General features: G+C 37.4%; 2 protein-coding genes across 2 annotated transcripts; both read right to left on the bottom strand.

The window, feature by feature from the left end:
- Positions 1–24,559: 24,559 nt before the first annotated feature.
- Positions 24,560–25,915, bottom strand: LOC111878857 (uncharacterized). The gene is made up of 2 exons (XM_023875340.3): positions 25,655–25,915; positions 24,560–25,458 (listed from the first exon to the last, which is right to left on the bottom strand). Exons 1-2 carry the CDS (start codon positions 25,677–25,679, stop codon positions 24,812–24,814), a joined length of 672 nt encoding a protein of 223 aa, XP_023731108.1. The 5' UTR covers positions 25,680–25,915; the 3' UTR covers positions 24,560–24,811.
- A 22,488-nt stretch (positions 25,916–48,403) lies between these two features.
- On the bottom strand, positions 48,404–52,991 carry LOC111878842 (uncharacterized). The gene is made up of 2 exons (XM_052763695.1): positions 52,846–52,991; positions 48,404–48,878 (listed from the first exon to the last, which is right to left on the bottom strand). The coding sequence occupies exons 1-2, from the start codon at positions 52,989–52,991 to the stop codon at positions 48,404–48,406; spliced, it is 621 nt and encodes a 206-aa protein (XP_052619655.1).
- Between the last annotated feature and the right edge of the window lie 19,098 nt (positions 52,992–72,089).

Genomic DNA, 72,089 nt, shown 5'->3' on the forward strand with positions numbered 1-72,089 from the left:
GTATTACGGGCCCAATACTACCTTCCACACCTATTTATATCCTCCTCAAGGACTACCTTGATTCCTCTTAGTTACTCTCTTCTCATCTAATACCCCTTCCCTATTACCAAGCGTCCTAAGCGCCAAGACATAATCCTGGAACTCCCTAAGGTCCCTTTCCTCACCACTCATTGTTATTAGCTAAAACATGATCTCTCACTAATACCATCCAACTACCACACGAATACTGTTGGATTAGTGTCTAAGGCTATAAATATATTTGGTAAGTACTTGACCCGTTTGTGCATAGTCCTTTAGGGTTGCCTTCACCATAGCAACTTGATAGGATGATTTGTTAAAAGAGAAGAGATATTATTCGTAACACCGTAAATTTCAAAACAATTTTTCGCATTTTATAAAAATACAAATCATTTAACATTCATAAAAGCATTAATATTTGAAACTCAATCCATGCTACATAAAAATCCCAAGACCTGATAACATAAAAATCCCGTGTGTGTGTACTGATCAAGCCGGCGCCTTCCCACGGTCATCACTAGTACCTGAAACACATAACATCAACACTGTAAGCACAAAGCTTGGTCAGTTCTCCAAAATACCACACATAACACATATTAGCCACTCGAGGCTATAAGTCTGTGGGTCTGTAGACCCTACTCTGTGAGCCCTCTGGTTCTAATATATGTGAGCCTTCTGGTTCCAACTCTATAAACATGCACAACATAAATCACATAGAAATAATGCAGTACAACACATAACATACATATAGCATACAAATACTCTGTCACATAACTCTGATTACCTACTCAAGGTAAAGTATAGTGAGAAGACTCACCTCGCGTATCTTGATAACTCGCAAATCCCGGGAATCACTCGCGCTCGATCCCCCGAGCTATAATCCTCCTATAACACAATACATCTCTAATTAACACTTTCACAACTAAGGTTGGCTACCCCTATCAAGTCAACACTGGTCAATGGTCAACGGCCAACTTTGACCGAACTCGGCGAGTGCACTATAGCGACTCGATGAGTCTATACGCATCCACTGATTCCCTGGGATCCTCTCTCGACACGTCGAGTATTTTCCTAACTCGACGACTTCCACCTGGCATGAGTTGCGGGGCCACCACGACTCAACTCGCCGAGTCTCAAGAACAACTCGACGAGTTCCAGCTTGACTCAGTCCACCTGTCAACCCTCTCTGACTCTCCCTGACTCAGTGAGTCAACCCCTTAACTTGGCAAGACCCCTCGCTGAGTGGTTATGGACAATCTTCATGCTAGTCGCCGAGTCTGTTCTTTAGACTCGGCGAGTCTATGCCATGCATAAACTCAAACTCACTCCTGAGGTCAGATCCATTGCAATAACTCATAGATCCAGTCCTTCCAATCACATACATCACGTAAAGTTACTATCTTGGTGCTCATTCAAAGGTTCAAAGGTCTTATTTGATGATATGGTCTGTAGAATGCTATTCTAAGCTCATGGCCTCCATTAACCCTCATAAAGCTTGAGGGAAAAGGGTCTCTGGACCTCTTTGGGCCCAGATCTAAAGCACAAACACGTGAGGAGGCCAATTAATCCATGGATCATTCCACAAAGAAACCCTAACTCTAAGATTTACACCAAGGACTGAGAAAGGAACGAATGGTTACCTCAAATGAAGTCTCTGAGCTCAAGAATCACTGGACTAGCACCTTCTTTGGTCTCCTCCTGCCTTGATCCTCTTCTATATGCAAAAACACCCACAAATAGTCAAGGATCTTCCTCTTCTCTCTCACAACACGCTCAAAGACTCTTTAGGGTTCTCTCTAGGGTTGGTGGCCGCAAATGACGGCCATAAGCCCCTTTAAATAGGTCTCATACCCTGGAAATTAGGGTTTCATTAAACAGCGTGGACTCGCCGAGTCCATACGCGAACCCGTGCCCAAGCCGCGATCATACTCGGCGAGTTTGAGCTCCAACTCGCCAAGTCTCCTCACAAATCACCAAAATTATAAGAATAATTAATACCTGGGAATCCGGGCTGTTACATTATTGTTAATATATTATGAGAATAATATATTAAAGGAATAATAATGTTATTTGATAAATATAAGTCATATATTAATTGAGAATTAATTTGGTGACTTAAAGAGGTTAATTGAATAAAGGGGCATAAACTGTCAAATGTGTGATTGTTGTGTTTTGGGCTATGTATCCTTATGGATATAAGGGTGGACGGATTTTAGGGTTGAAGGACCATAAAATCGTCCAAGCCTAGTATCTAGGAGGATCTTGGATTGCTTAGGGCCTAAGTTATTCAATTAGGGTTAAAGGTGAAACCCTAGTAGCTCATAGTATAAATAGATCCCTAGGGTGAGGGAAATCGGCACCCATGCAAGGCAAGGAACCCTAGAGCCGATTTCTCACGCTCCTCTCTCTCTCTCTCTCTCTCTCTCAAGATCATTCTCTTGCTAGTTGGTGTTTGTAAGCCATTAGAGGAGTGACAATTGTGACTCTAAGCTCTAAGAAGAAGAAGTATCAAGCAAGTAATCCAAGATATTATTCTAGATCCAAATTCATATGATTAGATTCAATTGTTTACATTAGATCTAGTATTGTTAGTCTTGGATACAATGCATGTTCAATTAAAGAAACCTAGATCCAAGCAAGTAGGGTTTGCATGTGCACATAGGAAAGTTCTTATGGCTCAAACCCATCAGTGGTATCAGAGCTTTGATTGATTTGTATTGAATTGATGCATTGGTTGATTGCTTGTTGCTTGAAAAATTCAATTTTTGTGTTTCTGCCTGATGAACTCGGCGAGTTCCATTGTGGACTCGGCGAGTCCATATTGGGAACTCGGCGAGTTCGAGCGTCAGAAGGAGGTAGTTTCGGGATTTCTTGCTGTTTTACTTGAGGATACTTGCCTTAACTGTTTTGGGTCATTAAAATCTGAATTTTATCAAATATATGAGTATATTCTTGACCAAACAAAAGATAATTACCAATTAATTGAACAATAATTTCCTTATATGATAATAATTGATTATTTGAAATGAATTGGTGGATTGTCTTGCAAGTAATATTGAATAAGATCAAATTGAGATAATCTAATTAGTTGATTTATATTATTTGCTATTTGATCCTTATGTTTTGAAAAGTTTAAAACTTGTCCTCAAGTTTTGAAATTTAAGTTTTGTGATTAAAAGTTTAATTTGAATAATTAAAATTTCAAACCCTAGAATTTTACAAGTTTAAAATATAACACTATACGAATATATTATTACAAGCTTAATATATATATATATATATATATATATATATATATATATATATATATATATATATGTATGATTAAAATGTAAGTCTTACCGTTAGTAGGCCTCATTCACGAAGCTAGTCTATAAGGTGAGTATAAGGTTGCTGCCTATAAAATGGCGCTTAATGGGTGTACACTCACACCCACCGCTTGCTTGACTGGTGGAGGGTCGTTAGCCGAATGGGTAGGATAGGGCAAACCTCTTCTCATTAATAAGTATAATGAATCTATTTAAAGTAACTAAACTGTTTTATAAAATTCCTAATCTTATTTACTTTAGGAAGAGTGAATTGATGCAATCCCATGAAATTACACTTTGCACCCTTGTTTAGATGTTAATGGAGCGTGTGTGGTTAACTGGCACACTAATTGGTTCTAAGAAAAGGTGGAAAAGGGTGATTCATTGTTTGTCATAGTTTGGTGGAGCGTGTGTGGTTTACCGGCACATCGAATAGGAGATTGTAACAATGAAGGCACCATGTAAATTTGCATGGTTATTCACACCCGCTTTGTGATCCTCGGTATCCCAGTCACAAACTAGAGGGGCATATCGAGATTTAAACATGCCATTGAAAGGTTCAATGAATCTCAAAGAATCTAGGAATTCTCAATTCATTTAAAACTTAAAGCTTATGTTTTTCATGGTGAAGAATTAGTGAATCGTCATTCACTTACCTCTAAATTATTTGCATGTTGGATCACAGTATCCCTTTTCTAATGTGTAAATAATGTTGTTGGGTCCTAGCCCTAAATTTTCATTTTGGGTGTTAATTAGGGACTTAATTCTAATCAACTTTGCTCCTTTCTATTTGTAGATGTCTAACGCAAACAACGCTGCTGCTAGCTCATTCACGCTAATGAGCCTTTGTCAGAAAGTGACTCTCGATGGATTGAACTTTGGCAAATGGATAAGATACATTCGCACAATCGCACGTTATGAGGACAAGAAGTATGTTCTCGATGAGAAGCTTGAGAAGATCAATCCATAAACTGCTACTCCCGAAAAAATGGCTATGTTTGAGACAAATGAGTGTGATGCAACGAAAGTCCATTGCATCATGATAGCCACAATGAACTCCGAATTCCAAAAGTCCTATGAGGACATGTATCCTTATGAGATGCATCTAGACTTGATGGAGAGATATCACCAAAGCGCGAGGCAAGAGCGCTATGAGATCATAACGAATATAATCACTGCTAAAATGGGAAGTGGAGAGTCTCTAACCGTGCACTTGCAAAAGATGCAAAGGTATGTCGATCGTCTTCGCAAGTTGAATGTAAACTTTAGGGAAGATTTGGCTATCGACATTGTTCTTCACTCCCTGCCCTCATGCTACAACCAATTTAGGATGACCTACCACATGAACAAGGAAGAGGTCACCCTAAGCAAACTCCAAGGGCTCCTAAGGACTGTTGAGAGCAACCTAAAGGACAAGTCTGTTGCACCAACTCCCAATCCATCCGCTGCTCCTGTTTTGGCTATTGGGCAGGGAAGGGGCAAGAAGAGGAAGGCTTCTTCGAAGAACCACCGCAAGGGAAAGTCCCAAGATGGTTCCTCTTCTAGTGGGACCAAGCTTGATCCTGCTAAGCCCAACCCTAACCCAAAAGAGGCAGAGTGCCATCATTGCCACAAAATAGGGCATTGGAAGAGAAGCTGCACGGAATATCTGCAAGCCATCAAGGATGGAAAGATCAAGCCATCTTTTGCAGGTATATACACAATTAAATCTAATGATTCATCTCATGCTATTTCTTAGGTTCTTGATATAGGGTGTGGTTACCACATTTGTTCTGATTTGCAGGGACTAGGAAGAAATAGGGATGTGGAGCTTGGAAGAATAAATCTAATCATGGGAACAGAAGATCGTCGCCTGTTACCAAGATTGGAGTGTATTCTTTAGTGCTTAGTAATGGATTGAATTTAGAATTAAATAATTGTTGCTACTCGCCAGATATGGCAAGAAACATCATTTCTTTTCATGGTTTGTTTAGACAAGGATTTAGATATTCGTTTAATAATGAGAATGGTTCGATTTATGCTTATCTAAATGGTGTTTTATATTTTGAAGCAATGACTTGTAATGGAATTTATGAAATTGTTATGGTTGTAGATAACCTAGGAAATGATGTGTTGTGTATGGATTCTTCCAATAGTATGGATAGAGCATCCTTGTGGCATTGTCGTCTTGGACATGTCAACAAGAAGCGCATAGCCCAACTCCAAAAGGAAGGAGTGTTGGAGTCATTCGACCTTAGGAAGATGACACATGCGAATCTTGTTTACTTGGAAAGATGACCAAGTCACCTTTCACTGGCACTTGTGAGAGAGGTGAGGGTTTATTGGATCTCATACATACCAACATGTGTGGGCCCTTTAGATCCACCACAAAGGATGGGAATTGCTTCTACGTGACTTTCACCGATGATTATAGTAGATATGGGTATATTTACTTAATCAAGCACAAGTTAGAAACGTTTGAAAAGTTCAAAGAGTTCAAGCATGAAGTGGAGAATCAATTGGGCAGGAAAATCAAGATGCTTCGATCCGATCGAGGAGGAGAGTACCTAAGTCTTGAATTCCACGACTATCTTAAGCAATGCGGAATAGTTTCACAATTGACGCCACCTAGGACACCGCAGTTGAATGGTGTGGCAGAAAGGCGTAATCGAACCCTGTTAGACATGGTTCGTTCTATGATGAGTCGTGCTTCACTACCTATCTCATTATGGGGGTATTCCTTAAAGACTGCCGCCTATATTCTTAAGTGAGTCCCTACAAAGAAGGTTGCCAAAACACCTCACGAGATGTGGACAGGGAAAGCTCCCTCGTTGGCACATATCAAGGTTTGGGGCTGTGAAGTTTTCGTAAGACGAGAAACTCATGACAAGCTCGAACCTCGTAGTGAGCGGTGTATTTTCATCGGCTACCCGCAGAAATCCTTTGGATATCTCTTTTATAGGCCGAGTGACAATGTTGTCTTCGTTGCGAGGAGAGGGGTTTTCCGAGAGCAAGAACTCTTAAGCCAAGGAGACAGTGGGTGGCAAATCAATCTTGAAGAGATTCAAGAGTCGAGTGATGAAGGAACCTATAACGCTGGCGCTCAACCCAAGGAGGAAACTCCGGTTGAACCGATTGACGAGTCCTTACCTCTTAGACGTTCCGAAAGAGTTAGAGTTCAACCCCAGTTTTATGGTTTTCATATTACTACCGAAGGGGGCACGTATATTAGTGATGGTACACTAATAAATCTAGATAAGCCTAATAGGTATAAGGAAGCCATGGCAGGCCCAAAGTCTGTAAAACGGAAAGAGGCGATGGACAGCGAGATTCAGTCCATGTATGACAACCAAGTTTGGAATTTGGTTGACAATTTACCCAGACGTAAGATGGTTGGGTGCAAATGGATCTTCAAGAAGAAGACCGACATGGATGGGAATGTGCACACGTATAAGGCACGATTGTTGGCGAAGGGCTTTACTCAAACTCCCGGAGTTGACTATGATGAGACCTTCTCACCAGTTGCTAAGATAAAATCTATTAGGGTGATGCTAGCCATTGCTGCATTTCATGATTATGAGATATGGCAGATGGATGTCAAGACCGCTTTCCTTAATGGGAAGTTGGCTGAGGATGTTTACATGGCTCAGCTAGAGGGTTTCGTCGATCCGAAGCATACCAATAGAGTGTGCAAGCTTGAGAAGTCCATTTATGGACTTAAGCAAGCATCTCGCAGATGGAATCTTTGCTTCGATGAGAAAGTCAAAGAGTTTGGATTTGTACGAAGTGAAGATGAATCATGTGTATATGTCAAGGCCAGTGGGAATATAGTTAGCTTCCTCGTTTTGTATGTTGGTGACATACTGCTCATAGGAAACGACGTCCCGACTTTGCAGGAAGTTAAGTCCTGGCTCGGGAAGTGCTTCGCTATGAAGGACCTCGGAGAGGCTTCCTATATTTTGGGAATAAGGATAGTGAGAGAACGAAGTAAGAGACTAATAGGACTTAGTCAGAATACTTACTTGGATAAAGTACTAAAACGTTTTTGTATGCAAAACTCAAAGAAGGGAGAACTACCGATACAGAGTAATGCCAAATTGAGTAAGACTCAAAGTCCGAGTACAGAAGCCGAGATAGCTGAGATGAGTCGAGTACCCTACGCTTCCGCAGTTGGCTCAATCATGTACGCTAGGACTTGTACTCGCCCTGATGTGGCCTTTGCTTTAAGCACAGTCAGTAGATATAAAGGGAACCCTGGCAGGGCTCATTATATTGCGGTCAATAATATACTTAAGTACCTTCGAAGGACCAAGGAATGGTTCTTAGTCCTCGGAGGGAGTGATGACTTCAAGGTGCGAGGGTATAGTGACGCAAGCTTCCATACCGACAGGGACAACTACCATTCGCAGTCGGGCTAGGTCTTTACCCTGAATGGAGGAGCAGTGACTTGGAAAAGTTCCAAACAAGAAACCGTAGCTGATTCAACATGCGAATCAGAGTACATTGCGCCAAGCGAAGCGTCAAAGGAGGCGATGTGGTTGAAGAACTTCATTGGTTATCTTGGAGTTGTACCTACCATAAAGGAGCCTATGGAAATTTTTTGTGATAATGAGGGAGCGGTTACCTTGAACAAGGAACCGAGGGATCATGGTAGATCTTGGCATATCGACAGAAAATATCACTTTATTAGACATCGAGTAGAAGAAGGACACTACGTAGTAAAGAGGGTATCGTCAAAGGATAACCCATCAGATCCGCTTACGAAGGGACTGAGCAGGGTTAAGCATTTGCAGCACGCTAGGAGCATTGGGCTGAAAGACGATATTAGTTTAAATTAGATAGTTTTGGAAACATGTAATAGATAAATGTAATTGACATTTGATGATTAAATAAAGGAGTATTATTTATAAGTAAAGCTACTGTCTTATGTTAATTGTTTAACTATTGTTTCATTTTGCATGTTTTGACTTCCTGAATAATTGAGTTATTAAGAATAATCGAATTATTCGAATGGTCCACAATCGTTCATATGTTGGAAGTAGGTATGAATGAAGATTGTCATGAATTGGTGTGTAGATTGTCTAAAAGGTATTAGACATAGCAAGAGTTCGCTACAACGTTCATGAGTGCTTAAGTTTTGAGCATTGGAATAAACCCGCACTTGCTGGAATCACTTTATGGAATGAGACACAAGTGATCGCAAGACGATAATATCATATGGTCTTAAAACCAAGATATATGGTTTATTGTTTATTAATTGGTTGTGCATTGATAATGCGAAACCGCATCAGTAAATTGATGTCATAAAATGCATTGTTGTGTATAATTGATTAGTAAATAGTAAATGCATATAAGTTGAAGTTTATCTGTTACTTTTATCCTAAGAAGGTAAAAGCGATATTAGGGCCCCTCGATGATTTGATTTGACTTATGTGTCGGGCCCGGTCAGGACTGAATTGATGTGTTCAATTAAGTTCTATGTCAAATGAATCTGAATTCGAGAAACCAATTGCTGGACAATAAGTTCCATAAGATTGTTCGCATAATATCTAAACAGAGGACTGTACGATCCCTTATCTAAATGACATGATACTTATAAGATCAGGGTTTGACAGCGTCTTTGAGAGCTACGATTGCTAATCAGATTGTTTTTGCATATATAGTTACTAGACTTATCCAAGTGGGAGACTGTTGGATTAGTGTCTAAGGCTATAACTATATTTGGTAAGTACTTGACCCGGTTGTGCATGGTCCTTTTGGGTTGCCTTCACCATCACAACTTGACAGGATGATTTGTTAAAAGAGAAGAGATATTATTGTTAATATATTATGAGAATAATATATTAAAGGAATAATAATGTTATTTGATTAATATAAGTCATATATTAATTGAGAATTAATTTGGTGACTTAAAGAGGTTAATTGAATAAAGGGGCATAAACTGTCAAATGTGTGATAGTTGTGTTTTGGGCTATGTATCCTTATGGATATAAGGGTGGTTAGGGTTGAAGGACCATAAAATCGTCCAATCCTAGTATCTAGGAGGATCTTGGATTGCTTAGGGCCTAAGTTATTCAATTAGGGTTAAAGGTTAAACCCTAGTAGCTCATAGTATAAATAGATCCCTAGGGTGAGGGAAATCGGCACCCATGCAAGGCAAGGAACCCTAGAGCCGATTTCTCGCCCTCCTCCTCTCTCTCTCAAGATCATTCTCTTGCTAGTTGGTGTTTGTAAGCCATTAGAGGAGTGAATATTGTGACTCTAAGCTCCAAGAAGAAGAAGTATCAAGCAAGTAATCCAAGGTATTGTTCTAGATCTAAATTCATATGATTAGATTCAATTGTTCACATTAGATCTAGTATTGTTAGTCTTGGATACAATGCATGTTCAATTAGAGAAACCTAGATCCAAGCAAGTAGGGTTTGCATGTGCACATAGGAAAGTTCTTATGGCTCAAACCCATCAAATACAACCACATACTATCGATACTAGATAATTCTTTGTACGAAAGGTCCCACACTACAACGGTTGGACTCAAACAAGAGCAGCGAAAATAGAGTTAAACCTATCCTTCTAAAATTATCTAATCCCAATAATATGTAATCAAATACATTTGTCCAGTAGTCAGTTGGTACTAATAAATCCCCTTAAAAGCACAAAGAACGCAACATTCGAGCATCAAGCATTTCAAGTCAGCACATAACCTAAACATGCCATTCTATCAGTTAACTGATCTCTAGAATGCAGATCTATAAGCTCATACAATAGGCACATAAAGGCATCTCTCCTAGAATACTAACATGCAATCCTGAGCAGATCTTTAGCCCTGGTCTAGCATGCGATTCACAGATTCAGAGCATAACATAAGGCATTATAGGTATTTAGGAAAACTTACTTGAGCTCCGATGATGGCATGCATTACACCCCCTTCGTTTATTCGAAATTTATTGTTAAAATATTTCTTTTTGTGAAAAACTTACCAAATACTCAATTTGAGTTTAGTCATAATCGAGAGTGTGTTCGAATCCCTCAAACCAAGGCTTTGATACCAACTTGTAACATCCAAAAAAAATTCAAATAAAATTTTCGCTTTCGAATTCATTTCAATCATACGATGCTTATATAAAAACATTCGAGAGTATATCATAATAACATAATATCAGAGTACAAATCCCAAAATGGCAGAGATGCGTAAAACATAGCCACATGCGGTGCGATCAAGTCGTGCCCTTCCCTTTCGAGCTGGAAGTACCTGAAACATAAACTGAAAACTATAAGCACAAAACTTAGTGAGCTCCCATGAAATACCCCATACCATAAATACGTAGAGTCAAAATATCTGAGTATGTTTCAACCCCTTCGGTCTCTTTCAACCGGTATTGGATCGTGACCACTACGGCTAACGTCGTGAGGATGGACTTGACCCAGTCCCACACAACGAGTCGACTCAGTTTCACTCATCCAACAAAATCCTCAGATTGGGACAACCACCTTGCTCACGTCGTGAGATTCCATTTCTCATGTCGTGAGATCAGTTCTGACCAAATTTGAGCATTAAGCTCTTAATCCTTTAAGACATACTTAGGGACTTTCCAGAGCACCTTCCTCGACCCTAAGGACCATAAAAATCATAGTTTTTCAGTCATGCATGTCCAATGCATGAGTTAGACACTAACTAGGTCAAAGGAAAGGTAATAAGATCAAGACCCATGCTTAGAGTACAAAACCAACACCAAAACTCAGATCCAAGGACTCACATATAGAAGATGTCTCAAAGATCCATAAAGATGCCAACTTTATGGATCTCATGCATGTTACAAAACCCAACCATGCAAATAAAGGCTCCAAAGATTAGATCTAGAATGCATGAAGCAAAAAGGTAAGAGCTTTATGACTTACAATTACCCAAAAACTCAACAAGAACAAAATGTAGAAGGTAGATTGCAAAAATAAGCACCACAAGAGCCTTCTTCCACTTCAAAGAACCAAAAGCCTCCAAGTAAGCTCTTCAAGATCACTAACAATGGCCAAATGTCTCAAAGAGGTCGGATTTAGGGTTTTGGGTCACAACCCTGGCTCACGTCGTGAGGTTCGAAAATACGAGTCAAAAATAGTCAATGGTCATTCTCACGTCGTGACTGCTATATATGGATCACATCGTGAGCCTCCTCCAAAATGAGAATATTCAAGAATTTAAGTACCTCAAGGTTTCAGATGCTACAAAGCCTGTGAATTCACCAAAATTATGTTGACCTCTCCAAACCATATGTATTGCTAGGAAACCAAATGACGGAAGATTGCACCTTCAGAACCAATGGTTGATCAGCGAAGCTACTAAAGACCTATAATCGTCATAGTTATGCCTAACTGTCAAGGCACCTCTAGCACTAGAAATTATAGTACTTCCAAAAAAATTTATGATGTAATGTTTTGCCTATAAATGAAAGTGATATTTATATTATATATTGTTTTGTATTATTCAATGACTGTGATCCAATATCCCTACGTCGCGTCTCCCGGTGTTTCTGGCGCTGGACGGGGGCGTGACACAACAAAAACTGAATTATAGGTACACTTATTACTAAGGGAAGAGAGAGTACATGCATCATACACAAGATGGGAAGTTGCACCCATATCCATGTACCAACTTGCATCTCCGGGATCAGTGGGTGTGTAATACTTATAAAATCATGATAAATTTAAACTTTTTAAAACCAACCAATTTCACGATTTTTTTCATACAAAGTTTTCAAAACATGTTCCACATCAGAGTCTCCCAAAATCAAAAGTCAAAACATGAGGATGTGTACGGTCACACCTTTTCCTTCCCGCAATCATCAGAAGTACCTGAAACATAACCCAAAACTATAAGCCAACGCTAAGTGAGATCCCCCGCAGTACCAACACATAAAATAAGCATAAATACATATAACATGCATAAAGAGCCTTCAACTTGACTGGAATGCCCCACCGGCCTAAAGTCTATCTGGTATGCTCACAAAACCTTTAGCATGATTGGTATGCCTCACAGGGCTTTCAGCCTATCCGGAACGCTTTCCGTGCCTTTGGCCTGATTGGTACGCCTCTCGGGCCTTCAGCCTATCCAGGACGCCCTGGGTCTCTTGGCCTTCAGTGTAAACTGGTATGCCGGATCCCAACTACATACACAAACCATGTCTACATATACATAGCAAATAAGCATACATATATCCAGTTAACAGACAATCAGATAGATCTTACATACCACTTAGCATAACATCATCCTATCTACCAGGATATAGATCTAACATAACACTACAACATCCCAACATGCGATAAACCAGGATAACAATCAAATGGGCTAGCCTTGGTTCTTTCGACCACACAAGTACAGTGAGGAAAACTCGCCTCACAAACTGAACAGAAGCTAATGAGGTCCCGACTTCGAATCTCAACTCTCTAACTGACACCTAATCCCACGAATGACCAATTCCATCAAAACCCCAAAAATACCCAAAATACCCTCAAGTTTAAACTTTGTCAAAGTCAAACTCAAAGTCAACTGGTCAAACCCACTAAGTCAACTGAGTTAACCTAGCCGAGTCAACCCAACCGAATTAACTCATCCGGGCTGACCTAGAGCCAGTACGTTGAGCGTACTCTGGAGGTATGCCGCGCGTACTCCATACCCTCTTAGCTGACCACCAACAGGGTGTTTGACCTCGTATGCAGGGCGTACACCGAGTACCCGGGGCGTACTCTCGCATCTTTCAAAACTTAATAAGTGCTTAATGGCTTAAGCACTTACGTCCATATTTCAGATCCAAGGCTCAAATACACTCTAGAGTCATGAGGTTTCCAACTTTATGACTTTACATGCCCAGTAAGTGATTAACTCATGGTCTTAATCTATTAAGGCCTTCTAGAAGATGCATTGAGCAAAACTAACCATTGGGACTTCATTTTTATGACTTAGGACCCATTTTTATGGTCTGAAAGGACAAGTCAAATCGTGAAGAACATCCCATGCTCAAGAAAAGACATTTGGGACCAAAAAGTATCACTAAAACACCCATTTCTAGATCTACATGATTGAAAGATCAAGTTACAAGCTTTATACCTTTGAAGGGTTGCAAATGAAGAGTAAATCCCATATCCAAAGTGCTTCACTCTCCAAAGATGATCTTGGCTTCCTTTCTTCTTCTTCTAAGCACACAAACACACACTTTTAGGCTAGAAATGGCTTCTCAAATAGAACTAGGGCTTCAAACACGAATGAGAGATTGGAGGCTGATAAAGTGAAGGGAAATGAGGCCATAAGGATGCTTAAATACCAACAAAACCCTAAAAACTAGGGTTTCGTCATTTGGTAAGTACGTCTAGCCTACACTGATGTATGCCCAACGTACTAGGGCACGCTCTAGTATGCTCAGCGTATACCACATACGCATGGCGTACTACAGAGGCTCCTAACTACAACGATGCCCTTCAACCTCTTTAGCATACAATTCTAGAACTTTTGTACCAAATGCAATATAGATGAATTAAACGGGGTTTAATTTGGAATTACCTCACATCAGGATGTTACAATTCTCCCCCACTTGATATAGAGTTCATCCTCAAAGGTTTTCACGATGAATAATTCAGGATAATGCTCCTACGTCTCAGCCTCTGGTTCCCAAGTCCACTCAGAGCCTCTCCGATGCTGCTACCGTACCTTTACCAAAGGCATCTCCTTGTTGTGCAAGACCTTCATCTTTCTTTCCAAGATAGCTACTGGCCTCTCAACATAGTTCAGGTGCTCATCGACCTGAATATCGTCCAAAGAAATCACTACATCCTCATCCAATATACACTTCTGTAGCTGCAAAACATGGAAAGTGCTGTGAACCCTGGCAACCAGTCGAAAAGCTCCGATATACCGGGGACCCAATTTCCCCCTTTTCGTGAAGTGTATCACACCTTTCCAAGGTGAGACCTTCATTAATACCATATCACCGACCTGAAACTCCAACTCGGATTGGCGCCGATCATCATAGCTCTTCTGCCGATTATGAGAGGTCTGTAGTCTCTGCCTGATCTGCTGAATAAGCTTTGCGGTCTGAAGGACTACTTCGGTCCTTCCTATAAACATGTGACCAACCTCCCCCCAAAAAACTGCGGTATGACATTTACGACCATACAAGAGCTCAAAAGGCGGATCACCAATGATGGAGTGATAACTGTTGTTGTAGGAGAACTCCGTAAGGGGCAGGTAGGAATCCCAACTCCCACCAAAACCGATAACACAGACCCGCAACATATCCTCAAGGGTCTGTATTGTCCACTCACTTTGGCCGTCGGTTTGTAGATGATAAGCAGTGGTGAAATACAACCTCGTGCCCAGTTCCTCGTGGAATTCTACTAGAAACAGGAAGTGAACAGAACATCCCGGTCTGAAACAATGGACACCGGCACCCCATGACGAGCAACAATCTCTCAGACAAAAACATCGGCCAACTTTTCAGCCGAAGAGCTCTCCCAGATGGCTAAAAAGGGGGCACTCTTGGTCAATCGATCCATGATGGCCCATATAGCATCATAACCCTTTGTTGTCTTCGACACGATGGTGATAACATCCATCGTGATCTGCTCCCATTTCCACATGGGAACCTCCAGAGGCTGCAGCTTGCCATGCGGCCTCTGATGCTCAGCCTTGACCATCATGCATGTCAAACATCTCTCAACATACCAGGCTATCTCATTCTTCATACATGGCTACCGATATCTCAATCTCAAATCTCGATACATCTTGGTGGCTCCTGGGTATATATAAAAGTGAGACTTATGAGCCTCCTCTAACACAATCTACCTGACCCCACCAGAAACTAAAACCTAGACCTGACCACACCGGGTCAATAACCCTCGACTATCTGTGAAAAATCTGTCGATCTCACCTATGACCCTCTCTTGTTTCCAATTCTCTTTTCGAACTCCTTCAAACTGAGCCTCCCCGATCAAACCCAAAAGCGAAGAATCAACCGATATCCTCAAACACGTCTCCCCAACCAAAGATCTAGCCAACTTACGGCTCAAAGCATCCACCACCACATTCGCTTTACTCGGATGGTAAAGGATCTCACAGTCATAATCCATGACCACATCCAGCCACTTGCGATGCCTCATGTTTAGGTTTGGCTAGTCCATCAGATATCTCAAACTCTTATGATACCTGTAGGACCGTACAACGGACCCCATATAGATAGTGTCTCCAAATCTTGTGGGCGAACACCACTGCCCCAACTCCAGATCATGCGTGGGATCGCGGCTCATACAACTTTAGCTGTTGCGAAGCATAAGCAATCACAAGTCCTATCTACATGAGGAACACCCCTAAACCAGTGATGGATGCATTAAAGAATACCACAAATCCTTAACTCCCTCCGAGAGGGTCAATATTAGGGCCTCACATAACCTTTGCCGAAGAGTCTCAAATGCTGACTGTTGCTCAGGGCCCTATCAGAAATCCACCCCTTTCTCGTTAAACGAGTGAGGGGTACCACATTCTTAGACAAGTCCTGAATGAATCTCCGATAGTACCATGCCAAAACCAAGAAACTCCTGATCTCTAAGGGAGATTTCGGAACCTCCCACTGCATCACAGCCTCGATTTTTGCCAAATTGACCAAAATCCCATCCTGGTTAACGAGGTGCCCAAGGAATTGGACCTCTCATAGCCAAAACTCGCACTTCAAGAACTTGACATAAAGTCGTTCTCACCTGAAAACCCTAAAAGCTCTCGAAGATGCTCCTCATGCTACTCTCTGGTCTTAGAATACACCAAGATATCATCAATAAACATAATAACCGATCGGTCGAGCATTGACATGCATACCTAGTTCATCAGATCCGTAACATAGCAGGCATATTGGTGAGCCCAAATGGTAACACCACGAACTTGTAATGCCCATAACGAGTCTGGAACGCGGTCTTCTCCACGTCCTCCTCACTCACTCTAACCTTATGATACCCATAGCTCAGATATATCTTGGAGAACTAAGATACACCCTGCAACTGATCAAAGAGGTCATCAATATGCAGAAGGGGATAATGGTTCTTCACTGTTAACTTTTTCAACTCTCGGTAATCAATGCACATCCGATATGAACCATCCTTCTTCTTGACGAACAGTATTGGCGCTCCCCACGGATAACTGCTCGGTCTAATGAACTGCTTGCGTAACAGCTCCTGCAACTAAGATGACAACTCCTGCATCTCAGGTGGTGCCAAGCGGTACGACACCTTAGCAATCGGGGTCGCACCTAACACAAGGTCAATCCTGAACTTGACCTGCCTCTCGGGAGACACACCGGGTAACTCCTCCAGGAATACATCAGAAAACTCCTTGACCAATGGAACCTCTGAAACTGAAATCAGATCCCCAACTAGAGTATCAACCACATAAGCCAAATAACCTGCACACCCGTGTTGAATATATTGACGAGCCCTGACTGCCAAACAAAACCCTAAAACGACCCTGGTGCCCTCTCCATAAATAACAAGTTTGGGGTTCAAACTATCACTTTCTAGCCATCACAATCAATCATGGAACCAAACCTACTCAGCCAATCCATACCTACTATCACGTACACATCCCCCATGGGAATAGGGATCAGATCAATTGGATAAGGCACCCCAAAGATCTCTAGTATACAACCCTGATATACCGTAGATGTAGAAACCTTGTGTTTGTCGACGATAGAAACCCGCAAAAGACACTATAACTCCCTAATAGTCATATCAAACTCCCTATTGAAAGATCGAGATACAAAGGACCGACTCGCACCCGAGTCAAACAACACAAGAGTAGGAAACGAGTTCACTAAGAACATACCTATAAGGGGTATACATACAAGCATAACATAAAACATAATCAACATAATCATAAATAGAAACATACCTATCACAACATATGGAGAGGCTCTGGCCTCCTCAACAGTGAGCTAGAAAGAACGACCCTGAGCCCTCAGGGGATCCGCCCTCCCCTGGTGTCCATCGGTGATCCTCAAAGTAGCTGGCGTTGGGGCCTGCACCGACTTGGCGACGAGCAATGGACAGTTGACCTTTACATGGACAACTTGATCACAATGATAGCAAATCCTGAAACTCAGAGTTGGGGTCGGCTGGAGGCAATCCCTTGCATATTGTCCCTCATTGCCACATTTGTGGCACACACCTCCTGATCGACAAGCCCCCTCATGAACCTTGTCGCACTTTCCACTAGTGTGGCCCCTCTGCCCTCCAGATCTAATATCAGCGGTCCTGAACCGCTTCGGCGTAAGATGGGACTGTGCCAGGGCCGGTCTTTGCTTCCTTTGTCTGGAGCTCCATCTCAATCTCACGCCGCCTGACAGCCTGCTGCAACTCCAACAAAGAACTATAACGTTGAGTGGATACAAACTGCCTGATATCCGTCTTGAGCATGCTCAAGTAACAGGTTATCTGAGCCTGCTCAGAACCAGCAAATTCAGGACAAAACATGACCCTCTATGTGAACATCTTGGTGATCTACGTCACCGACTCAGTCCCCTGACTCATATCCAAATACTCCTGGGACAACCTCTCACACTCCTAAGCAACATATATCTAGAACGCAACATCTCCGAGAACTAGTCCCAAGACATAGAAACTATTTGCTCAGAAGAATACGAGCTAATAACAAGTCTCCACCAATCCTTCTCTCCATACCTCAGAAGGTTCATAGTGCACCTAACCTTCTGGTCAGCGGGGCAAGAGTAAGTGAAGAAACACCCCTCAATGTCGAAAAGCTACCTCATGGCTATGATCGGGTCATGAACTCCATCAAATTTTGGGGGCGTTGCATTGTCAAAGTCCCGATACTAAAAAGCTCTCCCAACACCAACCCCAACAGCGGAAACTGCTGTGGTGACTACAACAGCAGTAGCCTCAGACAACGAAGCATAACGCTCACCAAAATACTCCACCATGGTGGTATTAATAGACCCGAACATCTCTGGAAATTATGCGTGAAAGTGAGCAATAACCTCCTCCTGGAGGATATCCCTAATCTCGTCCTTGGACACAGCTGGCCCGCCTTGGACACCTGTCCCCGATCCTGATCCGAATCCTTCCTCAAAATGTCACGTCATCACCATACTAAAAATAAACCAGGGAGATATCAGATAACACACATAACATACCAACAGAACCAACTCCCAACAAAGCCTTAGGGGTTGTGACTTCCCTGTTATGCGTACAGGTCCTATGCTTTCAGTAGTACGGACCCATACTACCTTCCCCACCTACCTGTATTTGTCTCAAGGATCATCACAACAACCCTAAAAATACACACTAAAAGACGCATACACTCAATCCTCACTCCCTATAGGGAGGTTAAACATCACGAGACTGGACGGATGACCCCACACAAATCATCCATGAAACTTCCACCAACCCTGCAACACTCGTGTATGCTAATCATACATAACACTAGCCCATATAGACATTCAAATATCTGATCCTACCCTAATCCCTTCATTAAACAAGAACAGGAAATAAGGCCAAACCAAACGTTCTCAGACTATAAAATCTTAGTTATGTATAAAGTTTTGGCGGCATGGCCGAGTGGTAAGGCGGGGGACTGCAAATCCTTTTTCCCCAATTCAAATCCGGGTGCCGCCTCATCAACAAACGAATAGAAATTTTTTATCTGCTGATATAAATCACCCAAATTTTACCCAACAGATAAGGCGATTGTTGATACTTGGTTGATTCTAAACATCTGTTATGGGGATTTAACCATGATGCATACACTAAGCAACTATAGTAATGATGTCAATTTCATATAAGGAAGAAACCTAGGCTATCATGCATCATATAATCAGACAATTCTATCATGCAATTCTTGAAGATCCCTAGCCTATCCCTAGCTTGTTGTTCTAACATATCACAAAATCAATAACGGTGTGGTAATTTGGGGTCTACTTACTGGATCCGGCTGATCGTACACATCACATCCTCTTTGATTATTTTAGAAACAATTTGAAAATCATTTTTATAATCTTTTCCTTAGTTTGAGACTGGATTCACACGAGTGTTCCTCCAATTCACTTAAACCAAGGCTCTGATACCAACTTGTAACACTCATAAAATCATGATGAATTTAAAATTTTTAAAACCAACCAATTTCACAATATTTTTTACAAATATAGTTTTCAAAACATGTTCAACATCAGATTCTCCCAAAATCATAAGTCAAAACATGAGGATGTGTACGGTCATGCCTTTTCCATCCCATAATCATCCGAAGTACCTGAAACATAACCTAAAACTGTAAGCCAACATTTAGTGAGATCGCCCAAAGTACCAACATATAACATAAGCATAAATACAGACAACATGCATATAGAGCCTTCAGCCTGACTAGAACGCCCCATCGACCTACAGTCTATCTGGTATGCTCATAGAACCTTCAGAATGATTGGTATGCCTCATCGGGCCTTCAACCTATCTGAAACGTTCTTTGGCCCTTCGGACTGACTAGTACGCCTCTCGAGCCTTCAACCTATCTGGGACGCCCTGGGTCTCTTGTCCTTCAGTGTAAACTGGCCCGCCTCAACCCAACCACACACATAAACCATGTCGACATATACATAACAGATAAGCATACATCTACTCGATCAACAGACAATCATATAGATCTTACAGATCACTAAGCATAACATCATCCTATCTACCAGGATACAGATCTAACAAAACACTACAACATACCAACATGCGATAAACCAAGATAGCAATATAATGGGTCGGCCTTGGTGCCTTCAACCCACAAGTACTGTGAGGAAAACTCGCCTTACAAACTGAATAGAAGCTGATGAGGTCCCGACTTCGAATCTTAGCTCTCTAACCGATACCTAATCCCACCAATGACCAATTTCATCAAAACCCCAAAATAGCTTAAATACCCTCAAGGTCAAACTTGGTAAAAGTCAAAATTAGAGTCAACTGGTCAAACCCACTAAGTCAACTGAGTCAATTCAACCGAGTCAACTCATTAGGGCTGACCCAGTACGAGTACGCAGGGCGTACTCCGGAGGTACGATGAGCATACTCCAAACCCTCTCAATTGACTACCATCGGGTTGGTTGACCTCGTACGTGCGACGTACTCTCGTATCCTTCAAAACTTAATAAGTGCTTAATGGCTTAAGCACTTACGTCCATATTTCAGATCCAAGGCTCAAGTACACTCTAGAGTCATAAAGTTTCTAACTTTATGACTTTACATGCCTAATAAGTGCTTAACTCACGGTCTTAATCCATTAAGACCTTCTACAAGATGCATGGAGCAAAACTAACCATTGGGACTTCATATTTATAACATAGGACCCCTCCTAGGGTATAAAAGGACAACTCAAATCGTCAAGAACATGCAATGCTCAAGATAAAAATTTAGGACTAAAAGGTATCACTAAAACACCCATTTATAGATCTACGTGATTGAAAGATCAAGTTGCAAGCTTTATACCTTTGAAGGGTTGCAAATGAAGAGTAAATCCTAGATTCAATGTGCTCCACTCTCCAAAGATGATCTTGGCTTCCTTTCTTCTTCTTCTAAGCACACAAACACACACTTTTAGGCTAGAAATGGCTTCTCAAAGAGAACTAGGGCTTCAAACACAAATGAGAGGGTGGAGGCTGATAAGGTGAAGGGAAATGAGGCCATAAGGATGCTTAAATACCAGCCAAACCCTAAAAATTAGGGTTTCCTCATTTAGTGAGTACGCCTATCGTACACCACGTATGCACGACATACTTCGAAGGCTCCTAATTATAGCAATGCCCTTCAACCCCTTTAGCATACAATTCTGGAACTTTGGGACCAAATGTAATATAAATGAATTAAAGGGGGTCTAATTTGGAAGTACCTCACATTGGGATGTTATAGGGTGTCATGGTGTTGAATGTTTCGGGTAATTCAGTTGGTTGATCGGATGGGAGTGGTGGAAACCACTGCCATAATGGTGGAATGGATTTGGGATCTGCAACAGTGTGGTATGCGACTGGAGCAACAGATGGACTTGAAGGACTCATCGGGTGCTTGTCGAGTATACTATCAGACGGTGGATAGTGACGCTGCTTTTGGAGGTTTTGAAGTGGGCGGGGAATGACCCAAGATGGAGAAGCAGACCAACCATACGCAACCTATGGGTAGTAGTATGGAGAACAAGGGTGGGCTGGGGGGGGGGGGGGTAGCGTGCACTAGTAGCAAGTTATGAGGAAGAGGGTTGAGACCTTCTATTCTTAGAGGGATCTCCGGTGTGCCGGTTTAAAGAGCTTCGGTTGTGTTGGTTGCACCATTCAGGCATGTTGCTCTTTCCGTCTAGGAGAACTTGAGGGGAAAATGCATGATCAGAATGGGATGGAGAAGATAAGTGATGGAGGTGCACACAGATATCCTTAGAAACAAGGGTTGATCGGGCCTCCGAAAAGGAAGGATGCAGGTCCTTGTGACGGATAAGCATGGAGATGTTCTCGAACTTTGGAGAGAGACCATTGAACATGTATGTGACAAGGGTTTTCTTCGGTACCGGTGTGTCTATGTTTACCAACATGTTTGCAATGGCCTTCATTTTTTATAGTAATCGGTAATGAAGCGGTCACCTTGTACCAACGAACACAACTCATTATCTAGTTTAATGACTCGTGAGTGTTTGTTGTCCCTGAATAGAGATTCAAGATCGGTCCAGAAAGAATGGGTAGTAAACTTAGGTTTGAGGATCATAGTGAAAAAGGATTGTGTCATAGTACCATACAACCAAGATTTGACCAAGTTTTCGAGGTTGTCCCAATCGGCATCGGTTGGATCCTTAGGTTTGGTAGTGCCGTCGAGGTAGCTATAAACACTATATGCACGACAGTGAGTAAAGAAGAGTTCACGTCATGCTTCATAATTCAATTCATTGAGATAGAGTAGGAGGGGAACATAGGACTTGATGTTGGTGCAAGTGAAGGGCTTAGATTTGTCTGCAATGGTCGATCACAGGAAGAAAGAAAGAAGAGGAAGAGAAGACATGAGGAAGAAGAAGAGAAGTAGGGCCAGAAAGAGTACCAAGATCAATTAAGGATCTGATACCATGTTTGACAATGATTTCCCCATGAGGATTTCATTAAACAATCCAGGAATAAATACAAAGTACAATGGTCTTAAATCTTAATACAAAAGGCTAACTAATGGGCTGAAATACAATACATAATATACAATAATAGATAAAACTCAGTATGAGATCAAGAACAGATAATGATAAATTTTATTATCTTCTTTATGTACCAGATTCAAATGAACAAAAATAGGATATAACTCCTGGTCCGAAAACTGTCAATAAACTGTCATATTGACAATTACAAACTACCACAAAACCGTCATTAAACTACCTTAAATTGGTTCCATGTCAGGGGTAAAACTGTTAGGGTCAAAATTCTCAAATTTTCATTTCGACCTTAGTCATGGCTTTTCCCCTTGGACCCCGCTACTAGGGGTGTTGCCCCCAGAGTCCTATGGTTTAGGGGCTTCGCCCCTAAATAATAGTGTAATTTGAATCAAGACAAACTCAAACAAGTGTGCACTCCGTACCATCCTTACTTGTTCAATATTTGTCAATATCACATTGGTTAACAAGTTAATCCCATTACACTTAAATAACATTAATAACATAAATCACCAACATTTTGTCCTATTTGTGTTTCCGTTACCAATTTTGGAGAATCTGATTGTGAATTGCTTTTAAGGTCTTGGTTGTGAAGGTTGTGATTATGTTTAGTAAGGTTGCTGAAATACAAAAGCAAATTTAAATGATTGTAGATAGGATTGGAAAAGTTGTTATTATTGTTAAAAAAATCGTGTTTGTTGGATACGGGATACACATTGGAGCAAGTTTACAAAACCACATTGGGATGACTCTATGTTCGTATATTTGGGGGTGTTGTGTCTAGCCCAAAATGATTTTCAAAATTGCAGTTTTGATTTGTTGGTGAAGTGTTTGAATTTTAATCCATAGTAAAATGTTTGACTTTTAAAAAAGATATATGTGTGTATGTAGTAAATGAAGAGAAGAATGGTATGAAAAAAAGAAGATAGTGTAGTATGGTATTTATAGGAGTGATATGTGTTTATTTATTTATTTTTAAATTAAAGTTATAGTTGTTGCAAACGGCTAGTCATGATGAAATATATCGAGTCTTATCCCATTCGCCATCATGTAATGTGGTTGTTACCACAATTCATCACTACTACGACCACGACACAACAAGCTGGTGTGGTTGGTTGTGGTGGTCTTCCACCATGGTAAAGACATAGCTTTGTGATTTGTATTCCGGACGGCTAAGAAAAAAGACCATTTAGTTTTTTTTTTTGAACTGGAAATAAAGTTAAACAATCGGTCCTTACAGTTTACTTACCATGCTAATTTTTTTCTATTTAACTTTTAATAATTTTTTTTGGGTAATATCCGATATTCCCGGACCCAACCTAGGTCATGTTTGATAGTTTCTGTCTGGAAAAGTGATGTGTGGTAAAGTGCTGTCTGGGAAAGTTTTCTGACTGGGAAAGATACCATGCTGTTTGATTGTACATCTGATTGATTGTGCTGAATAATGAAAAAAAAGTAATAATTCAATAAAAAATAAATTTTAAAAAAGTTATTTAAAAAAATTAATAATCCAAATAAGAAAGAAAGAGACGAAGTTTGGTGCATAACTGTCTTTCCAGCCCATTTAGCCAGAAAGATATGATTTGGGGCTTTCTGGGAAAAACATATCTTACCGAAAAAGACTAATTTTTTGTGCAAATCAAACAGTCTTTCTGGTCCATTCAGCCAGAAAGATCTGTTTAGACTTGGAAAGATGCGTATCAAACGAGACCATAATACCCAAATTACCTATATATGCATGCCAAAATTAAATACATTTTGGTTATTATTTTTTGTATATGAAAAAACTCAAACTATTTGGAACCTGAAACAACTCAGACCCGTACCTAACTATAAATACTATTTGAAACGGAAAACTATACCCAAACCAGACCCCTACCAATCTTTGAGTTGCACATGACATGAATAAATGTCAATTCATGGACGACGCTAATATGTGGGACGATACATCCCATACTACATAGACGATATTTGTGATTTAGATACACCATATAAAATAACCAATTAACCATCAACCAATTCAGAATCGTTTTTTTTAATAACTTATTCTTTTGGTACTACGGATCAATGAGTATATGGAACAACATTTTTTTTAATATTTCATCTGAAAAATATAAAATATGTAGCAAAAGTCCGATTTTTACCGTAAAATGAGTTGAGCAAATCACTTTTCACCTCAAATATGTACGGATTATTGAAAGGGATCCAGTGGGAATTATTACATGATTGCTGCATAATCCCACTCAATATTGTCTAATTGACACTTTCCACCCTCTTAATTCTTTTTCTCCATTTTCTTTTTTTCAAAAACAGCAGACTTTTAGAAAATTTCGAGGATCTCCGTAATCGAACGGTTACAAAGAGGACACGACCCTTGCTTCGACCACATCGCTCTGGAACACACCCTACAGTAGGTGTGCCCACAGGGGATTAACGCCGCACCTTTGTTTCTCTCTGTGCACAAGCAGCACATGCTACCAATCCCTCTCGCGCCGCTGCCGTTGTCATCGGCGTCATTCTCCGCTACCTTAACAACCTTGCTGCCGTCCATTCCTTCAAACAGTCTCACTATCGATTTCAATGGCTTCGTCGTCTTCAATCCATCTGTGGGTCCCACGTTTAATTGCCGACGATCTGCCGCCAATGCCGTTGCAAGGTTCATGGTCGTGCCACCACCTGCCGGAACCTGACCGATGATAGATCCCGTCGGTGGGTTTATCGTTTCCAAAGCAGCCGGAGATTGATCCGCAGAGCTCATCAATGGTTCTTCTTCGGAATTGGTATGGAGAACCCAGTTAGATGTCCCGCAAATCCCCATGATATTGATTCGCTTCCATCCAAGCCGCCGTTTGAGGTTCTTCCACGACGGCCAACGCCGCCTTTCGCTTCCCTCCGTTTTTACCGAACTCCTTGAGCCCTGAACTCGAACAGATTCAAATGCAGTTTCCACTTGAATCTTCTGTTTCCCTGCCAATTTCGAGCAATTAAATTGCGAGAATATAACAAATAATCGAAGAAACCCAATACATGATAAAGCAATTCAATAGAATTTAAATCATGCATTGTTGATTGTCGGCACTTATACATATTCTGTATTTGTAGAAGATAATCTTAAGAAAATGCAGGAAACTGAAATATGGGGTAGAAGAGATGTGATGCATACATGATATATTATGTGAATAATCCATGCTAATCGTTTATAGTTCTTAGCAATTAGGTGTGTGTGTGTGTGTGAATGAAGAAGTGCCAATGAAGATGAAGAAGGCACGAAGACTCGAAGAGTGGTGTGTGAATAAAAGCTGGAGCGATTGAATTTCGATGCAAATATGAATATTATATATTTTTTTCCTTCCTTCAAAATATATTAGTATATGTAGAATTTTTAATAATTGTAACGCTCAAAAAGACTACTTTTGGTATGAGAAAAAGTAAATATTTTTTGATACATACAAATATAAAATATTTCGTTTGCCTTTTCGTTTTTTATGAAAACAAAAAACAAACATGTTAAACGATTAACGCCAAAATAATGACACGACAAAAACCGATATTTTTGACAAGTTTGAGAGAACATTATTAATTTACATAAATATGCTAGGATTATGTGTAGCTTGTTACAGGTTCAAAGATATGATAAATAGTGTTATTTGGACGGTCTATAGGGCCGGTCCAAATGTATTATGGGCCCTAAAAATAATAAATAAAATTTAATTTAATTTAAAAATAAACAACACACAAATCATTATTAATATTAGAAACATAAATATAACAACAACATTACCTAAAAGAGAAATTACTATTATTTTAATTCAAATTAGTTTTTCTGCATTCAAACTGATATCATTTTCATTCAAACTATATGAACTCGATGGTTTAAAAAAATTATGTATAGATCCTTTATAAGTTTGATTGAAGGCATCAAAATTTTTTCGTTTCTTCCTTTTTTTTTGGCTTCTAGATAATTGTTTTTGGAAAACATTGTAGATTGTCAATAGCTAAACACTATCTATTTATAGGAAAAGATTACATCTGATTTTTGATATATGATTTCTGTCTTAAAATTATAGAAGCCTAATATCATATTTAATTTAAATCAAGGTGCAACTGCAAAATAAAATCAAATACAAACATTCAAACATTTGAATTTAAAACTGGATTTAAAGTTTTGAATTCTGAATCATATATCAATAAATATATTACCTTCTTAAGTACAAACATCTAAAAAAGTAGGTAGAAGATATAAAGTTAAGTCTCAAGAAATCTGAGAAAAAAAACTATAAGCTTTCAACATTTAATTAGATACGAGGACCAGGAATCAGGAATGTGAATACAAAATAAAATCAGAAACAACACTAAAACATCAGAAAATTTAGGATTGGATTTATAATTTGAGTTCTGAATCAGATATCTACAAAGAAATTATCTTGTTAAGTAAAAAATATGAAAAATAGGTAGAATCTATAAAGAATTGACAGTCCAATCTCCAGCAATCTAGCAATCTGAGACACAGATACACAAATAAAATAAATAAATAAATAAATACATAAAAACTATAAGGAGCGTGAATAAGAAATCAAATCAGAATGAGAAACAAAAGAATCAGAGGAAAAAATAAACAAAAAAATTTTATAGCTAACCTTATGGTTTTTATCTCATTCAATGGGTGCTTTGCAATTTTGCATTCAATCGACATAATTGATTATAATCTGAAGGTTGGTAAGAGACTACGAGAATGGAAGAAGTCACACGACATAACTGATTATCAATCATTGTTCTGATGTTGATTCACCAGACAACGATTAGGATTCACGAGGTGTCAATTAGATTAATTGGTTCCCGCTTGATGAGGATTCCTGTAAGACGTCCCAAACGATAGTGTTTGCTTAATGTTACTTCAAAAAATGTTCCAAAGTCTAGACAAAAAAAGGTTATTTCATTGGGCTAAAGTTTGGTTAATTTTATAATTGGGCCCTTAGAAGACATATACATAAATTTTATTCTTTATATATGTATATATATTATATATTTGAGAAATTTTGGGCCCCTTAAAGTCGTGGGCCCTGGGCGGTTGCCCGGGTTGCCCACCGTCAAGACTGGCCCTGAGTCTATATCGAATCCTTCTAAAAATCACAAAACACTAATAATATTTTGGAGATTTAGAAGTGGGAACAATCACTATGTGTGGGTTATATATGTGCGTCTATATAAAGTTCAATATAATACCAAATAATATCACCCAACCAAATAACCAACTTCTTAACCGTTACGTTAGATTTTAGGCATAATTGATATGGTGCTAACTTAAATACAATTCATATCACGAGTGAACAAACAAAAAAAATTATAAAAATCAAATCCTAAATGATATAAGAATTGTTATATTTGCTTCTGTATGGAAGGTGAATAGATTGTTAGGCTTTGATTTTATTTGAAATTGATGAAATCGATTATGGGCGTGTTCGGTACAGAGCATTTTAGAGCGTTTGAGAGCTTCTAATTTCTTGCGTTTGACAAAAAGCTTCGTTTAAAACAAAAAGCATCGTTTGGCACTACAAGCTTCTAGCGTTTACTTTAATCAAAACGCTCCAAATCCAAATGTTACTTCATGTAGCGTTTAACAAAACGCTACAAGCTACAAGCTACCCGCTACCAGCTAGTTTTGCCGAACACGCCCTATGAAGCTACTCTCTTAAACCTTGAATGAACAAATTGGTTATTTTCTCAAACTTAACATAAACAAGCAGATTAACAATTATTCTTAGATAAACATATGTTTATGAATTGAACACATGATTCAAACCGAATAAATAAACAAAAACAAGATTAATATATGTTTATAAATGAATATGAACTTCAAAATCAGGTAAATGAACATAAACGAGCAAATTAACATTTGTTCATGAATGAATATAAGCTTCAACTCTAAATTTAAAAATGATGTTCAAAGGCTCTTTTCATAATGCTCAAAACCTCTAAATGATGTTTTTGAAAACGCTTTGGTCGATGCTCAAATATCAAAAATACAATTGATCAATGCTCTTTGATTCCTTATTTGTGAAATTAGGATAATATAGTGGGACCAGGAAGTTATTGATGCTTAAAAACACAATATACGTCTGATCAATGCTTTTTCAATATTCTTTCATGGGTTACAAAGGGGAAAACCCTTTGATCACTTGTATTGATTTGTGAAATTGGTTGATTGGTGCTCTTGTTTTGTGAAAATGAAAGAAAATAATGGTACTTCAAATTAAAGCAAAAAACCTAATTTTTTTTTTAACAACAAATTTAATTTGTTTCTTAACTACTCATGAACTTCACATATGTTCACAACGAGATTTGAACCTTTAACCTCAAGAAAAGAGGACAATGTCTGATACCGTTGGGCAAAAGCACTTTCGTAACCTAATTAAAACTTTATCAAATATTACCATAATGACATTGTCTCATTTTTATCCATCGATTTATGATCTAATGGTCTCTCTCTCTCTCTCTGTATATATATATATATATATATATATATATATATATATATATATATATATATATATATATATATATATATATTAGTTGTGAGACTCATGTATTACATGTGTTAATTTTTTTTAAAAAAAAAAAGTTAAATATAAATGTTAAAATATTTGAGACTTTGAATTTATAAGAAAATAAGAAAAATAATGATTTATTATAATGGAAATGTTTTTTATATTATAAATTTAAACAAATAATTTAAATAAAGAAAAAAACTAATGAGCTTTAATTTTGAGAATTTTGAAATTAAAAGGTAGGTTTATTAGTAAAATTAATTTTCATTTATTATTACATTTATTGCGATTAGTACATTAAAATATTATGTGAAATTTAATAAAATAGAAAAACTCACAGAATGACATGTGAAAAAAATTAATTCAAAATAACCATAAAATGACAATTGACAAATTGAATGAGAGTGTAACAAGTAGCAAAAAAAACATTCTTTTAAAAAAAACATTCATTAGCGTGACGAACACAAGGAAAAGACACTTCTCAGGTTCCATGTACTGGCTCCCTCTGCCTACCTCGTATCTTTGACTGGGACCGGCGTTGGTTTCCTTCGGGTAGTTACCTAGGGTTCTCTTCTCCTATAGACATATTGAATTTCTACTCTGTCTTACTTTCGATTCTGACTCTGGATGTCATCACTTCATGATGTATGACTAGAAATCTCGGAAGTTTAGGCGAATTCCCCACCATGTCCCTAAAAAGGTATAGGCACTTGGTGATTTCAATAGTCTCGATCTAGTTCATTTATTTCCGAACTGGAAATCTTCTCAATGAACCTCTTCTGGGTCTGAATCAAATCTTCTGCCAAGTACTGAAGTGGATAGGGTTTTCTACAGGGTTCGTGCGAGAATGGAAATGTCTAAAGAAGCCTAAGAGATTATTAACATTTCACTGGGTGATCCATATCGATTTCTGCTACAATTACATAGGGTACACAAATCATATATAGCTTAGATCCGATAGGCCTTCAAATATGTGATACTACTCTATATCCACATCCCAACGAGGAAAAGGAAGTAGAGTGAAACCACACATTCTTAGTCTATGGGATCCTTATTATATATAACCTTGGGAGTATACCCTCTGTAATTGTAGGTATATCAATAAGGATCTTTTTAGTTCTTCACACAAGGTTATCTATGGATCCTAAAATACCCCTATGGTATTTTAATTTCTTGTTTGTTTCTTAACTTCTGAATATGATTCTGGGATTAATGTGAGTCTTTTAGTATTCCAAAATACTCCCATAGTATTTTAAACTTTATGTTTGGCTCTAGCATTCCTAATTGGTAAGTTCCAGACCTATTGCAACACCACTATCACTCCCAAGCACACGTTCATCGCATCTCGAATAAATGTAGTTGCTCAAGTTACATTCATTCCAGCTTACGATTACATAACTGCCCAAGTTTGACGGTAATGCTCAACATCCGAAGACTTTTATTCTTGTTCTTCTTGTGATACTTGTGTTCGAGTATTTAAATTCTGGATGTTCTTATACTTTGGTAAAATATGGTTATATTTTAAAGTATAATTCTTGGTCAGAGTGTTTTATCCCTATGTATTTATAGGCTATATATATTTTATGAATAGATATACTTAGCTCACTATAAACAATGCTCTGATACCAATCTGTCACACCCCAAAACCAGAACGACGGAAAAGTTCTGGGGTGGATGACGTCATGTCAAGTATCACAACTTATGCAGTATAGTAATGATAGTACAACAACCATTGCATTAATAGTAATAGTTTTACATAAGTTACATTAAATAGAGACATCAAAGTAATACAGAACTAGTATAAATGCAGCTCGGTTCTAGGTTGGCTTCACAAACGCTCCCGGGTGTACCTGTCTATTGCTGACCTGAGAATACAAGTTATTTTGAAAGCGAGTATCAACATTTTTAGAAATGCTAGTGAGTTCATAAGTATTTTAGTGTCATTTGTGTAAGTAAGTATTTTATTCAGAATAACTTTATGAAAAGTAGTAGTTTAGAATCTACGGTGTATTAGTGCCTTTTCCAGAAAATCCTATATTTTCTAATTAAAAGTAGTCCTCTACCAAGACTTGACAGTGTTATATTTTAAGGAGAAGCTTTCCCTGAAATACTATCATTACCAAAATACGGTATTTGACTTTAAAGAAAGTAGGAGAATATCACTAGTAAAAACATTAGGGAAAATAACATATGCCTCAGCAGAAAATACTGCTGACAAAGGCAAAAGAAATCATAGACTCCAGGAGTGTATCGAATGAATGATACGCCTGGCTCAGTCTAACAAAAGGAAACACACACCCCAGACGGTAACAAATGTACGACATGGCTAGCAAGGTCTAAAACAAAGAAACACAGACCCCAGACAGTATCAAATGAAAGATACAGCTAGAAAGGTCTAAAACAAAGAAACACAGACCCCAGACAGTATCAAATGAAAGATACAGCTATCAAGGTCTAAAACAAAGAAACACAGACCCCATACAGTATCAAATGAAAGATACAGCTAGCAAGGTTTAAAACCAAAAGAAAATCCTAAGTGGGTGGTTTCAAGAACACAGTGATAGATTCTCGTTACCTTAAGGCCATGAATTATAAGGTAAACATGGAGATACTCGTAACCATACTGATTGACACTAGAGTACTTGACGCCCTGCAAGCGTCGGAATAAATATGACATTTGTCACCCCTTGGCTTGGTAGGTCGTGGACTGTAGCTAGCAGTCAGGGTGCGGGAGTTTCAGTCCCGTATAGATCTATACACACAATGTCCGCTCTCCCTACAGGAGACTCTGGTTACCAACTCGACGACGGGGAGATCTGTGTCTTGAAGATGCATCTCGTAATCTGAATTCTATTAGAGGCGCTGGAGAAATGATATAGACTCGCGTATGAACTGACTCCTGTGGAATTCTCGTACTAGAAAGAGTGAATAGAACCTCCTAACTATTCCTATAATAGTTACTAGTGTCTCTGATCTATGAATGATGAATGGAAGGATGCCCTTGCTACCCAAGGGAAATGAACTGGCCGATGTAAACCTTTTTGTCTATACGTGTATACATGATATATAATTAATGTTTAAACGACCTTCGGACGGATATCCGATACCCACCAGACCACATCCCAACGAGGAAAAGGAAATAGGGCGAACTAGCCTTCCTAAGTCTTTTAAACATTATTTATATAACTATACAAGTACAATCATGCATTTAACGAAAACAGAAGTATAGAAGTATAGAAGAAAACTTTGGTAAAACCTTTTTGGAAAACCTAAAAAAATAGGAATTTACGACTTGATATAGTTATGTAAAACAAGCTTTGAAAACCGTTCATAAACACGTTTTGAATATAATTTGATAACACAATATAAGTAAAGAAAACCTTAGTTTAAAACACTGCTGTAATTGGTTTAGAAGTAAAACATACAGCACGAGAGGTAATTTGAGAAAAGATTTTAACAAGTAAAAACATTTTGGAAAACCATCTATGGTATTATACTTGGTAAAACAACTGAAAGTGTGATAAATCATTGTGCATGCGGGTTATTAATCACATATGATTGATATGATAACTGGCATGTTTTAACTTGTATTCCCCCCCCCCCCCATAAAATAATGTAAAAACATTTAAAAGGTTAATTCAGGGGTATGAACTCACCTGTTGTAAGTGGATCGAACAAAAGTGCCGGTTGGGTGCTCGGTGTCAAGTAAAGACTTGAACACACTTAGTGACATATTAACATATGATGACATATGTTTACATACAATTAGTAGATATAATACTAATTAAACACCTATACGCATCCTAAAGTGCGGAAAATACTTTGGTTAAGTGCTAGGGGTGTCCCGGGTAGTATCTAAGGGTGTGTATGGCCTAGGAGTAAACTCTTTATAGAGTTTACGGCCCTAAGACCATATCCCCATGAGTTTACGGCCGTAAACTCATGGGTGGTGTGTCCTTAGATGCTTTAAGGTCTTATCTCACTCATGGAATTAGGCTAGGTTCAATTCTAGGGCATAGGAAGTGGTTTAGGCTCCAAATGGACCATTTTAGGGAGTTTACGGCAGCAAACATGGAGTTTACGGCCGTAAACTCTCACTTGGTCAATCCCTTCATGTATTTAGGTCTTAAATGGTAGGAAATAAAGTTCTAGTCACTTATATGGGCATAGGAAGGTGTTAAAGGCACTTAAACACCTAGGAAAGGTGTTTACGGTCTAAGAAGGTGTTCTTGGGGAGTTTACTACCTTAAACACATGATTTTATGGCAGTAAACTCATGTTAGTTCATGAATCATGTGTTTTGGTGCATCAAATGAAGGATTACAAGGCTCTAGGTACTCATGGAAGCTTTTGGAGGTGTTTGAGGGGTAGTTTAACACCCAAAAAGGTGTTTATGGTCCTTGAAGATGGGTTTATGGTCTAAGAATGTTCTTAGACCGTAAACTCATGTTTACTCCCCATTTGTTACGATTTTGGTGTTCTAAGTCCTTTCATGCAAGCCTCTAAGTCATTGCTAAGCATTAGAAGTGGTTTGGAAGGGTTTTAGGGCACTAAAACCCTCTTTCAAGGTGTTTACGGTTTTGGGATGCTCCAAAGACCGTAAACTCTTGTTTTTTGGGGTTTTTGGATGTTTAAGCCACGAATTTCCAAGCTAGATGAGATAAACAACAAGTTAGGAAGGTTAACTTACCGATTTGAAGCTCGAAGGGGCGATTTTTGACCAAAACCCGATTTGTAGAGAGAGAAAGTAGAGAGAGAAGGTGTCTAAGGTGGGAAAAAGGTTGGGATGAAACCCACTCAACCCTTATATAGGGTGGAGTTTATGGCCTGGTTGGGGGTTCACCCGACACCAACCGCGAACGGGGTTTTTCACGACTACCGTTAAACACGGCAAATTTTAAAATTATACCTCCTTAATTTTGGTTCGCTTGACGAATATTATTTAAAATATTCCTATGGGTTTAAATCCGGTCAATATAAATTTGGCTAATTTTTGACGTGCTTAATTTCGACGTTAAAACTAACGGAAATTTTTGGGTTGTCACAAAAACAGCTCAAAAACCGGAAGAGGAACCCCAAAAGGACCCTCTTGGTCCGGAACCTCTTGGTCCGGACTCCTCTTGGTCCTGAACCTCTTGGTCCAGAACCCTCTTAATCTGAACACCCTTCTAAGGAATCAGGAGGAATCACCTCGGAACCCATGTGCTTCGGACCCTCTTGCATGACTCCGGAAGAAGTAAGCTCCGGAAGGACCTCGCCTGAAGACCTACTTCGGAAGCTGCAGACGGCCTCGCACCCTCGGTCCGGACCAACCCAAAAGCGCACCTGACTCCGGAAGTGGGCATTGACTTCGGAACTCGTACAGCACCTCCGGAACACACATGCTGGCCACTTCGGACCCTCGCAACCTTCACCCTTCCCTCCGGAATTTAAGATATAACTCCGAAATTTAACTAACAGCTTCGGAAATTGCCCTAGAGTTTCGGAATTCACTATTTAGCCCCGAATTTTGGACTATTCTGGACCTTTTTACCATTTTAAGGTATTTTGAGGTCGGAAATCCAACCAAACTCGTGTTTTTCTTAGCTAAGACCCCTAAAACCATTATTTTATGCTAAAATTAATTATTTTAAGCATACTCTTCATAAAAATAAATGGTTGGGATTTAGGAAAACCTTATCCTAAATCAAGAAAAGGACAAAAGGATTGACTTTGTGAATTGATGAAATTCCTCATTTCCCATGCAAATCACAGTACTCCATGCTTTATCCACCAAATATCCATGCATGGACCACCAGATTCCCATGCATCAAAGATTCCTTTCCTTTTCTTATACTCCAAAGCAACGACAGTGAAGGGGTTAGACTTCACATATTCTCTCACATTTCTCATTTTCTCTCAAAACTCATCTCCAAGCAAGAACAATAACTTGTTGAAAACAAAATTCTCAATTTCTCCCTGGAGTTGTAAGGTAAATTCCTCCACCCATCTAATATTTTATAATATTTCAAGATGAATCCATATTATTTTATTCATAATATGTGGTGATCACCCTTAGGAAAGCATCCCTCCCAAGGAAGTTCCTCATCTCAGCAAGAGTTTAAGCTTGAGATCTTCACTCCATAACTCTAGACAACTCCTCAACTAACTCAAAGTGAGCTTCATACCCCCACCTTTTTCCATGTTTTAATGTTTTTGGGGGAGAGTACAAGTCAAATCTTGCCTAAACTCTTAAATGATTATATATATACGTATGTTTGTATGTGTATGAAATACTATTAAATTATTATTTAGTAATATACTCATGAACGAAGGATTTCTAAATTTCACAAAGAACAGAGGATAATTTCAACAAAAGAACCTCCCAACCATTGAGTGTGTCCAACTTAACCCCTTTATCTATGCTTCCATGTTTAAAGATAAAAAGTTATGAAAGGGATCTTACTAAGTGGACACCATTTCTAGTGATTTTTCGAAAATAGAAACTTTGTGACTATTTTGCAAACCATCAGGGAGTATTTTATAAATATTCAACATAAAAGTTTGCGTCAAGAAAATATGCAAATAGAGCCTTTATGACAGAAACATTTGCATGTCATAAGCAGCTGTCATAAAACTTCCAAGAACATAAGTAATGTTATATATGTCATAAAACAGAAAATGTGTGTCATAACCGGCAGTTATAAATTTATATAAATTATAACTTGACACTTTTTCTCTTGACTAAAATGACTTATTTTTCAATAAACGAAAAGGAACGAACACGAGCACCTAGTTAACGAGCACAATCAACGATATGGAACGAGAACGATATTTCTATTCGATAAGTACGAGTTTCATTATTAATCTAACATATAATGAATCTCTAACGATTGCTCAAAAGGTTGTTAATATTCTAGTCAGACAAATCTCAAAAGTACTTAAATATAAAAATATTAGTGTACGTCTAAGTCCTATAAGGAGTTATAGCCAGAGTCTCCTGGAGGGAGAGCGGGAATTTGTGTATAGATCTATACGGGGTTGACACCCCGCACCTTCGCTGTTTGCTACAGCTAGACATGCCATTCTAAGGTGACAAATGTCTTTTCCAAACCGAAGGTGCCTGAGAAACGCCAAAACAGGCACTCCGTCATGATTAGTATGGTTATAACGACTCACTAGAATATGTTATATTAACTAGAAATTTATGTAAGGAAAACCTCATAAATAAAATTTGGCACGTTGTGTTGACTGTCCTATACGTGATAGGTGATGGTCCGCATTTTTTGTGTTGACTGTCCTTTCTTTTCACCGTATAAAATGTCCACCATTGCCATGATTCTTTCTCCTAACGAGCATAGAGTCGAAATAATGCTATTTTACAAAGTAAAAAGCGTAGGACTCCATGGAAAACAATTTTCTACGATTTCGATAACGATAAAGTAGAACATACGAATATTTTATAGCAGGCAATATAGGATTTTCTGGAGAAAACGATTTTCTACGATTTCGATAACGATAAACCAGAACTTACGATTATTTTGTAGCAGAAAATATAGGATTTTCTGGGGAAAACGATTCTTTTACGATTTCGATAACGATAAACTAGAACGCACACACTCAATTTTACTCGATAAGAGGAACATGATTTTCAACCATATTTTCTTTTTGAAAATAAGGGATTTTTCTTGAGTCGGTTGATTGTTACTATTCAAAAGAACTATTCCCGGACACAGCTCGCTTTTACAAATCACACTACTTTTCAAAATCACTCCTTATAAGGATGAACAAAAGTAATGACATGCACACATATATCCATGATTTTCAAGGCAAGACTTCAAATGATTTCATAGAAAATATCTGATTTTCTGAAAGTACAACGAGAACGATTCTAAACAACTGTAAATGATTTTATACAAAAATGCTTATGAACTCACCAACTTTTTAGTTGACGCTTTTCAAAACGACTTGTATTTTCAGGGATCTAGTAAGCAGGAAACAAGGGACACTGGTGCAAGATCATTTAGCTGTAGTTTGGATTCTTTTCTACCTGTGTATCTTTTGTGTAACTCGAAGAACAAATACAATATGTAAACAATGTAAGTTTGTTATCTCAATGTATGATGTTTGGATTGCTCTGTTTCATTTATATTCAATTGTTATGATACTGCACAATGAAGTCACCCGCCTCCGAACATTTCCGCCGTCTGGTCCGGGGGTGTGACACCATTTTTGTCCATTGAGGTGGTGTAATAGGAACATATGTTGCACACCTAAAAATTCTCAAATGGGATATATTTGGCTCTTGACCAAAATCAAGTTGTAGTGGAGAATATACATGATATGAACTTGGTCTCATGTGTATCAATGATCCAGCATGTAAGATTTCATGGCCCCAGATAGAAACAGGAAGTTTGGTCCTCGTTATTAATGGTCTAGCTATTAGCTGGAGACGTTTATTCAGTGATTTAGCTAAACCATTTTGTGTATGTACATGAGCAACTAGATGCTCAACAATAATTCCTATAGACAAACAATAGTCATTAAATGCTTGTGAAGTAAATTCACCAGCATTATCAAGTCTTACTATTTTGACAGTATAATCAGGGAAATGTGCCCTTAATTTAATAAATTGGGCAAGAAACTTTGCAAATGCCATATTATGATTTGATAATAGGCAAACATGAGACCATTTTCTTGATGCATATATTAAGACCATAAAGTATCTAAATGGTCCAGATAGTGGGTGAATCAGTCCACATATATCATCTTGAATTCTTTATAGAAATCTAGGTGACTCCCTTTCAACTTTCATTGAAGAATGTTTTATAATTAACTTTCCAAGGGAACAAGATCTACATGGTTTTATGTTGTTCTATTGAGGGAACTTTTGGTCCTTCAATGGATACCCATGCGTATTCTCAATTATCCTTCACATTATTGTTAATCCTGGGTGGCCCAACCTATCATGCCATAAACTGAATGTCCTAGGATCACAATCTTTTCCTTTAATTACCATATTTGATTCAATAATATGTAGATATGTATAATGCAGACCAGAATCAAGTGTTGGTAGTTTTTCAAGCATGTGGTTTTTGTCTATAAAATACATATATTTCTTATTTTAAATGGTCACAGTTTTTGTGTCATTTCCTTTGAAATATATGTCATTGAAACTTAGTAAGTTTCTATTATACTTTGGAGAAAATAAGGCATTTTCTATACAAAAGTTTGTACCATTTGGTAATATAAAATGGGCTTTCCCAATTCCCTCTATCAAATCTGCATGACCTAATATTGTAATATATGTCTTTGAAATTTTTAGTTTGTGTCGTTTCCTTTGAAATATATGTCATTGAAACTTAGTAAGTTTCTATTAGACTTTGGAGAAAATAAGGCATTTTCTATACAAAAGCTTGTACCATTTGGTAATATAAAATGGGCTTTCCTAGTTCCCTCTATCAAATCTGCAGGACCTAATATTGTATGTATGTGTGACATCCCCAAAATCTCGGCCAGAAAAGACCGATTTTCATTTATGCTTTTAAATATTTTCAGAGTAAATCCTTTTGATTTGAAAGAGTTGCGGAATTTGTTCCCAAAAACAAAACATGATAAAACAATGTTTACCGAAGCATTTCATAAAAGAAATGTATTTTCATTATAATCAAAACTCGGGGTGTCATGTTCCGATACAGACCAATAAGCATAAACGAATACATTACAAGTCATATAACAAATATAAACATATGCAGACTTGTAAACAAAACAACTTGATGGTTCGTTCATCTCATGCCCTTCCGCCACTACCTGTAATACAATTTAAAACTGAGTGGGTCAGGCTTGGGATCCTGGTGAGCATATAGGGTTTTCAACCCACAATAAATATCATATTTAATTTTTCACCAACCAACAATAACCCAATTACCCATTCCCGTTATTCTCACTTTAATGTCCCTAAAACAACTAACACAAGGGACCTAGTCTAAGAATATTTCATCGGGGCGACAACACATGCTTCGGGGGTGCCTCAACAATATAAGTCAAATAAGGCAACCATGAGGGGGATGGAGTACAGCGAATGAACACCCAAGTTCATTAACACCTACAGGTGGCGAACCTGCTAATGTTTCCACAAGACTGTCTAGAATAGCCAGTGGTCGTCATCTAAACTCTGCTAGATGACTCAATCAAACAACAACGAGGCCTCTCATCTGTTTATTACACACCAAATATCTACCCATGTTCTACCCAACATATTCGTAGATAAAAATATACATTTGTATACATAGTTTAAAAACCTGTATAGCATGCTTTAATCAGCACATATATCACATAACAGATGAGGCACACACACACATAACACATATCTCATAGAGAAATAATCAAATCTATAAGATAGAAGAGAGTGAATACACATTCACACATAACACAACCAAATATATACACATAACACGTATTTTATACAAAATACTTCATATTATTGTATTTGGAAGAAAGTAACTACGCACTCACGCCTATAAACGACAATATATTTAATACACTCGAACCAAACTTGTATTATTATCGTGTTTATGAAAGGTAGTATACACTCACTTGATCAGAAGATGATCGGACAGCACTACGACTTGCAGAAGTAGTAATCCACAGCAGATCTGGAAGATCTTCACAAAAATCGAACTTCTTGCAGGCAGAGCTTCGACTCGGAAACCGCACTTCTCGGGATTTTCGGGATCTCGGGACTTGCCTCGGGGCTCGGGAATATTACCGGGGCTTCGGGATGGAATCAGCACGCAAAACGAGGCAAAGGACTAGAGAGAAGAGAAGAAATGAACAAAAATTTTGGCTGCCTTCGGACCCCCTTTTATAGTGCTGGACCCTCGCACGAATGCGGGGCGTACGCCTGTACGCGGGGCGTACAGGGCTCCGAATCGTCACTGCATGCGTCATCCGAAATGTCGACACCCTTTGGAGTACGCGGGGCGTACTCGAGTACGCAGCGCGTACCTCGGATCAGATCAATGACTCGCTTCGGATAAGGCTTCTGATTTTTGATTTAAATTTAAATACAAAATGATTAATAAACTTCGGAAATTCATAACTTCTTCATACGAACTCCGTTTTCGACGTTCTTTATATTCACGGAAAGGTGAGACCATGCTCTACGACGTTCGTTTAGACTCCGTCGGCTAATTTTGAATTTATTTTTATTAATTATTTTTAATAGGCCGGGACAGAAACTTTCGTTATAAATTCATAACTTCTTCGTTTGACGTCCGTTCTCGCCTAACTTTTTATCGCTTCGATACCAACAATGAGATCTTCGATTCTCATTTAGATTGCTTCGGCTAAAAACCCCTCGATCTCAAATCGAGTAAAACAGGCTGCATACCGCTAAGCCGGAACTTCGATAAATCATAACTTCCTCATACGAAGTCAGATTTGGGCGTTCTATATATATTCGGAAACCTCGTTTCAACTACTACAACATAAATCAAAGTTATTAAGTTTATTTTACACTTAAATTTTGACGCTTATTTTTTTTATTCTTAATTAATCAAACCACATAATTAAGCAATTAAGCACAAAACACACAATACTCAAATAATACAATCTTAATATTTCAAAATGGGTTACAAAGGTTAACCTAGACCATTACAGTGCTAAAAATGGCAAGCCTGGAAACACAGGCGTTACAATTCTCTCCACCTTAGAATGATTCCGTCCCCGTAATCACACATTGACAAACAAATGCGGATAGCGACTCAACATGTCACTCTCCGTCTCCCAGGTGAGATTCGGCCCATTCGTGTGTTTCCATCGGACAAGCATTAACCCAACCATTTTGCGTCGCAACTTCTTAGTCTTTCGGTCAACAATTGCCTCTGGTTCTTCAATCAACCTTTTGTTCTCATCAATTCTCAATTCAGAAATTGGAATTATATCGGGAAGTTCTCCCGTGAACTTCCTCAAATAACACACATGAAAAGTGTTGTGAATTCCATTCAGTTCTTCGGGTAATTCGAGCTTGTAAGCTTGGTTCCCAATCCTCTGAAGAACTTTAAACGGTCCAATAAACCTTGGACTCAACTTTCCCCTTTTACCAAATCTTATAAGTCCCTTCCACGGCGAGACTTTAAGCAAAACCGAATCTCTAACCTCAAAAGTCATCGGTCTTCGCTTCTTGTCAGCATAGCTCTTTTGACGATCTTGAGCTGCTAACATTCTTTCCCTAATTATTTTCAACTTTTCAGCAGTTTGATGAACCATCTCCTGTCCTATAAACTGCTTTTCCCTAGCCTCAAGCCAACAAGACGGTGTACGACACTTCTGTCCATACAAAGCTTGATAAAGTGCCATCTTAATGCTCGAGTGAAAACTATTATTATAGGAAAATTCTACCAACGGTAAATGTTCATCCCAATTACCTAGAAATTCCAAGGTACATGCTCTCAGCATATCTTCAAGTGTTTGTATTGTTCTTTCACTCTGACCATCAGTCTGCGGATGGTAAGCTGTGCTTAAACATAACTTGGTACCCATCTCCTCTTGTAGACTTTTCCAAAACCTTGAGGTGAAACGGCTATCACGATCCGATACAATCGTTAACGGAACACCGTGAAGCCTCACAATTTCCTTCACATAAGAATTCGCAAGCTTTTCCATAGACCATTTCTCCTTGGCTGCTATGAAATGCGCACTCTTAGTGAATCGATCAACGACCACCCAAATCATGTCGTGACCGTTCTTTGTTCTGGGCAGTTTAGTGACAAAATCCATAGCGATGTCTTCCCACTTACCCATAGGCACATGCAATGGTTCTAAACTCCCGTAAGGTTTCTGATGTTGTGTCTTGACTCTCGCACAAGTCACACACTCGGCCACATACTTTGCAACATCAAGCTTCATCGTCGGCCACCAGTAGTAGGGTTTCAAGTCCCTATACATTTTAGTGCTACCCGGATGAATTGAGTACATGGTTTTGTGAGCTTCTTCCATTAGAAGATCCCTAATTCCTCCTGACTTAGGTACCCAAATACGATCTTGGAATACCTTCAGTCCATGACCGTTAGTACCAAACACCAACGTTTTACCCAAACGTTCCTCCTTTCGGTCATTTTTCTCAGAAGCTTCCTCTTGAGCTTTCTTTATACTCTCCACAATGGTCGAGACAACTTCAATTCTCAACACTCTTGGCCTCCTCCTTTCAAGATTGACTTTCCGACTGAGAGCATCAGCAACAACATTAGCTTTACCGGGGTGGTAAGGTATCTCGCAGTCGTAGTCTTTAAGTAATTCTAGCCAGCGTCGTTGTCTCATATTCAATTCCTTCTGATTAAAAAGATATTGGAGACTCTTATGATCAGTAAAAAGTTAGCACTTCGTGTCATAGAGGTAATGCCTCCATATTTTCAGAGCGAAAACTACCGCTGCCAACTCCAAATCATGAGTCGGGTAATTCTTTTCATGCTCCTTCAGCTGTCAAGACGCATATGCTATCACATTTTCTCTTTGGGTCAAAAAAAACCCAATCCAACCCCAGACGCATCGCTATAAACAACAAAGTCTTCAACTCCATCGGGTAGAGAAAGTATCGGTGCCTCGCATAGCTTCTTCTTTAACTTCTCGAATGCTTCTTTATGCTTATCACTCCAAGCATAAGTAGCTCCTTTGTGGGTCAAAGCTGTTAAGGGAGTAGCAATCGAAGAAAAGCCTTGGATAAACCTGCGGTAATATTCGGCTAATCCTAAAAAGCTTCGAATCTCCGTGGGACGTCTCGGTTGTTCCCACTTCGTTACAGCTTCGATCTTCGCTGGATCAACCATTATCCCTTCTTGGTTGACCACGTGACCCAAGAATTGGACTTCACGAATCCAAAAATCACATTTGGAGAACTTTGCATAAAGCTTCTCCTTCTTCAAAACTTCTAACACTTCTCGCAAGTGTCTGCCATGCTCCTCCTGGCTTTTTGAGTAGATCAGAATGTCGTCTATGAACACTATCACGGATTTATCAAGGAAAGGATTACAAAACCTATTCATCAAATCCATGAACGTTGTCGGTGCATTGGTTAGTCCAAACGACATAACCAAGAACTCGTAGTGTCCATATCTAGTTCTGAATGCAGTCTTCTCGATATCTTGCTCTCTTACTTTCAGCTGATGATATCCTGACCTAAGATCGATCTTCGAGAAATAGCTCGAACCTTGCAATTGATCAAACAGGTCATCAATCCTCGGCAACGGATATCTATTCTTTATTGTTGCCTTGTTCAGCTCTCTGTAATCGATGCACATTCTCATACTTCCATTTTTCTTCTTCACAAATAACACCGGAGCTCCCCAGGGCGATGAACTAGGTCTAATGAAACCTTTGTCCAATAACTCCTGAAGTTGCATCATCAGCTCCTTCATCTCCGTCGGTGCTAATCGATAAGGTGCTTTTGCTATTGGCGTGGTTCCTGGTAACAAGTCTATTCTGAACTCCACTTGTCTATCAGGTGGTAATCTAGGAAGATCCTCGGGGAATACTTCCGGAAAATCACACACCACTGGAATGCTCTGCATCACCTTCTTTTCTTTCTTAGCATCAATCACAAACGCTAAATATGATGTACATCCCTTGGTCAAACACTTTCTGGCTTTCATTAGAGAAATGATCCCAGAATTCACTCGCCGTTTGTCCCCATACACCATAAACGAATCTTTTCCAGGCGGGTTTACTTTAACTATCTTTTTCTTGCATAGAATTTCGGCATCATTGGCGCTAAGCCAATCCATTCCCAAGACGATGTCGAAACCATTTAGTTCGATAGGCAATAATGCCTCATGAAACTTATTCTCATTAAGTTCGATCAAGATGTCTTTCATACGATGGCTAACAGGTACAAACTTGCCACTAGCTACTTCAACTAATAAAGCATTATCTAGTCTATCAACAGGCAAAGCTAGCTTTCTACCAAACTCATGCGAAATAAAGGAGTAGTTGGCTCCAGAATCAAACAATATATGAGCAGGTAATTCGTTTACGAGAAAGGTACCTGAAGCGACATCAGCTTCATCCTTTGCAGCCTCAAGTGTCATCTGGAAGGCTCTCGCCTTCGGCTTTGGTGGAATGTTGGGCTTCGCTGCCTCCTTCTTCTTCGGACAGTCTTTCAAAATATGCCCCTCTTCATTACACCCAAAACACATCCTTTTGTTGTTCGGACATTCATTGGCAAAATGTCCGACCTTTCCACACTTGTAGCAGGTCACATCCTCGCTACATTTCCCAAAGTGCTTTTTCTTACACTTGTCACACCACTTCGCCTCGCCTCCTTTTCCTCCAAACTTTTTCGAATCAGATTTCGAAAATTTTCCTTTCTTACCGGAACCAGATGTTCCCTCAAACTTTCTTTTCTCACCAACATCAACCTTGTCAGTGGTTCTCCCGTTGATCACGTTCTCAACAGACTTGGCAGCCAAGATAGTTGCCTCTAGAGTAAGTGCCTGACGTACTGGCACCTCGTACTCCCATGGAAGTCCCTTCGCATACTGATCCACCTTTGTCAGCTTGTCTGGAACGATACGCAAAGCAAACTCCATCTTATCGGTGAAGTTATTGGTGTATTCATCAACTGACATGCTGCCTTTAGTCAATGTCAGGGACTTGTTCTCCAACTCCAACAGATTTTGAGCCGAGCAGAACTTGCGCTTAAACTGCACCAAGAACTCTGCCCATGACAATTGCAGTGGCTCATTAAGGCTCAAAGTCTTCCCTAGAGTGTTCCACCAACGAACGGCTCCACCTCGGAATTGACGCACGGCATAGATAGTTTGCAACTTACCTCTACAGCCACACGTCATGAAGGCTAGCTCCATTTCAGAGATCCAATCCATAACCCCAATCGGATCCTCCTTTCCATTGAAGGTCGATGGTTTGCAAGTCAAAAAGTCCTTGTACTTGCATCCCATTCCATCATTCCTTCCATCACGGTTGTCTTGCCTAACTATCGGTGGGTTGGCTAGACCAACAGACCCACTGAAGTTTCCACCTTCTGAGTGCCCTTCATTCAGTTCAGGCTCTTCCACACGAATCAACAGTTCTTCACGATTCTGTTGAAGTAACCGTCTAGTTTCATCCATCTGACGATCCAACATCGTCTGAATCATCAATTGCACACCAACCATGGTTATTGGCTCAGGCGCTGCTGCTACGACAGGTATTTGCTCAATCACAGGTGGTTGATTCCTATTTTTGTCAGCATTTCCAACTCCACTTCTTGTTCTCACCATTTTGATCTACACACCGAATAAGGTGAAATTAGATCCTCAATCATGATAGATAATTAAATCATCCTTATCACTCCGAAACGTTTACATGCTAGTTCTAATATCGCAGACGTACGCTTAGAATCCTACACACATAAGGTTTCTAGATCCGGTCGGCAACAGACCATAGATCCGAACAAATAATATCATATATGGCAACATATAACATTTAGCACATAAACCATTTTAGGCAACTTTCCTAAAATAATCTAGTGCTCGTGTCTAAATCACAACAGACACACATCTCAAAATTTCACTTAGCATTCTAAGTTTAAGTCTAGAAATCCTACAAATTCCTAGTTCGCTTAAACTAATGCTCTGATACCAACTGTAACATCCCCAAAATCTCGGCCAGAAAAGACCGATTTTCATTTATGCTTTTAAATATTTTCAGAGTAAATCCTTTTGATTTGAAAGAGTTGCGGAATTTGTTCCCAAAAACAAAACATGATAAAACAATGTTTACCGAAGCATTTCATAAAAGAAATGTATTTTCATTATAATCAAAACTCGGGGTGTCATGTTCCGATACAGACCAATAAGCATAAACGAATACATTACAAGTCATATAACAAATATAAACATATACAGACTTGTAAACAAAACAACTTGATGGTTCGTCCATCTCATGCCCTTCCGCCACTACCTGTAATACAATTTAAAACTGAGTGGGTCAGGCTTGGGATCCTGGTGAGCATATAGGGTTTTCAACCCACAATAAATATCATATTTAATTTTTCACCAACCAACAATAACCCAATTACCCATTCCCGTTATTCTCACTTTAATGTCCCTAAAACAACTAACACAAGGGACCTAGTCTAAGAATATTTCATCGGGGCGACAACACATGCTTCGGGGGTGCCTCAGCAATATAAGTCAAATAAGGCAACCATGAGGGGGATGGAGTACAGCGAATGAACACCCAAGTTCACTAACACCTACAGGTGGCGAACCTACTAATGTCCCTAAAACAACTAACACAGCAGATCTGGAAGATCTTCACAAAAATCGAACTTCTTGCAGGCAGAGCTTCGACTCGGAAACCGCACTTCTCGGGATTTTCGGGATCTCGGGACTTGCCTCGGGGCTCGGGAATATTACCGGGGCTTCGGGATGGAATCGGCACGCAAAACGAGGCAAAGGACTAGAGAGAAGAGAGGAAATGAACAAAAATTTTGGCTGCCTTCGGACCCCCTTTTATAGTGCTGGACCCTCGCACGAACGCGGGGCGTACGCCTGTACGCGGGGCGTACAGGGCTCCGAATCGTCACTGCATGCGTCATCCGAAATGTCGACACCCTTTGGAGTACGCGGGGCGTACTCGAGTACGCAGCGCGTACCTCGGATCAGATCAATGACTCGCTTCGGATAAGGCTTTTGATTTTTGATTTAAATTTAAATACAAAATGATTAATAAACTTCGGAAATTCATAACTTCTTCATACGAAATCCGTTTTCGACGTTCTTTATATTCACGGAAAGGTGAGACCATGCTCTACGACTCTCGTTTAGACTCCGTCGGCTAATTTTGAATTTATTTTTATTAATTATTTTTAATAGGCCGGGACAGAAACTTTCGTTATAAATTCATAACTTCTTCGTTTAACGTCCGTTCTCGCCTAACTTTTTATCGCTTCGATACCAACAATGAGATCTTCGATTCTCATTTAGATTGCTTCGGCTAAAAACCCCTCGATCTCAAATCGAGTAAAACAGGCTGCATACCGCTAAGCCGGAACTTCGATAAATCATAACTTCCTCATACGAAGTCAGATTTGGGCGTTCTATATATATTCGGAAACCTCGTTTCAACTACTACAACATAAATCAAAGTTATTAAGTTTATTTTACACTTAAATTTTGACGCTTATTTTTTTTATTCTTAATTAATCAAACCACATAATTAAGCAATTAAGCACAAAACACACAATACTCAAATAATACAATCTTAATATTTCAAAATGGGTTACAAAGGTTAACCTAGACCATTACAGTGCTAAAAATGGCAAGCCCGGAAACACAGACGTTACAGTATGACTGTTTTGTTGGTACTAATTTTGAAAAATATTTCTTTGATTTCAAAATAGTATGTGTACTACTACTATTTGCTATACAAGATCTCTAACCTTTCCTTGGTGTTATGCTCCAATTGGACTCATGTTAAACTTCACATATAAAAGAAATAATAAGCGAATAAACATAATCGTAATAATTATTATAAAGAAAGTTCATTTATTGTAGGAAAGACATTACATGAAAACCAAATGAAGGAAAAGCAAGTTTATTAGAATAATAGAAATTTTTAGTTTATGTCTTCCATGTCATTGTAGAAATCAACATAAGTTAGCGGAGTGAAAGCAAGGAGATATAAGCCCAAAACACTTCTAGGGCTAGGTTTTAATACAAAGGGCTTCACCAATGACTCTTAGACAGGAACTTTATGACCTTTTGGGCCATCACAAGTCTAGATCTGAAGTAGTAACTTCAGATCTAAGCCTCAAACTCGAGATAGCTCCCAAATAAGCTAATGAATCCCAAATCAACCACCATTCTTAAGGAGGAGGTTCCTTACCCCTGAAATGTGCCCAAACAGAAGTAGATTCCATATCTTCCCAAGCCCCTTGATGATGGCCTCTAAATCCCCAAGCTTCTTACACCAAAAATCTCTTCCAAGCTCTAATTCTTCATCAATGGAGTCACACACACGAGATGAGGGTATTTGGATCTCAAATGGGTAGCAAAGAGGTTGAAGGTGGGTTATAATGTACTTTATATAGGGCACAATCCCCGGATTAGGGTTTTCTCCCTTCAGCACCAACTCGCCGAGTCCAGCTGCCGACTCGCCAAGTTGGTCACTTAACACGTGACCAGAACTGCGACTCGACTCGCCGAGTCTATACATCGAATCGCTGAGTCGACCTTCCTTATTTACACTAAGAACCCTGAACTTGCACTTCTGAACTAGGGGTGTTACAGACGAGATTCATGGTTTTTCATCAAGAGTTCATTGTTTTGTTCTGCAATAAGCAGACATGCATTCAGTTCAGAATATCTTGTGAACTTTTGCATACGATATTATTGCATCAATGTAATGTTTGTTGCATGAAATGTGGAGTAAGTTTTCTCCAACATATCTTCATCAGTAACTTCTTGTCCACAATACTTGAGTTGTGAACAGATTCCAAACAAAGCTGAGTTGTCTTCATTTACTTTCTTGAAGTCTTGAAACCTCAGTGTTCTCCATTCATCTCTAACATTTGGAAGTATAACTTCCTTTTGATGATCAAATCTTTCTTTCAAAAGATTCCAGAGAATACTTGGATCATTAACATCAAGATATTCAAATCTCAACATTTCATCAATATGCTTACGAAGGAAAACTTGTGCTTTTGTTTTGTCTTGTGCCAAACAATTATTAAATTCATATATAGCATTTGAGATTCCCATGAACTCAAGATGCATTTTTACATCTATCATCCATGGCACATAGTTTTTCCCACTAACTTCAAGTGCTGCAAACTCGATCTTTTCAATGTTGGACATATTGTAACTATAAATTTTAAACAAAATAAAAATTAATATTAAACTCCATTTATTTCAATAAATATTACACAAAAAAGTGGTAAAGCTAACATTGCATACACGCCTAAAAGTAGATGAAATTCCATCTTCGATGTTAAGGATTGGGATGAAAAGTAATATGACTATTATAGTCATGATTATCACAAAATGATGAATCATCTTGAAGTTTGATTCCTTGAAATTGATTTGTTTGATAGAAGAGTGAAATATTTGTTGTGAGTAAAATAAGCACGGTAAAGATATTTATTTATGGTAAAAAAATATAGTCGTTGTTTTTACTGTTTATAACCGTTGCATATATATATATATATATATATATATATATATATATATATATATATATATATATATATGTATGTATATGTATTTTATAAATCATTTAATAAGACTTATAACTAATACATAACTTTACTTGATATAATTTTACTAATTAAAAACATAAATAAATATTAGTAAATGCTTAGATAAAATTACAAAGAGTATCTAAAATATAAATAAACATTGACATGTATAAATAAATATAATTTAAATGTTAGTATCCATAAATAAAAGTTAGTTGCATATTATAAATGTTAGTATGCATAAATAAAAATTAGTTGCATGTAAATGTTAGTTTGCATTAAATTAGAATACATAAAGAAATGTTACTATAAGAAATAAAAACTGTTAGTAGTCCATAATGTATATAAGTTTTATTAATTCATTAGTATTATTATTATTTTAATATGATGGAGATTTTATAACTAATAGTGTTTTTACTAACTAATACATATATTGATTAAGATAGATGTGATTTCCATTTGTTTAATAACCTTGATTAAAGCTTTCGTGCTGATAACATATTATAAATTAAGCATAATTAATGTAACTTTAAACCAAACCAAACTAGTAAACTTTTTTAAGAACTTTAATTGAGAAGAAAGAATATTTAGAGAGAATATGAAAGTTATATTTCTTATAACTTTAGGTGTATCTCATCCTTTATAATGAAGGAGTATTTATACTACAAATTTTACTAACATATAATTCTAACTGGTTAGAAATATTGACAAATTTACCATACACCAATTATTATGTAATCCACCAATATATATATATATATATATATATATATATATATATATATATATATATATATATATATATATATAAGTAAGTCTATTGATAAAATAAAAAAGATTGAGAATGAGGGAATCACTCTCAGCCACTCATTCATTTTGACGCAAAAGGGAAAAGGAATACACATGCGTTTTCCAACAAAACATGTTTCCTTAAACTATGCTAATCATTACTAATATATACAAAAACATAGTTTTTTTTTCTTTGTTTTTTTAATTTTTAAGGAACTATTTTTATTGAAAAATGATTTTAAATATATCAAAATTCATAATTTTTTATTCTTTATAAATAGACATCCATATTGATATAGTTTTAAGATAATTTTTTTTTGTTTCAGCTATCGTTATTCATTAGGGAATTAAAATTTCATCAGATTTTTACTACAGTACATTCGTTATTCACTTATTAATAAAAAAATATGATTAATTTTTTTTACTGTTTAAGTGTCATTTATAATACTTATTCATATATGAATAGAAAATTAACTGTAATAAAAATCTGATAAATATTTTATTCATATATGAATATAAAATATAACGACAACTAATACACGTTTTATTCATATATAAATATAATATATGACGAAAGATGATGTAAAAAATATATTTTAAGTAGGAAAACTTTATTGCGCTTTAAATTCATATATGAACGATACTCAAACTATAAAAAAAGTTAAACATATGTTTTATTCATAAGTGAATAACGAATGTACTATAATAACAATCTGATGAATTTTTATTCACTTATGAGTAACGAGAGTTGAAACTGTAAAATTTTTTTTTTTTTTATTTTATCTTAAAACTATATCAATATAGATGTCTATTTATAAAGAATAAAAAATTATAAATTTTGATATATTTATAATAATTTTTCGATAAAAAAAGTTTTTTTTTAAAATATATATATATATATATATATATATATATATATATATATATATATATATATATATATATATATATATATGTTTTGTGTATATTAAAGTAATGATTAACATAGTTTAAAGAAACATGTTTGGTTGAAAAACACATGTTTATCCGTTATTCATTTCCGTCGGTACGTCTAAGTGTTTTGCGGCAAAATAAATATGTGGCTGAGAATGATTATCCTATTCTCAACCTTTTTTTCTCAATTAAACCATCTTTTATATATATATATATATATATATATATATATATATATATATATATATATATATATATATATATATATATATATATAATGATTGGATGTGAAATAATGAGGAAATGATTGGATGGAGATGACTGTTTCTTGATTTAATTTAATCATTTCAAATATTTTCTGCATCATCCATTTCCATTGGATGCCTTTTTCATTTTACTTGTTTCCCTTTCTTTTAATTTAGATTTACCTAGACTTTCTAGATTTCTTCCATTCAAATAGTATTATACATTTATACCATATGTTTAAAATCGTAATGATATAAATTACTGTGCACATTAAAATTTAGAGAAAAAAACCGGATCATTTGTCTATGTGCAAAAGCTAACATAGCTCTATGTCACATTGTCACCTATAACACCATAAAGTTTGTAAACAATTAAAAAATCAAATACATACTGATCTTACAATAAAAACAACGATATTAACATTTATTTGGAAGATACACGTTTCTTACATAACAACGTTGCAATTTTTTCGTTCTTGATAATAAAATTTCAATTTTCTTTTGTGATTAAAAAATCACGGTCAAATTTATAATACCGGTCATTGAAAATCAGTTTTACTTCTCTTTATAACTTTCCATAAATAGTAAGAAGACACATGTCACACGAAAGTTGTTCATTGGGCTCACTAATTTGTCAACCAAGATGTAAACTATACTGGAAGTCTGGAACCCTTGTCAGCGAAGGTGGGATTAGACAACTTCAATACCATATATATATATATATATATATATATATATATATATATATATATATATATATATATATATATATATATATATATATATATATATATATATATATATATATATATATATATATATATATATATATATATATATATATATATATATATATATATATATATATATATATATATATATATATATATATATATATATATATATATATATATATATATATATATATATATATATATATATATATATATATATATATATATATATATATATATATATATATATATATATATATATATATATATATATATATATATATATATATATATATATATATATATATATATATATATATATATATATATATATATATATATATATATATATATATATATATATATATATATATATATATATATATATATATATATATATATATATATATATATATATATATATATATATATATATATATATATATATATATATATATATATATATATATATATATATATATATATATATATATATATATATATAATATATATATATATATATATATATTATATATATATATATATATATATATATATATATATATATATATATATATATATATATATATATATAATATATATATATATATATATATATATATATATATATAGTGACTTTTTTTGATTCGTGGTCCTTTTGGAGTGGTTTGTATGTGAAAATGGTCCCTCCGAAAATTGAAATGACTATAATACCCTTGGGGTATTTATTTTTCATTTTTCTTTCATTATTCTTAAAATTTAATAATTATTTATTTATTTTAGCAATTAAAAAAATAAAAAGGGCCCACCTCTCTCTCTCTCTCTCTCTCTCTCTCTCTCTCTCCCAAACACCCCCTTTTGATGTTGTTGCTTCCCTTTTATGGGTGTGCCACCGGAACAGAAAGAAGAACGACGAGGGAGTTGTCGGAGCAACCTCCCTTACCACATCAGACGTCGGGATCTCCTCCTCCTCCACTCCGTTGCAAATCGCCACCATAAGACAAACTGCCACCACCTCTGCAGCTCCCTTCCTCCCCATTTTCTTTCCTGTTGATTAATTACCCCCAAACACCCTACGATCACTTCGAGTGCTACCCTACATCCACAGCCGACAACAAAAAAGGAATGAAGCATAGAAGAGCACCGGAGCAGCCTTATTGCCACCACCATCTTCAGCCCCTCACCACCATCGTTGCCCTGTTCAAGTCATCACCTTCGATTGTTTAACTAACCCACGAAGGTGAAGAACCCCCCTCTTTCATCACTTGTGTTACAGGACAAAAACAACCCCTCTCACTAAATCGATCGCCGTTTCTGCTACTCTGGATTGTGTGTCATCTACAACACAGGAAGGAAAAGAGGATTGATCGGGAATCAAACCAATAGCGACTGTCGGTGGTCCTGAGGAGTTCAATCAAGCAATAAGGGTGAAAATCAAGACTTATTGTGGTTGTGTTTGGTCTGTCGGTCAAACGAAATGGAATGGGTCTTCGAAAGGGATCGCAAGGATTTGTCCCAGTCTGTCTACCAGTCTTCATCTCTCAAAAAAGCAATACGATTACCAATGGGTTGCTCCGATCAACAGAAAAAAACAAGGAGGGAGGTGGTTTCATGGTGGTCCCAGCAACAGCAACACCATCGTTGGTGGTGGTGGTGTTTCTCGATGGGAAAGAGGCAGTGGGTGGCGGAGGGAGGAGCTCCGGTAGCCTCTGATGCTTTTGTTTGGTCTTCTACCGGCGAAGACAAAGGAGGGAAAAAGTGGCATCGGTGATTGCTGGAGTGACTCGACAGAAGAGGGCGGAGGGAGGTGGTGGTCGGTGTCAAGTTGGTCGGTCTTTTCCTTCGGCCGGTGAGATACGAACTGGAGGGATCGAGATTTGCTATAGCAGTAGCTGGATATTTGGGTTTAGTGTTATGTGTGTGTGTGTGTGTGTGAGAGAGAGAGAGAGAGAGAGAGAGAGAGACCAAATTAGTTATTTATTTTCTTTTTCTTTTAAATTAAACAAAAAAAATACAAAAAATATATCAGAAAGGGCATTTTAGTCTTTTCAGTTTTCCGAGGGACCAAAACCACAAGCAAACATGGTCAAAAGGACCACCAATCCAAAAAAGTCACTGTTTGGACTAAAACCCCAAAATTTTGCATACCACAGGGACCATTTTTGCAATTTTGTCTATATATATATATATATATATATATATATATATATATATATATATATGTGTGTGTGTGTGTGTGTGTGTGTGTGTGTGTGTTTGGTTTCCTTGCATCGAACGCAGTGGAGTTTTTAGTAGACTACAACGGATCATGCATAATAATGTTATATCCCCTAAATCTATGGATGTAGTTTTCAAAAAAATTGGTTTACCATACAAAAATGCTTAGCGGCGCAACTCCTTGCCCGTTTGCCGTTCTCATTCATTGTATGATGATAACTAAAAAGTTGATGATGATACCTCTGAAATATTTATAATTTAGCAGTGAAATAAATGTATATTAATCCTTTATTTAATTTGTGATATGGTCACGCAGAATGTGTTAGGAAATTTAAAATGCTAAATTGTAAATTTACAAATTTTCCATTGCTCCACATATGGGATGTGGGTGGAAGATTTAATAAAGAGTTTATGAGGCTTCTATCATTAAAAGCCCTTAAAGTTGTACTTTGTACTGGAAATTAAAGGTGGGCCAAGTCCACAAACACCACTAGAAATGAACAAAAAAACCGGAAATGAAACTTTTTATTCATATAATTTTTGTGTCAATAAACTTTGTGATTTTATTGTGTATTGTAATTAAGATACCTATACATAACACACACACACACACACATATATATATATATATATATATATATATATATATATATATATATATATACTAGACACAGTCACACATTAGTCGTAGCTTGGACCGCAACTGTAGAAATCGTTGTGAAGATAACAACTTTGTGAAAATGTCAACAATCTGGTCATTTGTGTTGATGTACTGAACTGAAAGATTTCCTTGAGCTACTTTCTCACGAACAAAGTGGAAATCGACTTCAACATGTTTAGTGTGTGCATGAAATACAAGATTGGCTGAAAGATAGGTAGCACCTAGTTATCACTCCACAATGTAGGGACAAATTTTAAAGGGACACAGAGTTCTCCCAGAAGAGTTTGAAGCCACGTAAGTTCAGCAACCGTATCTACTAGTGCCTTGTACTCAGATTCTGTTGATGACCGAGAGACAATGCGTTGTTTGTGAGTAGACCAAGAAACAAGGTTAGAACCAAGATATATTGCATAGCCCCTGGCGGATCAATGGTCATCTGGATAACCAACCCAATCCACGTTAGAGTAGGCTATAATGAACGGATATGTAGTATCAATGTAAGTATGTAGCTTGAGATTAGAATGGCTTTGTAGTTTCAACCCATAAGACATAGTTCCTTGGAAATAACGAAGGATACGCTTGACAACGGACCAATGAATTTCTGCAGGCGAACGCATAAATTGATAAAGTTTGTTAACCACAAACGTCATGTCAAGCCTAGAGAGAGTGACATATTAGAGAGCAACAACTTGTCGGTACCGAGCAGGATTATCAAAAGCTTTACTGTCACCATTAGCCAGATTAGCATATATAGTTATAGGTGAAGGTACCATTTTGGAGGAAGAGAGACTGGCTCTTTGAAGCAGTTCAAGTATGTATTTTGGTTTAGATAGAAGGTTTGAATCCGATTACTAATGTATCTCGACACCTAGAAAATAGGACAAAACACCCAAATCTTGTATAACAAATGATTTGCTTAGGTTGTGCACCACTTGATCAATAACCTGGGAAATGTTACATGTGAAGGAGCCTATGAAACTAGGCTCGCAGAGTCTTTTTGAGGCCGTATAGTGACTTGTGGAGAAGGGAAACATGATTTGGTTTGATAGGGTCAACAAAGCCTTGTGGCTGCTGTAAATACACATTTTCTTTTAAATCCCCATGTAAAAAGGCGTTTTGCACATCAGGATGTTGTAACGGCCATTTTTGTGAAACAACTAAGCAAAGAACAACAATATGGTTGTGGATTTGACAATGAGGCTAAATTTCTCCTGATAATCAACGTCTAGTTGTTCCATGAAGCCCTTGGTGTACATGCAAACCCTAATACTTGGATCTAGTTTTTCTAGTTATACATGCAATAAGTATCCAAGGCTTGCAAACCCTAATCTAGCATACAAAAACCGAAATCAATAACTAAAAACAATTTTAGATGATTACCTTTCAATTGTAGCAAGAATCATCAACCTCTGAGAGCTTTAGTATCACAAGTGTAATACCTCTAATCGATCACAAACACCAAGGCAGTTGGAGAATGATAGAGAGAGGGGAATGGAGGCTCAAAATCGGTTGGAACTCTTCTAGGGGTTCAAGTGGCCGATTTCACTATCCCTAGGGGTCCTTATATAGCTGCAAAATTAGGATTTCAGTTAAATCCCTAAACTGGTTGCTTAAGCCCTAAGCATCCCATAAGAATCTTCTAGAATCAAGCCCTTGGACGAAATCCTTATGGGCTCCCATAAGATTTTGTCCATCCCTTGCTTAAGGGATCCACAACCCAAATTCTAATTATCTTATAATTACAATTCCAGTCCCCTTAGTTCAGTTAATATCTTTTTTATCACAACATTAATTCTTAATTAATTCTTGATCAATATTAATTAAACAATATGATTTCTCTTTTAATATACTATTCATATAATATATTAATAAACCATAATAACCTCTTTCTCCATTATTCATCCAGTCAAGTTGTTTTGGTGAAGGCAACCCAAAAGGACCATACTACAACCGGGTCAAGTACATACCAAATATAGTTATGACCAATCCAAAAGTCTCCCACTTGGATAAGTCTAATAACTCTAAATGCAAGTACTATTTCAAGATCCGATTAGCAATCGTAGCTCTCAAAAGTCGATGTCGAACTGTAACACGTCCTTTACATAAGGGATCGTATAGTCCTCCGTTCTCAAGATATTATGTGGACAATTACATGGAACATAATCATACTTATTGTCCAACAGTTTTTTTCTTGATCTCTAATTCGTCTGACATAGAAATTAATTGAACACATCAATTTAGTCCTGACCGGCGCCAACATATAAGTCAAACCAAATCATTGAGGGGCTCAAGATATTGCTTTTAGCCTCGTAGGATAAAAGGAACAGATAAACTTCGACTTATATGCTTGTACTATTTATTCATCAAATCATACACAACAATGTGTTTTAAAACATCAAGTTACGGATGCGTTTACGCATTATCAATGCACAACCGACTCATAAACAACAACTCATATATCTAGGTTTAAAGACTATATGATATTATCATCTCACAATCACTTGTGATTAAATTCCATGAAGTGATTCATGTGAGTGCGGGTTTAATCCAATACTCAAATCATATTTCAAGAGCACTCATGAATGTTGCAGCAAACTTTTGCTATGACTAAACACTTAGACAATCTACAAGCCAATTCATGACATTCTTCTTTCATACCTACTTCCAAAGTATGATCGACTGTGGATAGTTTAAATAATCTTCTTATTTTGGAAGTCAAAACATGCAAAGTGAAACAATAGTAAATAATTGACATAAGACAGTAACATAACTTATAAATAAAACAACTCTATTTAATCATCAAAATGTCAATTACAATTTATCAGTTACAAGTTTCTAAGGCTATCTAATTACTAAAACTAATATCGTCCTTCAACCCAATGCTCCTAGCGTTCTGCAAGTGCTTAACCCTACTCAGTCCCCTCGTAAGGGGGTCTGCTGGGTTCTCTTTTGACGATACCCTCTTTACCACGAGGAGTCCCTCTTTTACCCGATGTCTAATGAAATGATATTTTCTGTCAATATGCCTGGATCTGCCATGATCCCTCGGTTCCTTGGTTAAGGCAACCACACCTTTGTTATCACAGAAAATCTCCATAGGCTCCTTTATGGCCGGTACAACTCCAAGGTCTCCAATCAAGTATTTTAGCTATATTACCTCCTTTGACGCTTCGCTCGCTGCTATGTACTTTGATTCGCATGTTGAATCGGCTACGGTCTCCTGCTTGGAACTTTTCCAAGTCACTACTCCTCCATTTAGGGTAAAGACCCAACTTGACTGCGAGCGGACATTAACCCTGTCAGTTTGAAAGCTAGCGTCACTATACCCTCACACTTTCAAGTCATCACTCCCACCGAGGATAAGAAACCATTCCTTAGTCCTCCGAAGGTACTTGAGAATATTCTTTACTGCGGTCCAATGTGCTCTACCAGGGTTCCCTTGATATCTGCTGACCATGCTCAAAGCGAAGGCCACATCAGGGCGAGTACATGTCATAGCATACATGATTGAGCCTACTGCGGAAGCATAAGGTACTCTGCTCATCTCTGCTATCTCGGCATCGATACTCGGGCTTTGAGTCTTACTCAACTTGGTATTGCTTTGGATTGGTAACTCCCCTTTCTTGGAATTCTCCATGCTAAAACATTCTAATACTTTATGCAAGTAACTACTTTAACTAAGTCATATTAGTCTTTCACTCCTATTTCTCAAATCCTTATCCCAAGAATATAAGCAGCTTCTACGAGGTCCTTCATAGCGAAACACTTCCCAAGCCAGGACTTAACCTCCTGCAAGGTTGGGACGTCATTTCTTATGAGTAGTAGGTCATCCACATACAAAACGAGAAAGCTAACTATATTCCCACTGGCTTTGACATATACACAGGACTCATCCTCACTTCTCGAAAAACCAAACTCTTTGACTTTCTCATCGAAGCAAAGATTCCATCTACGAGATGCTGGTTTCAATCCATAAATGGATTTCTTAAGCTTACACACTCTATTAGGGTGCTCTGCATTGACAAAACCCTCTAGTTGACTCATGTAAACATCCTCAACCAACTTCCCATTAAGGAAAGCGGTTTTGACATCCATCTTCCGTATTTCATAATCATGAAACGCAGATATGGCTAGCATAACCCTTATAGATTTAATCTTCATAACTGGTGAGAAGGTTTCATCATAGTCAACTATGGAAGTTTGAGTAAAGCCCTTCGCAACCAATCGCGCCTTATTCGTGTGTACTTTTCGATTAATCATCATAATGATATACCATCAAGCCCTCAATATGAGTCTGGCATGCCGCCAGTCCTCAACTTGTATCTGGAATGCTCATGAGCCCTCAGTATGAGTTTGGCATGCCCTACCGGACCTCAGATCATATTTGGAATGCTCCAGGGTTTATTGGCTACCGTACGGAGCAGTACAACCTCAACATAACCCAATATGTCGACATATAACATATCATAAACATACACGGATAATCATGCAAACAGAATCACAGATAGTCCTACTGGTCTAACAGACGAGCATATCAACAACTAGCATAATCATGCATTTCTATTTCATACTCAGTACATCATTGAATATCAGGATATCAATCCAATAGGCCGACCCTTGTCCATTCGACCCGTAAGTACAGTGAGGAAAACTCACCTCGCAAACTGGACAAAAGCTGATGAGGTCTTGAATCCGAATCTCAGCTCCAACCGTATCATATTCCTACGAAATGACCAATATCAATCAAAATCCCAAAATACCCAAAATACCCTTAAGGTCTAACTTGGTCAAGTCAAATTCAAACTGGTCAAACCAATTAAGTCAACTGAGTCAACCCATCCGAGTTAACCAAACCGAGTCAGCTCAGTCGAATTGACTCAGAGTAAGTACATGGGGCGTACATCGAAGGTACGCTAGGCATACTTGCGTCCTCGTATATTGACCACCATCGGGGTGGTTGACCTCGTATGCAGGGCGTACTCCCAGAAACCCAAAACTTCTATTAAGAGCTTAATGGATAAAGCTCTGTATACATACTACAGATCCATGGACCATGGCTAAAATACTCTTAGGAGTCAAAGTCTTCGACTTTATGAATTAGCAAGTCTAATAAGTGCTTAACTCAAGGTCTTAATCCATTAAGACCTTCTACAAGATGCATGGAGCAAAACTAAACATTTGGAACCCATTTTTATGACACAAGACCCTTCCAAAGATCTGAAAGGACAACTTAATGGATCAACAACATGCTTTGTTCAAGAATCATCATTTTGGGACCAAAATGAGACTTTAAAGAGCAAAAACCTAGATATACAAGATGGAGTGGAAAAGATGCAAGCTTTATACCTTTTTGAGGTTGCAAACAAGCTAGAAATCCCATATCTACAATCCACTCCACTCCAAGATCTTCACATCACCTTCTTCTTTCTTCAAAACCACTCCAAACTCTCTAAAAGGCTCACAAATTGGCTTCCTTTTGCTCTAGGGTCGAAATCTCTGAAAGAGGATGGATAAGAATAGGGTTTATGTCCATAAAGATGATTAAATATGAGCCAAGACCCTAAAATTAGGGTTTGCATGCCACCCTCGTACGCCCAACGTACTAAGGTGCGCCTTAGTACGCTTAGTGTACGCACACGTACACATGATGTACTCATTCAGCCTAAATTCCTACGAAAGCCACATTATGCCCCTTTTCACCATTTCTCAACTTATGGACCAAAATGCAATATACTAAAATCATAAAACCCACGATTAGAAGTACCTTAACATCAGGATTTTACACATAACTTGGGTTTGGGACAACATAATAGGTTGTTTCATTCCCATAAGTGCTAGTTATAGCATTTGTTGCTTGTGAGCAAAGAATGGTACCGTCAACATAGCCGAACAGATCATTGGTAGTCAAGAAGGGTTGGATCATGGTTTTCCAGTAACCATAGTTGGTTGGTGACAATATAAAACCAAATACATGAGAGTTATGAGCAGTATTTTTTGTTGTAGAGAAGACTTTAAGTGGTTCCATCGAGAAGGAATGTGCTCGATAAAAGCGGACACGAGAGAAAGAGGAGTCTTTTCTGCGACTCCTAAGTTGCAACAATTAGGGTTGGTTTTTTTGGCAACTCTAATACCATAATAAACTTTGTAATTGTATTGTGTATTGTAATTAAGATACATATGCATCATAGGTGTATATATATATATATATATACACTAGACACAATTACACTTTAGTCCCTATATTATTATTTATTAATATCGTCTAATATGTGTTTACTACATATTTTTTACCCTTTTTTTCGGTTTTTAATTAAATTATAGTGTATTATTTTTAAGATACATATGCATCATAGGTATATATATACTGCACACGCGCGCACACACACACACACACACACACATATATATATATATATATATATATATATATATATATATATATATATATATATATATATACTAGACACAATTACACTTTAGTCCCTATATTATTATTTATTATTATCGTCTAACATGTGTTTATTACACATTTTTCATCACATATTTTTTTACCATTTTTTCGTTTTTTATTAAATTTTAGTGTACTATTTTTTTTTTATTAAATCTCAATGTATCATTTTGGTGTTAATCATACATTTGTTAATGGAATAGTTTGAAACTGAAAAATTCCAAAATCGAACCAAAAAAGCACTCAAAGACCATGAGACTGCTCCAAAAAAGAACGCATTGTATCAAGACTGACCCAAGACTGCCAATTTTCATCTCTACGCACAACTACCCAGATCGAGGAACTCACATATGAAGTTTACGAAGTGGTGCGATTTAGTGGCACTTTGCACGCTGCTTCGGTTGTTGGGAGCTAATGCACTTTCATTTTTAGTAGGGTTCAAATCAGATTGTACCCACCTCATCAACGTGTTGATTAGATGTGAGGTTCACGAAGTGGTATGATTTAAGTGAATTTTGAACGTTCCATTGGTTATTGGGAGCTAATACACTATTGTTTTTAATATGGTTCAAATTAGATTGGACTAATCCAGTCAGTGTGTTGATCACACTTTGACTTTGTGGATTAAAGATAGGCAAAGCCCACATGCGCATCTAGTCAGGCCAAAGAAACAACACACAAGATTCGCGAAATGGTGGGATTTACATATGTTGTGCACATATCATCGGTTTCTAGGAGCTAATGACTTTTATTTTTAGCAGGTTTCGTGCCGGATCAAGTTCGTTGACTATTAAGGAACTTTTATTTTTAGTAGCGTCTAGGTCGGATTGGGTTGGACCCAAACCGTGACTGTGTAGTTCACACATTGATTTCATGGATTAAATGTGAGTCAAGCCCACACATACACCTAGCTAGGTCGAGGAATCGGGACGTAAGGTTTTCGATTTAGACGCACTTTGCAGTCGGATCGGTCGTTGGAATCTAATGACTTTTTTAGAAGGGTTTGAGTTGAATCGGGTTGGACCGACTCGATTAGCGTGTTGATCACATATTGACTTCGTGAATAACCTCGTGGAAGCTTCTAGAATCATCTAGAAAATGTGTTGCTTGGAGAGCAAGGTGTCACAGTTAGGGTTTCTGGCTTTCTGCCCTAGGCAAAGTGCATGACATGTGGCATGTCGTGACAAGGTTGTCGTTGTCATTGTCATTGTCTGTGTTTTTTGGCGACTTCTCTAGATTTTTGTGTGTATAAATATAGCTCTCCTAGGTGTATTCCTCACCCCAAAATCAAGATCTCCTCCTCTTCTTCTCTCTGTGAATCAAGCAATTCCAGTTCTTCAAAGTTTCTGAGTGTTCGATTTGCGTTTATTGGGTCTTATATAGTCGTTGGAAATGATGATAATGTGCATTAAATTCAAACTTCATTAACTACAAATAATACATGACGTGTTTTTATGGTTGTTTTAGAAACGTAGAAGTGTGTATCCTTTCAAAGAACCTTCAATGTCATGAACTAAAATTTTCCCATCTAAATATAGTCAAAGAGGCCATAATACTTTAACTTCATTGTTTGGTTTAATCACTTGATCCACCACCGTGTTCTCTGTTCTTTGATTATTATTCCTTTTTTTTTAATTTTTTAATTTAGGTTTAAGAATAACCTAGAAACAAGTGTGACATCCTTGAGACCTCAAGTTCACATAATGAAGCGGTTTCTTTTATTTGGTTGTTACAAGCCAATGTCGTTGTAGTGTTTTCTATTCTCAAAGAAACAATTTAAACATGTTCCATTTGAAATGTATTATGTATTATTTTAAACATATTAAAAGATAATACCATTTTGCATTAACTACTACACATGGTCAAATCATCCATTTTTTTTTTTATCGTAATCTCTTACCGATCCCCTAGATAAGAATTTAATTTTAAGAAAAACTAGAGATAGAAGAGAAGTGAAACATACATAATGTATTATTTTAAAAATCCATGTTAATTCTCATATTGAATTATCTCTGAGCAATCAGTGCGTGTGTGTAAGCAAAGAACACCAATGAAGATGAAGTTGAAGAAGGAAGAGTGATGTGTGAATAAAAGCTTGGAGCGATTGAATTTTGATACAAACTTGAATATTATATTTTTAATCTTTCCTATAAAACTTATTATATATTTGAAATTTTTAGATTTTTGTAACGTAGAAAAAACTTACACTTGAAATAACGTAAACATTTGATACATTCAAATATTCAATCGTTCGTTTGGCCTTTTGTTTTTTCACGAAAAAAAAAAACAAGTATGTCAAATGAGGCCTAAAAGCAAACATTGATTAGTAACAAGTTTGGACAAGAATTATGAATTTAAATATATGTATACATGCATTATAAATAATAATTATTACTTTATAACGTCGCATTTGGTTTTTGGTCATAAAATATTGTTTAATTTCTCTGTCACGCATATTAAAATCGAATAAAGTTATATTTTATGAAATATGTAAATCATATATATAAAGTTGAATTTCCTTTAAAAACCATGTTTTGAGGATGTGAAGTAAAGAGGAAATAATTGGATAGAGTGATTGCTCCATGATTTGACTTGATCATTTCAAGCATGATCCATTAGATGCCTTTTTCATTTATTTATTTATTTATTTATTGTTAGTTTATAGTTAATATTAAGACTTTTTTAGATTTCGTTCCATTCTACTATTATCGTCGTATTCATACATTTAAAAAAATAAATTGCATCGTTTTATTCGTCACAAGACTGATATATCAATCGCAAAACATTAGTTATATTTTGGGTGTGTCAAAGATTTAAACCATGCACCTCATGTTTGTAATTTTACTCATCAACCATCCACCGCTAGACTCTCATCTTGGATGGAAGATCTCCGACATTAATAAAAGAATAAGTTTGTAAGCTAAAAGTTATATCAAACCTTGTACACCAAGGTAAAAGAAAGAAACAAATAGTTGATTCTCTTGTGAACACTTACAAAGCACAAAAAAGGATCTAAACTTCCTATGATTGTTTTATTTGATTAATCAAAAACCGGAACCGACATTTATATTTATACTAAAGATATTAAACTCCTATTCGAATACCAAACTTAGAAAAGCTATTGTCTATGATCAAAGTTTTCCTAACATAAAACAAACTTTCCTTTTAACCGATTAATATAATAATCACCCCTTTAATTGGTTAAGCCACTCGTTCAAAACAGTGACAGATCCTTTTCAATTGGACCCGTCTCTTCTTTTTCCCATTTAGGATACTCGTTTTTATAGTGATCAAGCTCACCACATTTGTGACATTTAACGTGACTTTAATCCCGTACATGTTCATTATTATCTCGATTTCTCCCGGACCCCAGACCTCTTCCCCGGCCACGTCCAAAGTCATCCCGATTTGAACGTCCATTGCCACAATGCTTACAAACATGTGATTTTTCCTCACTAGCCAACAACAACCCACTTTGAGTGTCCTCCACTTTCTCGGTTCCTCTTATACGTTCCTCGTATGCCTTTAATCTACCAACCGCTTCATCAAATAACATTGAATCCAACTAGAAACATTGCTCTATTGAAGCCATGATTTGAAGAAATGACTTAGGCACTGAATCAAGTAAAATTTTCACCAAATCAACTTCTTCAAGCTCGTAACCAAGACTCCTTCCTTTTGAGGCTAAACCGGATAATTTTGTCACAAAATATTAACCGTTTCACCCTCTTTCAAGCGCAAACTTTCAATATCTCTCTTTAAGGTTGCAAGTCGAGCCGTTCTCACCCGATCCACTCCTAAATATCGTGTTTTTAGCCCATCCCACACTTGCTTCGGGTCAGTGTAACTCACCATTTTCAACATCATGTCTTTGGGTATTGCTTGAAACAAAAAAGCAAGAGCTTGTTTTGACTTCTTTTGATCCGATGCTTCACCTAACGCCTTTGGTTCAACCGTCTCCCATATACCGTGTACATCCATAATTGACTTGACTTTGACTGCCCACATCGGATAATTTGTTGGAGTAAAAACCGGAACTTGATATGTCATCGAACCTCCTTCCTTAACCAACGACATCCTTTTCTCCTTAACCCCGACTTCTTTAATCAAGCTTGTTCCGATAACACTCTTCCACCGGACAACAAGACAAGGTCAAGACCACCTTTATCGTCTTCTGTCACCCACAAAACGAACTAAATCAAAGCCACCCGCTTTGACGTCTTCACGTCCGTTTATTCCGCGCATCCAGTTAGTCTCTCACAAGTCCGATTAAGAGAAATTGGGGTTGTCTGTAATCAACCTCGAATCACACCCCTTCAACGAAACCTCTCTGATACCAAGTGTAAACTAAAAGTTGATATCAAACCTTGTGCACCAAGGTAAAAGAAAGAAACAAAGAGTTGATTCTCTTGTGAATACTTACAAAGCACAAAAGAGATCTAAACTTCCTACGATATTTTTATTTGATTAATAAAAAACTGGAACCTACACACACACACACACACACACACATATATATATATATATGTAGGTTCCAGTTTTTGATTAATCAAATAAAAATATCGTAGGAAGTTTAGATCTCTTTTGTGCTTTGTAAGTGTTCAAAAGAGAATCATATATATATATATATATATATATATATATATATATATATATATATATATATATATATATAACATCCCAAAAATACGACCCGAAAATTTCATTTTTAAATATAACAAAGATCATAAAACTGAGTATCACATAATAAAATCATACGTAGCCTATCTCAAAACCTTATAAAACGCTGTGAGATAAACTGTATCATAACTGTATCAAAACATATCGAAGAAACTAAATCGACTCCCAGGACAAAAACTGAAGCTGTGGTGTGTGCGATGCCATTATCCCGAGCTCTTCCCTTTGCTTGCGGAAGTACCTGAAATCAAAACTGAAACTATAAGCACGAAGCTTAGTGAGCTCCCCCAAACTACCACATACCATACAATACATATAAAGCACATACTGGGCCTTGCCCACTGCATCGGACCGAGGTCCGGACTAACTAGGGCCTTGCCCCCTGCATCGGACCGAAGTCCGGAAACTGACTGGGACCTTGTCCCCTGCATCGGACCGAAGTCCGGACTATCTAGGGCCTTACCCCCAGCATCGGACCGCAGTCCGAAAATTGACTGAACATAGCATAGCATAACATATTAACTACCATAAACACATATACTGCATTCTGCATCGGGCCATTGCCCGGAACACATAACACATAACACATAAATCCTGTCTGAGCCACGAAGGCATCAAACATACTAACTACCGCATCAGACCGAAGTCCAGAAACTACTACTAACTGAACGGGCCGGCATTGTGGCCTTAGACACGTTCCTACTGGAAGGAAACTCACCTCGTGAACTGGCTGCTGAGTGTAAGACTCTGGAAGCTATCTGCTGCTACTCTGATATCTCCCTGGCTACAATTCCACAAACACACTCAATCAATACTAATAACTGCTTTGGGGTAAAATGACTCTTTTACCCCTGGCTAAAGTCAACTCTCTCGGTCAAAGTCAACTTACAGTTGACCTGACTCGCCGAGTTGGGCCGTCAACTCGCCGAGTCTCTACTTTCACTTCTCAACCCTGTTCGCTGCTACTCGTCGAGTATGGCATCAACTCGACGAGTTCCCTTTCGATTCTAGAACTCAGGCTATCTGCATCCGACTCGCCGAGTTGTATGAACAACTCGACGGGTTGTTCTTGAATCTATGAAGATTGCCTTGGACTCGCCGAGTTGTATGAACAACTCGTCGAGTCCCTCCATTACTGAGTTTGATCTCCGGTTCACTGAGTCCATCCAACTACTCACTGGTCTCCACTCGAAATCACTCAAAAGGGGAAAAATCGGGGACTCGCGGCTCAACTCGCCGAGTCGCATGCATGCAGTTACTAATAACTCGATTCTGCTTGAATCCAAGGCATATAATGTTGGATTAGTGTCTAAGTCCATAACTATTTTGGTATGTACTTGACCCGATGGTGCATGGTCCTTTTGGGTTGCCTTCACCAAAGCAACTTGATAGGATGAATTATGGAGAGAAAGGATTAAATATGATTTATTAATATATTATGGGAATAATATATTAAAGGAGAAATCATATTGTTTATTAGTCAAGAATTAATTAGTAATTAGTTTTGTGACTAAAAGAAATTAATTAAACTTAAGGGACTGGAATTATAATTATAAGATAATTGCAATTTGGGCCATGGATTGCCTTTTATTATAAGGTGGACGAATTCTAATGGGGAAGCCCATATGAAGTCGTCCAAGGCTTTAAGAAAAGGGCTCCATGGGTTGCTTAGGGCTTAAGCAACCAAATTAGGGTTTCCTTGTTAGATAACCCTAATAGCCTTACTATATAAAGACCCCTTATGCCTCAAAAACGTGAACAAGCAACCTTCTAGGGTTTCACACGTTTTTGGGCAGCCTCTAACCTCTCTCCTCTTCATCCTCTTGCTTATGGTGTTTGTGAACCATTAGAGGAGTGACACTTGTGACTCTAAGCCTTCCAAAGTCAATTCAAAGGAGGAATTGGGATTGTTATTGCTACATAACAATCAAGGTAACATTATAAACTTATTCTTATGATTAATATGATTACTTGAATGCTAGAATTAGGGTTTATAGTCTTGGATTCAAAGCATGTACAATAGAGAAACCTAGATCCAAGCATTAGGGTTTGTATGAGCACATAGGATGTCTTATGACCAAAACCCATCAGTGGTATCAGAGCCTAGCTTGGTTTCAATTGTATTGATGCATTAGATATTTGGAAAATTCGTTTTTTGGGTTTCTGGAGGCTGGACTCGCCGAGTCCATAGCTGAACTCGCCGAGTCCAAGGTGACTCGACGAGTCCAAGCCTGACTCGACGAGTCAACTCGTCAGATGAGGATAATCTCGGGATTTCTTGCTGTTTTTGCATTGGGATAGTTACCTTATCATGTTAGATCAATATTAATCCGATTATATGATATATTTGACTATAATTTTGATCTAATAGAAGATATTTATCAATTAATAAGATAATTGTTTCCTTATATGATAATTGTTTAGTTATTTTGACTTAATTGGTAAATTGTTTTGCAAGAAATCATTAAACAAATCAAATATGGATAATTATGTGATTAAATGTTAATTTGAATTATTTGTTATTTGATCCTTGTTCTTATGAAAAGTTTCATATTTTTCCCTTTAGGTTTTATAGTTTAAATTTGAACCCAAAAGTTTTGTTATTTAAATAGTTGAAACCCTAATGTTTTGAAAAAGGTTTCAAAACTTGCCCTCAAGTTTTGGAATTTAAATTTTGATTAAATGGTTTAATTTTGATGTATATTTAAATTCTTAACCCCAATGTGTTGAAATGTTTCAAAACTTGCCCTCAAGTTTTGGAATTTAAAAGTTGATTAAAAGTTTAATTAGGAATGTTAAATTCTAAATCTCTAGTATTGTTTTGAAAAGGTTCAAATCACACCCTTATGGTTTTATTAATTAATTAAGGTGTATAATTAAAAGAAGTTTAATAAATTCATAAAAGTTTAGGTTTACAATTTAATTGAATTAAAAGTATAATTGTTAAATTAGACCACCTAGTATTTTGAAAGTATAAAATACACCCTATACTATATATAACATTAAAAGTCTAACATTATATATATGTATGAGTAAAAGTCAGTCTTACCGTTAGTAGGCCTCATTCACGAAGCTAGTCTATAAGGGGTGTTTAAGGAAATTGCCTATAAAATGGCGATTGAATGGGTATCCACTCTTACCCACCGCACTCTTGACTAGTGGAGGGTCGTTAGCCGAACAGGTAGGATAGGACGAAACCTTCCATTATAAGTATAATGAATTATTGAAGTAACTAAATGTTTCATAAAATTACCAATCTTAGTTACTTAGGCAAAAGTGAATTGATGCAATTCCATGAAATTACACTTTGTGCCCTTGCAAAGACGTTAGTGGAGCGTGTGTGGTTAACCGACACACTAAATGGGTCTAAGCAAAGGTAGCAAAGGGTGACTCAATGTTTGTCATGGTTCGGTGGAGCGTGTGTGGTTTACCGGCACATCGAATAGGTGACTGTAACATGTGAGGGCACCATGTAAGTTTGCATGGTTATTCACATCCGCTTTGTGATCCTCGGCATCCCAGTCACAAACAAGAGGGGCATATCGAGATTTAAACATGCCATTGAAAGTTCAATGAATCTCAAAGGATCTAGGAGTTTTCATAGATTTAAAAACTTAATTTTTTTTTTCGTTTTTCGTGGTGGAAATTAGTGAATCGTCATTCACTTACCTTCAAATATTCTACAATTTGGGTTACGGCATCTCTCTCCCGAGTTGTGGAATATTGTGTTGGGTCCTAGCCTTAGTATTTCATTTGGGTGATTTACTAAGGACTCAATCAATCAACTAACTTGAATTTGTTTTTTTCTCCCGTTTTGTAGATGTCAAAGTTCGACAACTATGGTCTTCCCAAATCCCGTGGAACAAGCATTCCACATGAAGATGGTATTCCACGATTCAATCGAGGAACGAGAAATCATGCTTCACTTCCTCCTCCTCCTCCTATTGTTCTCCCCAACCCACAAGATCGAAGAATTGAAAGGTTCAATATCACTAAAGCCCTATTGGAAATGAAACATGAAGATGGTAAACCCGTGTGTGCCCACGTTCTAGGAATGAAATCACACATTGATAGGTTGATAATATTGGGTGTGTCATTCCCGAATGAGTTGGCTGTGAATTGGGTTTTGCAGTCACTTCCAGAATCATATAATGAGTTCAAAAGAAAGTACTATATGATGGATCATGACGACAACCTCATTGACCTAGCTTACATGCTCATTGCTGCTGAATCAGAAATGATTTGGCGAAGCAATGGAGCGTATTTGTTGGGAGAGTCAACCGACCATACTTCCGAGGACGTTCTAGGAGAACCGACCTGCGTTTGCTGCCAAAAGAAAGGGCGTTGGATACAAGTCTGCCCAAAGAGCCTGAAGAGTCCCGAAGATGGGAGAGTCAAAGAGTATGGCTGCACTTCAGGTAAAATCCACTATCTAACTCCATTAAGTTCCTATTCATTAATTCTTATTACATAATGTAATAAGATTGCATTTGAATGTTTTACAGGATCGGTGAAAAGAAAGGAAGCTTGGTGAAAGAGCAAGATGAATCTAATCACAAGGATCTTGATCGCATGGACTTGAAGATTAGATTTTGATCTTAGATAGTTATGATAGAGTTGTTAGAAAATTTTCTTTTGAAATACATAGTTTTCAATGAATTTTGCATTGTAAGGACAAATGTTTTCTGCTGCTTTTATAAATAAAATAAATTTTTGTTTGACTGATTTATTTATTTGTTTATTTCCTTGCAATGAAATCGTTATGAAAATTGGTGTTTGCATACTTCTACAACAAATGGATTTGGTTCTTATTATATTATGGAAAGTTGAGAATTTACCAAATAGGGAGAGTTTCTCATCGCCCAAGTTTCAATTGGACAGAAACTTGGAATCATGCAACGTGGATGCACGATGAATGAGAAATTTCGTATTTGGAAATTAGACTAATTCATTGACAAAGTGTCAAGTGAAGGACTAGGAGATCGAGTACACAAAGTGGTGTGTTGATCAAATTCCACCATAAGAGTAACAAAATATTCGTCATGATTTACTAAAGGTTTAGTAAATATGATTATACTTATAAGATTAAGTGTAATTCTGAATTGATTGAAAAAGTTTAAATCAATAGTAGAACGAATAACAAGAATCAAGTAGGCAAAAAGATAAAAGTTTCTCCATTCTAAGAAGAAGGGAGAGTACCTTTTATGCTTTATGATAGGTCTTAATGATTAAGAACCATATCTCAATTGATCCTCTAAGTGAGTCTTAGTACAACTGTATGTCTAAGAAGAGAAATCAAGAATTGAAGAAATGGTTAAATCAAGAAGTCAATCATACTTCGTCCCAATAACAAGTCTTAAAGTTAAGATTGTGAAAATGAGTGAAAAATATTAAAGGTTTACAACATTCATTAAATGTGGTAATGTCTTGGATAAGACAAAGACCAACTAGTACCAATTTATGAAGTGTTTTGATAAAAGCTACACTAACTCTTGAATATTTCTTTGTCAAGAAATGTTTTGACAAGAGAATCGTATATGTCAAGGAGTCATTGGGAGTCTTAATGGTCTTGAAAGGTTTCAAGAACAAATCAAATAAACCTTATCGATCATCACTAGCACACGAGTTGAGGTTTACAACCTATCGTGTTGACATTATTTTGATTATGTGCCAATCCAATCGAGTTAATTATACATGTGAGTTCTATGAGTTCTCATTTTGAACGCATAAAAGGCAAAGCACCTTAATCAATGAAAGGTATATTGATAGGAAAGGGTGAGCTGCTTAACTACTTGGAAGACATGGTGGGCAGCTGTGCTACCATAAAGGCAAGAAATGGAGATCAAGAAAGTTCGATCCATAAGAATTTGAATTTGTCGTAAACTTTGGTTTTGAAAAATTCACGTGAATAGGAACAAATACACTGTTTAAATCTAAGTGTCATAAGATTTCCTCCTTCATGAAAATGATTATGAGGAAATGCTTTCACTAAGACAGATTTTAAGAAGATAGTGATTGTAAAATTGCATTCTCAAATTCAATCATGGTTACGGCATCCCTTTCCATAATTTGAATTGTGAGGTTTGGCAATTAGTCTTAATTGTTTAGACACACATATGAACTATCGAAGGCAA

The sequence above is a fragment of the Lactuca sativa genome, chromosome 5, assembly GCF_002870075.4.
Source record: "Lactuca sativa cultivar Salinas chromosome 5, Lsat_Salinas_v11, whole genome shotgun sequence".
In the NCBI taxonomy this organism is placed as follows: Eukaryota; Viridiplantae; Streptophyta; class Magnoliopsida; order Asterales; family Asteraceae; genus Lactuca; species Lactuca sativa.

What these genes read in the sequence shown, in the direction of transcription:
- LOC111878857 (XM_023875340.3), bottom strand. Translation starts at nt 25,679, where the DNA reads ATGGATTATTCACATAATATATCAT. An exon ending in TTATTCACATAATATATCAT is followed by an intron (nt 25,459 to 25,654) that starts GTATGCATCACA and finishes CGAAATTGGCAG; the next exon opens with GGAAACAGAAGATTCAAGTG.
- LOC111878842 (XM_052763695.1), bottom strand. Translation starts at nt 52,991, where the DNA reads ATGGGGAGGAAGGGAGCTGCAGAGGTGGTGGCAGTTTGTCTTATGGTG. An exon ending in TCGTTCTTCTTTCTGTTCCG is followed by an intron (nt 48,879 to 52,845) that starts GTGGCACACCCA and finishes TAAAATTTATAG; the next exon opens with TTACAATATGTCCAACATTG.